The sequence below is a fragment of the Xenopus laevis genome, chromosome 7L (genome assembly GCF_017654675.1).
Source record: "Xenopus laevis strain J_2021 chromosome 7L, Xenopus_laevis_v10.1, whole genome shotgun sequence".
NCBI classification, from domain to species: domain Eukaryota; kingdom Metazoa; phylum Chordata; class Amphibia; order Anura; family Pipidae; genus Xenopus; species Xenopus laevis.
The window spans coordinates 95344632-95416720 of NC_054383.1; the positions used below are offsets into that span (position 1 = coordinate 95344632).

The 72089-nt window shown below is 40.2% G+C and overlaps 1 protein-coding gene across 1 annotated transcript; it reads left to right on the top strand.

Annotated features, from left to right (window-relative positions):
* Window positions 1–23725: 23725 nt before the first annotated feature.
* Window positions 23726–28297, top strand: tmem52.L (transmembrane protein 52 L homeolog). Its single transcript, NM_001096574.1, is given in 5 exon segments — window positions 23726–23881; window positions 24546–24598; window positions 24685–24726; window positions 26387–26556; window positions 26976–28297. Coding segments are annotated over 5 exon segments (639 nt in total). The 5' UTR covers window positions 23726–23818; the 3' UTR covers window positions 27287–28297.
* The last annotated feature ends 43792 nt before the right edge of the window (window positions 28298–72089 follow it).

Consider the following 72089-nt stretch of genomic DNA (forward strand, 5'->3'; position numbering starts at 1 on the left):
CTGGCCCTTTAAGACTATCCCTGAAAATAGTAAATGTGTCTGTCATGGCATTTGCATTGTTTATGGAATTTATTGTCCTGTGATTGTCTATTGACTCACCCATTAGGCAACAGTTGGAAAATTGCTCCTCACCCAAGTGTCACAAGTTTTTCCAACTCTGTAGTGCAATTGACCATACATTAGGGTGTTATTTATTAAAATTTGAGTGTTAAACAATCTTGAATCTTTTGAGATTTTGAGTTTTTTTATACCCCGATGCTGCAAAAAGCTCAAATCCAAAAATCAACCGTCTCAGCTCTGTCGAGGTCCTGTGAGAGAAGCACCTATCTCAAATTGAGGTTTTCGTGGTCTGCGCTGGGTTTAGTGAGAAAATCAGACTTTTTCAAGTAAAAACTCCAAAAATTTGAGCAATTTGGGGAAAAAAAGCTCGAACATTTCGAGCATGTGGGTTTTTTTGCTTTTTGTATTGAGTTTTTCCACAATCCGATTAAATCAAGTTTTTTTTTTAAATAAATAAGCTAAAATTGGGCTTGGGAGTTTGGTTGGTTTTTTTTAAAATAAAATATGAGATCAATTTGAAACAAAACTGCAACTGTGATAAGCACACCATTTAATCTACAATGTAGCAAGCCAACTAGTTCAGGAAATTGTTGTCTAAATGTATCTAAAACGTAACTTTTAATATAAGTGCCAATAAAAACTTCCTAGCGCAGCCAAACTCACATTCACAGCATATTACTCTCATAGCTGTGCAGGACCATGCCCGTAAAATCACACATAGTTAAAAACAAAGCGTAGAGTGGCAAGGTGGTGGATAGAGACATTGGTTGTATTGTCTCTAAACTTCAATAATTCATCTAAATAACGTCTGAATTAGGGTTTTAATTCCCAAGCATGTCAGTAACCTCCCTTCCTCCCTTCCCTCTGTGCCAATTCTGCCTATCTACGTTGGGAAGAGTGGGAGCTATCCCCACCACCTTCCACCTACACCGCCCAACGCGTTTTGCTGTCAAAACAGCTTCGTCAGGGGCTGAAACCGGCGTCTTTTTTCCGCCGTGAGGTTCTCGAGTGCTTTGCTGAGGTCACTTCCGGTATTCGCTGCTCCTGTTAGACACTACTGGCGGAAGTCCGGACTCAAGCTTCACTTGAGTGAATTTAGCAGTTTTTAGCTGTTTTCGATCAAATTCAAATCGTTCTAATCGAACAATTCGAACGATTTAATCGATCGATCGAAATATTTTGTAAGGAAACCTTACCCTGGTGGTCTAGTGGGCAGCGGGGTCCACCGCTGCTCCTTCGGCGTGGACGCCCGCTGCGCAGCTCCTTTCTCTTCAGCGCTTCCTGGTTTATGCGCCGGCGTGATAACATCACGCGCAATGGCGTGAAATTCAAATAGTATTTAAAGGGGCTTTTGCAAATTTTACATTGCCTGTTGATAGGTTCAATTTGCCTTGTTCCTGAGTGCTTTATAACTTGTATCCAGATTGATCTACTGTGTTTTGACCCTTGCCTGCCTGTTTGACTCTTCTGACCTCTCCAATCCTGATCCTGCCTGTGACTATTCTGACCTCTCCAATCCTGATCCTTTGCCTGTCCACTGACTATTCTACATTCTCCAATCCTGATTCTGGCCTGTCTGACGGTTCTCTGCTTGTGCTGGCCCGGCCTGCCTGTGGTGTTCTTCCTTCCAGTATCCTGGTGAAACGATCGTGCCCCTTTGCTCATCCAGAACCGTTTGCTTTGCTCCTCTCTCAAATAAGAACTGGTGGCATCCAATTATCCGAGGGCTCCTCCCGAGGTGAAAGGCGGCGGTTAAAGGCAGAAGTGAGAGCCGAGACCAGGGAGTCTAGCTTGGATTCTGGATATAGGGTGCCGAATGTGGCAGATTTTCAAAAAAAAAACTTTGAATTCTAAAAACTTAGCCAAATACTGGCTACAGGTTCTAGGAGGTCCCCATAGGCTAACATAGCAATTCGGCAGGTTTAAGGTGGTGAAGTGACGAAGTCGAAGGTTTTTAAAGAGAGAGTACTTCGATTTTCGAATGGTCTAATATTTGAAGTTTTTTCAATTCGAATTGAATTTTTGCCTATTCGATGGTCAAAGTACCCAAAAATTCGAAGTTTTTGAATTCGAAAATTCACTTTGAATTCACTTCGACCCTAAGTAAATGGGCCCCTTAAAGTATGGTGATCCAAATTGCAAAAAGCATCCAGGATAATAGATCCTATACCTCTCTGCAATTCCTTGGGCAATATGTATCCACAAATTACCCAAAAAGTGTGAACTGACTTAGATATGGGAGTATTTATCCTAAAAAAAATCTATTTATACCTACAATAAATATGCAGCATCATCTGTTAAATAAAAGTGTCACTCCTCTGAGAGCAAGAGCAAGCTTCAGTATCTGAGTGGGTTCTAACGGTGACAGTTAGTCAATGCACTGCTCTAAAGAGAGGGTACCTTTCTCATTGTTACTGTACAGAACAGCAGATATTGTGTTGCTTAGCAACAGGGACTATCATTATCCTCTCATCATTATAGCGCTAGCAAGTTGCGCAGCCATTTACATTTATTTATAACAAACACGGGACTTACAATAATGTAACAAACAAGAGTTACAGAGTACAAATTGGCTCAGAGGGCCCTGCTCACAAGAGCTTGCCGTGTAAAGAGCCCAGTAATAGTAAAAACAGCTAAAAATAGTCCCTGCAGTAACAGAAATCAACTTTATAAACCCGTTATATACAGTAATGTTCTGCTCTGTGGTCAAGGTCAGACACAGATTTACACAGGATAAAGTCCATTTTTTTATAGTTCAGTTATCTAACTGTTAACATCTATTTCTATTACAGGTATGGAACCTATCCAAGCTTTCCAGAAAACTTGAGAAGTGTGGTTTTCCAGAAAAAGGGATCTTTCCATAATTTGGATCTCCATACCAAGTATGGTCTACTGAAAATCATTTAAACATTAAATCAACCCAATAAATGTTTTGCCTCCAGTAGGGATTAATAATATTTTAGGGTCATATACAATGTTCTATTTTATTATTACAGAGAAAAAGCAAAATTGGAATTATTTGATTAAAATGGAGAATATAGTAGATGGCTTTCCCATACTTAAGCTATTGATAACAGATCCCATACCTGAACTAAATTTCAAATATACCGTAGTTTGTGTGTAATTATGCATTAAAAACCACAAACAGTAATCAAAAGCATTTAAACTATTGTAAGGCTATACCTGAGCGGAGATAACATTTCTGGGTGCAGACAGAGCAGTTGCAGAGGAGTGGATTCTCGGCCTGCAGTTTTCCACATCCATATAGTGAGATCCATATGGTGTGGCCCTAACATTATAGCTTATTTATATTAAGTCACTATATATCCCAGAGTGACACAGACCAGGGGCGGAACTACTGGGAGTGAGGCTGGTGTGATTGCACCAGGGCCCGCCAGATGCTTGCGCTGATGCAAGCCCGCTATGAAAAATGCATCTGGAGGGTGGCTGGGGGGAACTACTTCTTCCGTTACTGACACAGACACAGTGAAATTTAGGAGCTGGCAAGGACTCTTCCTGATAGGGCTTAAGGTTAATGACTGTTAGGGGAAATCAAGGCTCTTAAACATCTGTGTGCAGCCCATAAAGTAATATAATAAAACCAACTCTCTTCTAAGTGACTTTTTTTTCTGGGAAGTAGAATTCTGGGTGCGGCCATTATGGGTTTTATAGCACCACAGAAAAAGTTTTTCTACAGTGGTTCACCTTGCAAAAGTCTTTCAGTAGTTGTTAGGAGAATGCAGTGTTTATGCCTAGTACCAATAAGCATTGAACACACAAGAGCTCAATTACTAATGTAGGTTTAACCCTTCCGACAGTATATGTATGGGTGGGCATATGTATATCAGCACAGATTTAAGGAAGAGAAGTCCATTAAGAAAGCAGTCAAATATTTTTAAAGCTGGGACATAGGTTACCAACATTTTATTGGCAGAGATCATGTACCAGACCCCAAACTAGGTCCCGCTTACTGCTACAGTAAAGGAATTGGGGATAAAGGCTCCATTTTTTTGGAGTAATAGATAAAGTTATTAGATTATTGTGAAAATGTATTGTATTTTGTTTCCCTTTATTTTTGTATATTTTTAACATAAGTTGGAGATTGATAACAAACTGTATGATAAAATTGGTTATAATGTGTTATAATGTATAAATACCTTAATTTGTAGATAAGCTTATCCTAAAAAGGCCATTACCCCAGCATCTGTTTCTTTGGGTATGATGTCACCTTGAGGCTATAGATGATTGGTGATGTAGGTGGATAATGCCCATTACTAATGTTATTTTAAAAGGGAACTATACTTCTGAACATTGCAGGCATCTATAAATATGTATCACATAAATAAAAGTCCATATGAAAGACACTGCTTCATCTCAATTTACCATTTTCTTATACATTTATGTTTATAGTAATTTGTGACCAGTGGTGTAACTACAGAGGAAGCAGACCCTGCGGCTGCAGGAGGGGCCAGGAAGTATAGGGGCCTAATGAGGCCCTTATTCATGTACAATTTTAATAAATACTGGTAAAACAGGTCAATCTCTAGACATTTTGGACCCAAAGAACAATTTGCTGTGGGGCCCAGTAATTTCTAGTTATGTCACTGTTTGTGACATGGGATAATAACAAATAGAAATACAGAAGTCCACCCCACTGTGTGCTCACACACAAACACATGTATGCTAGGCTACGTCAGCCAATAAAAGCACAGAGCTCTGACTTTCACTCCCACACTAAATGTAGCTGGGAAGGGTGGAAACAAGGGAAAGTTGTAAGCCATTTCCAATTTTTAAGCGTGGGTGCAATAACGGCATGATCATAGACTTCATACAGACAAGTTGAAGCAATCTTCTGAACTCCCACAATGCTACTAAAATGCCTTCTGCATCAAAATAGGGATTACTATACTGCAATATATTCAAGATGACCAACTCTGCACCTGGATGGTGAAGAAACAAGTCTGAAACAAGCCTGAATACTGTCTGTTCATCTATATATACAGTATATCATAATATTGAGATTTTTTACATGCCTAATAAGCAAAACTAGTACTAACCACCAATCAGTTCTGACAAGCTAATCAATTAAAGATGGAAGCTGGTATCAATATACACACAAACTGACATAAATAAGGAACATTGCAATCTGAGTAGATGCCATGCATTCACTAGGGGGACAGTCTGTAATGCTCAAAAGGAATAGATAAGTAGTTAGTCGTGCTAATGTATTCCTACAACCCTGGCACAGTCAGAAATGTGCTCTTAATTTCAAGAACTTTCATTATTGCATTAATTTAAAAAGGCCTTCCACCTTGAAATTAACCTTTAGTATGTCATAGACCAGGGCTCTCCAACTGGCAGCTCATGGGCCAAATGTGGCCCTTTGGAGTATTTGTATGACCCTCTATCTGCCAATGGGCTTCATAGACTGATGTGTACAACATTGTCAATTTGATATAAGAATGTAGTTTGCTGATTAACTGGCCCACTACATGGAAAGAGTTGGACAGCTCTGTTGTAGACAGTGGTAAGACAGTTATGGTCTTATTAATGAAACCAGGGGCAACATGCAAAGTAGACTATTCATCGTTTATGAGCAGAACTAATGTGTCAAGCTGTTTATCTCTGCAGAAAGATGAGGAACAATGTCCATTCACTTTATATAAGGACAGTACAGAACACCTAAGGTACAGTATGAGATGGCTTTTGTGTCATACAGTATATCTGTAAATACATAATCTGATATACAGTGTGTTTTTTATGATGCAAATAAATGTATGTATTTTAAGAAGATACTGTCCCTTAAATAAATTATATTTTATCTGCCTGAAAGTAAAATTGGGTAATTCTATTTAAGCTATATGTAAGACCACCCGGGAGATTTTCTATAGTCCTTACCTCCCGGCGCGTCTCTTCCTGGTTGCAGGGGACGTTTTTTGAAGTGACGCCGGCGCATGTCACCATTTACCAAAAAAAAGCCAAATCTGTTTACAGATCCTCCCGAAGCATTATTTTGTGATTGATTACACTGGTTTTTTGACTCCTGCCTGTTCTTGACCTTGATTCCTGCCGTCTGCCCTAGATCCTTTTGCCTGATTAACTACGTTTTGGCCTAATCCTTCCCGGTACCTCGTTTCAGACTTGTTGCTACCTATAATGCACTTTCTCCTCTGTGGTTCCGCAGCAGAAAGCACGGGGCTCCAAAAGTGCGTCGGTGAACACCAGATACCCTAGTGCGTCTGAGTGTGCCAGTCACCTTCTAAAGGTTCATGTTTGACGTGTACCTTACACTATAGATATATTAGATGTTAATTCTGCATGTCTTGCTATCAAATTGCATACCAACAAGAAACTTTACTGTACTCATGATTTATAACAGACATTTAAAGTAAAGGAAAAATCAATGATTTACTAGAAAATTCATCTATGCTTAGCTCTAAGGCTGGGTTCTTCTGTGACCAAAGGTCCCTACTGTTGTCCATTGAAAAATTCAAATATCCATCATAAAGACACACACTCTAATCTCTGAGTGTCATGTGTAAGTTGGCATTGCTGTCTAGCCTGCTGGGGTCCTAGGTTCCATCCAGGGTTATATCTACAAGGAGCCTTTGTTTTCTCACAGGCTAGCATGCATTTGCACCAGGTTTTCTCCCTCCTTCTCACTCCAAAAACCATACAGAAGGGTTAACTGGCTATTGATATTGATTGGCTTTTGATAAAACTGATAATAGTGTGTGAAGGCATATGATAGGAATTAATCTATGATTGTCTACATAGTACCAACGCATTTGCACAGCATTTTACAGAGATTATACACCATTCACTGCATTCAGGGCATTCATTTACCAAGGTGTGATAGACAGCGATAATGACTTGTGCCAGACATAGCACAAGACTACTAAAGTGCGAGCACTTCTGACGATATTCTGGCGTATGTATTTATTATGCCTATTGTCACATTCATGCTAAATTAGTTGTTTTACAAGGATTACTAAAGATTATAACCAGAATTTCTCCCTACAGAGACATAATTGGCCCAATTTATCACCTCATTAAGAGTAGCGTTATGTTAAAGTCAGGAATTGTATAGCAGGAGAGATGTAAAGTCTATAAGCAGTAAAAGCATAAGCAGTGAAAATTAATGATTGCACGGGGGAAGAATGATACTTATAAATGGATTAATAGCAAATTCATTAAGAATAATTAATATAACCTGAAAATAATTGATTCCATTAATTGACCATGAGTATATTTAATAATGAATAATAAACACAAAATTCAGAAGTGCTCTAACCCAAACGCCGATTCCCAAACAATAGTGTTCACATTCAAGCGAACAATTATTATGTTCCTTTATTGCTTTTATGTGCTCACCCAATTACTAGGCAGGTTTGGGTGTTCATGCCCCGAACGTCTAGCTTGAAACAACTATTCAAGACATAATAACGTTATTGCAGGTCACTTACCGGTCCAAATTGGTGGTCCGGGTGCAGTGCCCCGAACTATATACCAACCATATATTTAATAATGCATTCATTATTTGCTAATAAATACTATTTTATATAAACTATTCATTAGTGTGGCCACAGGCAGTGGCGCCGCAAAAATCAGCATATTTTATATTGGATTATGCAGTTAACCTTAATGAGCGCAAAAACCTACTACGCAGCTTATCACAAGACAAATTTGTCTCATTCCACTTTAGTAAACATTAGTGACTGTGTTAATTTTGTTGCAAGAATATTTGAAGGGTTAATGGCAGATGGTTTATAGACAAATTTTACAAACTTTGGTAAAGGGACGCCTTTAGGTCAGAAAGGCTACACAATAAGCCACTGATACTATAAAATGATCTGCTTGTGTCCTGTAGCACCATGTCCAGTATTGGCAGTATCTGCCCCTTAAGGCACAGCCCATGAAAGTTATACTGTACAACAGTTCCCTAGCCATCCCACTTGTAAACATGTATTGGCATCTTCTAATTACTTTAGGAGGGCACAATGTTAACTGACAGATTAAAATTATCTGCTGCTCATTTTAGCAAAGCAGACTCTAATTATAACCCACAGTGGTAAATTGTGGGATCAGCAGCACTTCTTTCTTGCTTCAGCTGAGATGCACCCAACTTACTAAAATAATGATAAAGCTTTGTCCATGGATGCTGTACTGGTTCTTGGTGGATCAGCTGAGGTTTTATTTTTGGCAATACAGCAATACGGTTAAAGCAGACTTATTTTACACATCAGGTAGCACTGAATAAATATATTATGGTGTACTATGAAACAAATCACACAACTGACTGAACGGCAATGGGAACATCTAAGTCAGTTGACATGGGATATATATCAATCCAATTTCCCCACACCCTCTTAAATTTATCAGGTAGGCCCTGTGCCTCATATGTCAATTTAATCATTGGGAGCATACAATTGGAAAGCCCTGCGTAGGGCCCCATACACTGAAATTTTAAACTGCAAATTTTATTGGCCAGTGTGTGGCCATCTTTACGCCCAAGGTTTAAAAGCCAACTTTTGGTGTCTGAGTTTGACTTTCACTCTACTGCAGTGCTCATGCGTGTGCCTGGACCAGAGCAAAAAGCGAGAGAAAATTGTGACAAGCATCTTATGGACAAATACTCTCGGCTGGTGCAATTTTTAGTGAGCAGGAGCACCAGCCTGGGTTATCAGGTATAAGGCATTTTTTACACTGGGTGGGTGCCTAATATTTTAACTTTAGTTTTCCTTTAAAAATCCCGTCATGGCAAAAACAACTATGGCTTGTTGATGCAGTCCTCTCACAATGGTATTCATTGGCCTCTTCATTGATTTGATGGAGCAGATCTACAGGTCTATACCTTTAGTATTTAAGATTTTACACTTTCTTCGATACTGTAACTGAACCATTCGCTCATGTGTTACTTTTATGCTTGTAAGAGTTTTTCTTTTTTCTATGAAAATAAAATCTTCAAATAATAAAAAAAAAAAAAAAAAAGATTTTACACTTTGCTGTCTTTTAATCATGTTTTTTTTTTTGTTCTGAAACTTGGAATTCAAACTGTTATATGGTGCTAGGGGGATCCAAATGGAAGATAAATAATGGATGGTCTTTAAAGAAAATTAGCAGTTACTGAAATATCCCCTACTTCTTCTTGTGGAGCCTCAGGGGTATTGTGACGGCAGACTGTGTGAAAACAATTTCAAAGAACAAGTATTAAGGGACCATTATCAGCAAATTAAACATATTTGTCATGTCTCCTTTGGTTTTTATTACTCAGGTTAAAGAGTTTCCCAAGCAGATAATATCAATGCAGACTTCAGATCCGTTACATGATGTTACTTATTACTGATAATGAGAAATAAAAAAGCTCATTACCCCTAGTACATATTTTAGATCCGTTAGTGGATATCTTCATTGCTGATAAAAGAGGAGCAATGTTCACTGTATTATATAAACCTGTTATGTGATATATTTTATTGCTGATAGCACAGGAGCAATGTCTATTCACCTCACATGAAACAGACTGTGCGTTTGTTAATGGAGCGTAAAGGGCAACTGCTATAAAGAACTTAGTGAAGTGATAACAGTACTGCAACAAGCTGGTGTGAAGTGCATTACAGTCATGGAGCAAGCATACTGCATGTCTATGAAAGGGAATAAGTACAATACCAGTGAATATCTCCTGGTTAATGGAAAGGATGTAGAATTGAAAGGTAGTAGAGAATTCTGTTTTTGTTTCCTAAAAGCAGCTTGCTCCTGCCTCTCTTATAATAATACTTTGTTTGGATGTGGGCAGTGGGTAGAATCTAACCGTAAGGCATGATCCCTGGCTTTCCTATACTTGTACTTTACTTTACTTACTTTATATGGTATTTCCCCTTTAAGAATAAATGCACAACTAATGTATTCTACTCTCTGTTTAGTAGCTACATTTGTCAGGTTTCAGACTTTCTATTTATTTCCTTGTACATCAATAGCACACGAGTTACATGAATTTTACTATACATGTTAATTTTACTCTATAGATATATAACAATTATTACAAAAATAAAAAATCTTCCAAGACTCAATTTAATAGCAATATATTATATTTTCTGTAACAAGCAGTCAACATATAAGAAAATGTACATTTTGCTTTGAAAGGTGTATAGAAATATGTAACAAACACTTTCATTAATGGAGTGGCAAAATATATCCTCACTGGACTAATAAAATGCAATAAATGGAAATAAAATGATTTCAAGAAGAGTATATATTTTCTACAAGTTACTACATTTACTATAAAAGACTACAGTCCTGTTGGGCAGACCCATGTCCAACCCAGACCCACTGACCTGCAATCAGACCCAGGCCCACAGACCTGCAATATACTCACCCCCATCTCATTTTCCAGGCTTCCCACCCTACCTTCACCTCTAAGCCAACCTGGGATCTGAGAACACCGGAAGTGATGACATCCTTGCCATGAAGTGACATCACTCCAGAGGTGGATCAACCAGGTCAGGGGTAAATTTTACTTTTCACACAGGGAGGTGAGGGGATTGCGATTGTGTGGTCGTCTTGGGTACCCAGACAGGTTATCCAAAACAAAAAAAAAGAAAAGCTGTAGGACACACTTCCTATTAAGTAAAATAAAAACCACTATTTATTGATACATTTAAAAACACAGGGGGCTGCTGTGGAATGGACGCCTAACACGTTTTGGGAACACCCCTTAATCATAGGCTCCCAGACAGGTTACCTACAGAATGCCCTTTTGGTTATGGAATCAGGGACTTGATGTCCTTAACCTGGAGTGTATGTATGTGTGCTGGGTTTCAATTGGAGGGGTTAAACTTGATGGATTTTGGTCCTTCTTCAACCCAACATAACTATGTAACCTGACTGCTTTGCGGGTATTTCTCTGGTATCCATGGGTATCCAACCCAATGCAGGACTCTAGTTCAGTTTCAAGAGCTTTACAGGAGCCAGTATACACAAGCTTTCTGGGACAATGACTTTCTGCAGCAACACCAACAAATATCCATCTCCTATAAGGTTAAGAGAGGGATAAGCAGCAGTAAAATGAGTGTTCAGAAGTCTGGTCAGACAGGGGTATGATTCAAGGCAAGAACCAGGCTAGTAGAAATGGTAGCAGAATGTTTCAGGGGGAAGCATAACATATGGCAGAGCTTTAGGAGTCCATTACAAATGCCAAGATGCGCCAAAGTCAGGCCCAGATTGGGTGGATTCTGGCAAATGCTAGAGGAGCTGCTATATGCAGTCATTATTTAGTGGGTCTCTGGGGGGCTGTTTGGGCCTCTCTCTCTCTACTTGAAATCCCAGGGACTATTTTAAATTTCAGTCCAGCCCTGACCAGAGATAACATGGTCCATGCATATGAAAAGACAAATGTATGCAGCCATCAATAAGCAGAAACCAACCTGAGCCTTTTCAAGCTGGCATGCACATGAGAATGTCCAGTCTGCAAATCTGAGCATGACCCTCTCTCCCTAGGGTTAATAACATGGGATTCAGTAGTGCAAATAAGTAGTAACTGTGGGTGGATATTTAGGCCTGAGGTTAGGGAGTCACAAGCTGTTGACATGGTCATGTAATTGTTAAAATAAATAGGGTTGGGCTATGGCCTCAGGGCTTTCAGTGTGGTATATCATAACTGCAGCCTTCATCGGTTCACATTTTACAAGATTTATGTAAAGGGGAAGAACCTGCTAGAAGTGACCAGGCTAAGGGGTGATGAGAGAGCAGAATATTACCCCTCTTGGAGTTTATGAAACAAGTTCTTGTCCAGGTCGATATTTATTTATAAATACACAATACTGACCTCCATATAGTTTAACTAAAGGTCATATGAAAATTTATGTTAATCCCATAGGAGTTCTATTTACACACATATAAAATAGTGCCTATAAACCATTTGGGGATTTCTACTTTTTCTTCACAGCTTTGCATATATTAGGACCTACAATGAGCAAGAGGACTAGCTGACCCAGAAATATGTTTTTGCTCTTCAATTTACCCAGTCTATAGACTGAATATAGACTGTTCATCATTTCCCTGTGTACTGAATTGGGCTTGTGCTTTTTTTTTTTTTTTTTACCTAATTCACCCCTTAAAAAGTGAATTTATACAATAATGTCTGTTTATATAAACTCTTAAAATCAACAGATTAAAATCTAGATTACTTTCACTTAACGGCATCTGGTCTATTGTGTTTAAGGGGTACAAAAACCTGTATGTGGACCTGTATGAACTATATAAAAGCATAAAATGATCAGCTGCTTAGAGAGGTTTCATATTGTTGTGCAACTGGATGACAGTATTAATCTGATTTTATGCTACAGTCAAGCAAATAAACCAAGGGGCAAATTCCCTAACCGGTGAAAATTCGCCAGCGTCAGCTTCGCAGCCATCACAACACTTTGCTAAATGTAAATTCAATAGGACAATGCTTATTCACTAAAGTGTGAAGTTGTGTCCAGGGCGCCAAACGCTAGCATTAATTCAGCAGTCAAAGCGAAGATGCGCTAGTGTTGCCTAATTTGCATATGGTGGGAAAGGATAAAGTTACATGGACGTATATGTTGCAGCAAAGACATTACAATACACAAGTCCAGGGAACCTTAATAAATAAAATATAGTTGTTATAATTAGGGATGCACCGAATCCACTATTTTGGATTCGGCCGAACCCCCGAATCCTTCGCGAAAGATTCGGCCAAATACCGAACCGAATCCGAACCCTAATTTGCATATGCAAATTAGGGGTGGGAAGGGGAAAACATTTTTTACTTCCTTGTTTTGTGGCAAAAAGTCATGCGATTTTCCTCCCTGTCCCTAATTTGCATATGCAAATTAGGATTCGGATTCGGTTCAGACAGGCAGAAGGATTCGGCCGAATCTGAATCCAGCTGAAAAAGGCTGAATCCTGGCCGAATCCCGAACCAAATCCTGGATTCGGTGCATCCCTAGTTATAATGCCCTACACACAAGCTCACTGTATAGTTTATGTTCCATATGTTAGAAAATGGAGGGTTACCCAAAAAATTTTTAATGGACCTTTGCAGGTTATCATTTAGAAAAAAGGAGAAGACACCAGCGTTTTTTGGGACTTAAAAACATTTTGCACTAAAAATTGAGGAAGTCCTATGCACTCTATTGCACTTCGCCTGGTCTGAGATGGCGAAGGCTAGTCTGGTGAATGAGGTAACGTTCATTAAAATCCGCATCTTAGTGAATTTGCTGAGTTACTTCCATTCGCCAGATTGAAAATTCACCTGGCGTTAGAGTGTAAAGCAAAGCTAGCTTTTATCTCCTTCGCTAGCGTAGTGACGCCTGCGCCCATTAGGAAATCGGCAAAGTCCCTGCAGGAGGTAACGCTAGCGAATTGACGCTAGCGTTAGCCACTTCACCCTTTAGGGAATCTGCCCCCTAGTTCCTTGCTTTTAGTGGCCTTTTCACTCCTTTAGCCAGTTCATTCTTCACATTGGTGTTAGGCTTCCTGCAATAAAATGCATGCGTCACCCGAGGCAGTACCTTTGTTTGATCATCTGTAAAGCTATGATGCACCTTCCTTTCTTTTCCTCATTCCTGGCAGAGCTTTATTGTTGTACAGCAATAGAACTACATTTTTTTGTTTGTTTATGCTGCATGTGATATATCTCTGTAAAAATCACATGACCACAATGGTAAAAATTGCATCTATTTTTATTTGAGCACCCTGTTATTATGAATTATGGCACTCCTAGAATCTGACAAATATGCAACTTTCGCCATTAATTCCAGCCCCCCACAAAAAATGTTTCCTATGCAAGCCCCACTGTAAGACCTTTGACATTGCTTCGTATTTCACAATATTCTGGCTATAATCCACAAAGCTATGATATGAGAGACAAATGCCCCAAATGCACTTTTTCTTTTAAATAGCTTGCCAAATCATTAGTGTGATTCCACTGTGCTTCTCTAGTTGCTATCACACAAGGCAATGTGTGGATTCTGGCAAACTTCAGAAGGGCTGCTCTAATATGCCATAGACAGTCACTATTAGGCCTGTGCAGCGTTGGACTGGAGCGATGGGACACCAGGAAAACACCTGGTGGGCCCTGCCGACCTAAGCACATTCCTATATAGGGCTGCCACCAGGCTGGTATTACAAATTACCGGCAATATATTTGTAGGTAGATTTGTAAGGGTGCCAACCCTACCTATAAATCCTTCCCTTCACTACCCCTCTCCATGGACGTTAACTCCCTTTAGAGCAGAGGCCTGCCTCCACCCTGCTCTATTTGCCAGTTTTCCCACCGAAACTGCCCTTTTCCATGCCCCATTGCGTCATCACTCTGCCACTTAACAATGTCACCACTTGTAACCCAAGAGAAGGCTGTTATTATCGGCATAAAAAGGTAGCAGCCCTATTCTTGCACAACAGTGGGCAGCTCCTCTGCCCACTCCCCATCCTCCCTATTGTGGCAGAAAATGAATGGTACGCTCTATATGCTGTGCACCAGGGTAAGGGGCAGCACCCATTGGAAGAGTGGCATTGGCAGTGTCTAGGTTAAGTTTGGAGGAATGTTTTGAAGTGGCAGACACTGGGCCTGTGGGGCTGTTTGGGCCACTGTGTACTTGAAATGTCAGGGCCTATTTTAAGTTCCAGTCTGGGCCTGCACAATGCTGTTTAGCAATTTTTATTAGCGCGGTTTCCCAGAAGCACAACATAACTTGCAACACCAAAAGATTCAAATGTATTCCAAAGCATTTTGTAATAATTATAGTTTCCACTTGTTCGATCATGTATTAACAGTCACCACTTAGTTGAATGAACAGATCACTAGGGTGGTGCCTATCAGGCTGTTGTTCTAATGACCACATTCACCAATAAATTGCATACACCAAGTAAATGCGATCATCAGCAAAATAGATTATGTTCACAAATGTACATGAAGGATCCACTGGAGAGCGAAATAGTGAGAAATAGCTTTAGGTTTATTTGAGATGCATAGCACTACATGTTTACAACCACACAGGTCTTTCCTCTGGTGCAATTTCTACTACACTGTTTCAGGAGCAGAACTTTATATACTTGATGCTTTCCAGGGACACCTACTGGGCCGCCATCAGGGGGGGAAAAGTGTCCCGGGCCCGGGCGTGAAGGGGGGCCCGGCAGTGCTGCATTTTTGAGCCGGGCCCCCCTTACAAGTGCCCGAGCCGTGCGGCCATTTTGCAGGTTGCGAATGTGGAAGTGCCGAAAAGCCGAACAGCTGAAGCCAAAGTCCCGAAGCGGCGAAAAGACCCGAAGTCACGAAAACAGCCGAAATTGAAGTCCTGAAGTGGCAAAAAGACCCGAAGTCACGAAAGGGGCGAAGTTGAAGTCCTGAAGCCTTGAGTTCAATTCTACTGAACACCAGTTTGTGGGTTTTTTTAATCCCCTGGCCACCAATGTATTATTTTAATATTCTATAGGCCCATGCCACCAATTTTCTTTTAAAAAATTTTTGTAACTTGTAAGGGGGCCCCTGCCATCAATTTTTTTGGCCCTGACCATCAATAGCTTTTTATAACTTGTGTGTGGGGGGTTACTTTTTTTAGTGCTGATGTCTGTGTGGTTTTTTAACTGTGATGTGGAGTGGGCGTTATATGGGGTGGGGCTTGGGCGTGAGTGTGGTTGGTTCCTAGGGGGCCCCAAAAATTTTTGTTGTACGGGGCCCTGTGATTTATAATGGCGGCCCTGGACACTTATATTCACAAATCATCTGCTGTATGAAATTGTGTAGGAAAAAAACATTTTGTTATTCATTTGATGCTGGCTTCAAGGTGGCAATATATGGGCCATATTATCCAATCAGTTGGACAGCCAGTGTCAGATATTGCCTGTTTTGGACATCTGTGATGTGTGAAGGGTTCAGGACAGATAGACCCACTGCTGAAATAGATAGTTGGCACTAAGGCCAAATCATGTTTTTGTTTTTTTGCTACCACCTCCCACAATTTTCCAACATGGATGAATCGCTCAGTATATGCCATGACCCGAGTCATTAGAACATTGCAACAGTTGCAATGTATATGGTGACAATATATATCTGCAGCCGTTACACCTAGGGCCCAACGATCAGATCATAATGCATCCGATATGGGCGGTCGGATCGCGACAGGATTTTTTAACCTGCCCGATCAAGATCTGCCCGACTTTTGCCCAGATATCGATCGGAGAAGCCAGTCAGAAGGCGCCACACACAGGGCCGATAAGCTGCCGACTCGGTTTGTTGGCATCTTTTATCGGCTCGTGTATGGGGGATTAAGAGATCTTAGAACGGGGATCCCTAACCAGATGCTCTTGAGTAACATGTTGCTCACCAGCCCATTGGATGTTGCTCCCAGTGGCCTCAATCCAGGTGCTTATTTTTGAATTCTTGGCTTGAAGAAAAGCTTTAATTGCATAAAAACCAAATGAACTGCCAAACAGAGCCTCCTGTAGGCTTCCCATATTTGGCACCCCAGGAGCTTTTTGCATGATTATATTGCTCTCCAATTTTATATTCGAATGTGGCTCATGGGTAAAAAAAGGTTGGGGATCCCTGCTGTAGAATATCAGCAGGATCCTTTCTACTGGTTGCATCCAAATAAAGAAAGAATGTGAACCACCTGGTTTTCTCCTTTGTACATTTACATGGTAACCACCCCATAGCAACTTTTAATTTCATTTCCTCTTCTAAAACTGCACAGGTCTATATAAGTGCACCCTAAGAACGAGAGAGAAAATGCTATTAAGATACCACCTTGCTATTTTCTGTACTGCTTGTTCTGACTATTGAAACAATGTAGCAGAAGCAAGCTAATTAGCAGACCTGTAAAGAAGCGTGGAATGCATTGTGTAAGATGGAGGCTTGGCTTGAGAAGATCTGGATTCTTGATTGTGTCAATAGTCAACCACAAATGCAATAAGGACTAGACAAATGCTGCTTCCAATGGCAATTACATTTACAAATCCAAACCTCTGCCATTTAATCAACGTGTACGGAAAGATTAGAAGCTTGTAAAGTTTTCCTAGGTTTGTTGTACAAGTCAATTGCCTATCCATTGAATGAATAATTAAGTGCTTTACAGCATCAGTAAACATGAATTTCCACATTTTCTCACATGATTGGTAGAATGTTGAAGATTCCTATCAATGTTTTAAATAACTTGAATTGACTTTTCAAAATACTTTAAATATATGGCAAACGTTAATCTGACATGAATTCGCCTTGGGTGAAATATAACCTGGGCGTTACATAGATCCATGATAACATAACTCAGTGGGGGCAAATTTCGAAAAGTATGTTCTCCATGGGAAGTCACTTATATACAGAATATGGAATTGCAGAACATATTTTTAGATAGGAAATGGAAAAGAGATTATAAGGGAGGATAGGAGCATGCCATTATGAGCAATGCTGACTAAACCATAGTAATCAATGAGAATTTATGAGCATGAGAACTAAGGAGCCCATTGGTGGTAGGTTAATGCAATCAATTTTGCCCTTGATGCTTTGCCTGTGGATCCTCTGTTGAAAGATAGAGTAATAATAAACTTTTATTGTGGTTTGTATACATAAATGCAGTAATTCTTTACCTATGGGTCAGAACCAAAATTGTGCAATGAATAGAGCTTTTGCTGAAGATATGTTTTAACCATGAAAAAATATATGGTTTTTGTAACTTCCTGAGCTAAACATAGAAACTGGAGCTATTCCATACTTGCTCCTTACAATATAGATATTTAGATTTACTAGTTCAGAGACAAGCACAAATCATTGTGTCAGAGGGTTAACTCTGCTCTATAAATCGAATTATCTGTTTCCGAAGGATCAAACATGGAGTAGCCTCAGTTTCCCTGTTTACTGCTGTTTGCAGTAAAACTTCTTTGTTTACACTTGAATCTAATCATCTAAAAAAGAGCACTTAAACAGCACTATATATGTCCTTCTAAAATTGGATCACAGTGTAATATTTACAAGCAAAATCTGCATGTTAATATTGTTTAAATACATTAGAATGAGATGACTGACTAGTCAGTGCTAGTACGGATGATTGCCACTAAACACATGCAACATATATGGGTGTATGTACTCCTATTGTTCAATATAAATATATTAGGCGTGACAGAAAATATATAGACAAAGTTTATGGCCAGATACTATAAAAGCAAGGCACTTTTATATGGATAAAGAAACACCTGGTGATAGCTTTGTGAAGGTTTTCATTCATCCAGGTCATGGTATATCTAGTAAAAGTAAATCTAGAGCAACTGGACTTGCTGAGTTGAACTAAAGAAGCTGCTCGGAGGAGTAGTGAAACGTCTTCAATTGATTACTCAGCAAGTCCAGTTGCTCTAGATTTACATCTACTACAAATACCTGGTGATAACTGTAGTAACCTGCTTGTGAAGACATTCTGGTTAAGGGCATTCTGCTGTTTTGCCATTGCTTGATGATCATATTCCTGTTCCTGTTTTTGTGCTTCCTGTTAAGCTGAGAGCAAGCATGGAGCAGGCCAGATCTACCTGCCATGTTCTAATAAATATACCAAAAGTTCCAGGGTGTATCTGACTACTTACCTGAACTAACACAGTAGAATCATTAACCCACTGCTAGCCAGCAGTTTATTACAGTGGCAACGAGGATTTGTGTTACTGGACTCAGAAACAGACTCAGCTGCAGAGCAAACAGGCTGCACAGGCTGCATAATTCTTCTCTGCACAGTGAGTAACTTCTTACAATGTCTGCCATTGGGAAAGTCCCAGAGTTTTCAGAATCTGCTGAAGAATTTGAGCCTTATTTGGAAAGATTTGAGCGATGGCTGTCTGCAAATGATGTTAGTCAGGAAAAGAAAGCAGATATTTTACTTGCTACACTACCAGCAAAAAACTACAGCTCTGACAAAATCCTTAAGCCATATTTTGAAAAGAGAGATGAGCTTTCCATGGATCAAGGTTGCTTACTGTGGGGGATACGGGTTGTCATTCCCCCAAAATATCGTCAGAGGCTCTTGCATGAACTTCACGAAGGCCATCCAGGTGTAAACAGGATGAAAGCACGAGCTCGTGGTTACCTGTGGTGGCCAGGCCTGGATCAAGATATAGAAAGTTTTGTAAGTCAGTGTACTGCTTGTGCTTCTGTACAAAATCAGCCACCCACTGCACCCCTTCACCCATGGACATGGGCCACATCACCGTGGGAAAGAATCCATATTGACTATGCTGAAATAAACCAGCAAACATTTCTTTTGGTTATCGACAGCTATTCCAAGTGGTTGGAGGTGTTACCCACTAAAATAAGTACAAGCGAGAAAACGATTACTTTGCTGCGTAATTTGTTTGCATCCTATGGTCTGCCAAAGGAATTGGTTTCGGATAATGGACCTCAGTTCACATCTCAGGAATTCCAGTATTTCTTGAAACAAAATGGTATCAAGCACAAATTGACCCCACCTTATCACCCAGCTTCAAATGGTGCTGCTGAACGAGCGGTTCAGACATTTAAAAAAGCTTGGATGAAACACTCAGTAGCCAGTGAGTCCGCTGGCACTACAGGAGAGTTGAGACTTTGTCGATTTCTGTTTAGTTATAGGAATATTCCACATTCAGTTACTGAAAGTACCCCAGCGGAACTATTTTTAAAGAGGCACCTCCGAAGCAGGTTGGATTTGCTTAAACCCTCTTTAGCTGATACAGTGGAGAAACATCAGAAGCAACAAGTCAGAGCACATAATAGCTCCAGACAAAGACACAAAGACTTTTACCCAGGTGATAAGGTCTTGGTTCGAGATTTCCGCCACTCAGGGCGCCTTTGGTCTCCAGGGACCATTTGTCATAGAAGGGGTCCCCTGACATATGAGGTGCAAATTGGTAACCGTCACGTTCATGTCCATGTGGAGCATCTGGTTCCAGATAAGAGTGTGTCACCCGTACCTCCTTCATTTTCTACAATTGACTTTCAAGTACCTGTAGCACCCTTACAGGAATTACCAGATGTCAACAATCGCTCTAATCCAATCAGTGCTACAGCCTCTGAGTGTGAACGGAGGTATCCGATACGAGCACGCAAACCTCCTGAGAGACTGGACTTATAATGTCACTATGTTATTGTTAACTTGGACATTTCAGCCTTAAAATGTTTTCAACTGAGTTATAACTGTTGGTTATATATATATATATATATTGTGGAGATTTACTTTTTGCTAAAAGGGGAGGAATGTAGTAACCTGCTTGTGAAGACATTCTGGTTAAGGGCATTCTGCTGTTTTGCCATTGCTTGATGATCATATTCCTGTTCCTGTTTTTGTGCTTCCTGTTAAGCTGAGAGCAAGCATGGAGCAGGCCAGATCTACCTGCCATGTTCTAATAAATATACCAAAAGTTCCAGGGTGTATCTGACTACTTACCTGAACTAACACAGTAGAATCATTAACCCACTGCTAGCCAGCAGTTTATTACAATAACTATCCTTATATCCACAGGGGGTATACATATTGATACCTGGTGATGTGCTATGGCGTGGTGCTTGGAGAGAGTTGTAAAGAAACAGAAATGCAGGGAGCCAGAGGAATGCCCATGCCACATCCAGTTGCTTCACTCAATCAATAGCCTGACCTTTGTTAGCAAATACATTTTAGTTAGTTTATTAGACTTGACTAATTATCACATATAAAAGGCGGCAAGGTGGTTTGGCTTCAAGTCAGCACAGTCATTATTTATTTAAGTCAAGTGGAAAAACGCAAATGTTTGTGTTACAGTATGTTATGATAACAACAGAGCTCCTTATCTATTATCAGTGATGGATATCACACATTTGTATCTATTCTACAGAAATCTACTAAAGCAAGCTGACAGACTGCTATTCTTGTCTAAACATAAAATACTCAAAATCAGCAGTACGTTGTATTCTAGGAAGTTATGCCAAGGTCAGTATTGATTATAGAAACTTAGGAAGTACGGTACCCTGTGTGTAAAGTGTGTAATACAATGTGTAAAGCGAAATGTTATGTTCAAACTAACATTTTGCACTTGCATTCATAAATAAGGCTACAGGTCAAACAATTAAAACCAAACCACAAGCAGTAGAGACAGGAGATGCACACAGTATACAGTATTTGTATGTCAAGGTAATTGCTTCAAAATACTGTCTTTGCACTTCCATTTTGAACGGAGCACTGCTGTGCCTATTGATGCACAGCAGTGCTCAGTTCAAAATGGAAGTGCAAGGACAGAATTTTGAATCAAGTACCTTGGCATACCAACACAATGTACTGCTGATTTTAAAGTAAGGTTCCCCTGGCTGGAGCTACTACCTCACCCTGGTAGTTCTGGGGTTTCCTTAGCATCGCCTTACTTTAAATACAGGGCTCTGTTGCGCCTCTACTCTCTATGCTTTGTGCTGAATGAACAAAGGTGCAACCAGTGCAAGGGATAGGTATAAGTCATAAGTATAAAGTGTGCTAAGGGAAGCAACTTTGCACCCCTTCTTCTTCCTAAATTAACCCTTATCTGTCTGTCCAGCATTGACAAACAAAATATTTCTTAGCAGAGACAGTCCCATTTTATTTGGTTTGCATCCTATACGTGATTAAAGAGCTTAAAGGGTTTCAAAAAATGTATGTTCTAATTATTTTACAAAATGTTTAACCTGACATTGATAGCATGGCAGTGAAGCACAGGGGTTATAAATACCTACCCTGCCTTAGACTCTGCTCTTAATCAACCTCTTCTCATCTACATTAATGTGCAGCAAACAAAGCATGGAAAAATTCACAGTGATATTGTATGTTTTCTTGCATAAGAAAGTGAGTATAAGACTGGCCAGACAAGGGATGACCTTGACATATTTGGCCATATAATATAAATATTAATAAAATATATATAAATAAATTGCAATATATGGACAAACAATCCCTGTTTGTTTAAAGGGGAGGGCAATTTTAATAGCTTAATGCACACTGTCTTAATGACCTAAATATATTGATAATTGGTGAGTGCATAGGATGTCTTGCCTTTGTCTATTTATAGGGCATGCAGAGGCGATGAAAAGAAATATCAATAGGTATCCTAGAGATGGAATTAGTTTTGGCCTCAGAGACCTTTACAGGTTACTATGGTGACCTAAGTAATAGCCAATTTTCATTTGCACCTCACCTAGGCCAGGGGAAATTGCTGATGTATACAGTGCGTATTATTACTATAATTATGTGTGTGAAAGGGCAGATTTTAGCCAACTGTCAGTTTCAAATTAAAATGCCAAACACTATACGGATCATTTACCTATTCTTTGTAGCAAGTGCCATGCACACAAATAGGTGCAATATTGCTTGTGTCAGTGCTGTTTTCAGATTTCTGCCCTCAATATACACTAAGCCCAGGGTTCTCTAACACTTGTTTTTGCTAGTGGCAGTCACTAGCAAGAGATTGACAGGGCAAGGAGTTAGTGAATAACCCCATGCTTAAAACCATTTTATATTGTTTGTAATAAATTTGTTATAAATAGTTATTAAACCATAGAGCTCAACACAGACAGTTGCATAGCTGGGCTTGTATGTGACCGGCCTTGGCACCTTCACAGAACGGAGCTGCCCACGGATCATAGCTGCAGGGGTCACTTCCAGGTTTAGAACCTTGGCCTCCTTTATTTACTTAGAGGCAAATGCCATTTTCACAAAAAGCATCATGTTTCCTTCCCACTCATTCTGCCTGTCAGTAAAGGTTAATTTACTGATGCTTATAGGTTTGGTACATGGACACCTTTTCATTACATTATACTAGGGATCCATCGATTCCACTATTCAGTCAGGTATTCAGCCAGGAATCTGCCTTTCTTAGCAGGATTTGGCTTTGGCCGAATCCTTAAAATCTTGTGATTTTTTGTCACAAAACTAGGAAGTAAAAACATTTTTAGCCACGTCCCTCCCCTCCCCTTATTTGCATATGCAAATTAGGGTTCGGATTCGGCAGAATCTTTCACGATGGATTTGGCCGGATCCAAAATATTGGATTTGGTGCATTTAGCGCAGACAAATATGCAATGTTTTACACCTATTGCTCCATTTATTTCAGAAAAATCCCCCTATTGTCAAGTTGGATGAGCCGCAAATCCTAGCAATCAATTGTGATGGGGCCACCAGACTACAAATAATGGGGTGTGCAGGGTGCGTTTTGGTTAAACGCCCGCAACCTACCTCCCCCCACCCTCAACCAAGACAGCGACATAGATGTGATGCTTGAAGAACAGCAGGAGGGACAGCCATGACAACACATTGAAAATGTTTCCTTTTTATTGTCTCTGGACCTCCCCCCAGCGTGGTCTCTGCCATAGCGTCAAGCAGAGAGGAAACGCTCTTTCGGCTTTGCCACAGAAAAGGCCCTGTAAGGAGCCGGGCTATGGCGGCCTGTACTATTCACAGCAGCTGCTCAATGTCTGAAAGGAAATCCCAGCTCTGCGGCCATTACTAGCACAACAAGCTTCTGCCTCGCTACGTGACTGAGCATCACAAGGGCTCTCCCCGCCGCCCAGCGTCGAGCCAATCGGAGAGGAGGAGCCAGGCAAGGAGGGGGTTGGGCGCATTCCCCGCTTAGTTGATGGGCGTGCTGAGCGCTATAAACCGCTGTGATGTCACGGGGCTGCTTAGTCTTGTTGCTGGGGAATCTATAGTGAGGCTGTGTATTCGGAGCAACTATTTGTGCGCTGTCGCATTATTACCGTGAGCCGTACGGACGGATTGTATTTAGGAGCAACACTATGAGGCTTATTATGGCTCCAGCGCGTGGCACGTTCCTGCTGCTGTGCTGCCTGCACTCCCTGGTAAGCCTGACACTGACTGGCAGCAGCTGCTTTTCTTTGTTCTCGGGGAGCCACGTGAGCTTCCCCCTTTCTCCGCATAGTCGCAATGCTGATCACGTCCTGTGGCCCAGCAGTCAGGGATTGATGGACCTGTATACCCAGCTGCCTCCAGATTAGCCTTCTCTCCCAGACCTTTTGCCTTTGTGATAACTGAGGATTCTGGGAATTGTAGGCTAGCATCAATTGGGGGCCCAAGGTTAAAGGATAGAACTCTGATCTTGTCCTAATGTTGAATAGTTAAGCTGCTCCCCTACATTCTGATGGACATATGGGGTCTCTATTATAGCAGATTCCAGTAACTTGCTGGCAGGCTCTTCCAAGAGGTTCTGTGGCTGCTCTGCCTCCTATTTATACAAGCATTTCTGATTGACCCCATTCTCTCATGTGTGTGATGAATAGGAATAGCTGTATGTGTATGCCCACACCTTCCATTTTCCCATTGCCTTGTATGTACAGGCTGGAAATGCTTCTAAGGTGATGTCACTATTCCTGGAAACTAAACTTGTCTTTTGTCAAGTTTCACTCATCTTTCATAAATCTATAAAGTGGCAGCATATTCTGCAGAACTCTCAATCTCTAGACCCTGGCCTTTCCTTCATAACTCTTCCCCTCTTCTGTTTATTAGATTCCTTTCTGTGCGGCTGATGACGAGGAGGAGGATGACTGCAAAAAACCTGGGTAAGAAGCCATTCTCCCAAAACGCTATTACTTCTGCCTCTGCCATAAACCTTCATCTAACCAATCTCTCTACTATCCTTTTGTAGCTGCTCCCAAGGTACAAGCTGGGTGAACCTCTGGTATGTCTGGTAAGTACACATGAAGGTGATTTTGCATAGATTGGGTACAGGATTATTTAATTGCTGTGGGACCTATAATTAAACATTTAAGTGATAAAAGGCCACTGAAGTTGCTGCAGCATCCAATATACCTTGGTGGAACAAATCCTATTTGATGACTATTTGCATTCCCAGCATTTTCAGATTAAAGGAGTTCTTAGAGCAGATTTAATTTTTTTAAAAGCCCCTTTGTTCAGTCAGCCACCTAATAGCAATTAGTATCAGATGCTCACATCTGCCACCTGCTGGCTGTTTCCTTGTTTACTGGACTGACCCCTGGATTATAGGCCACTGAGTTATTTGCCATGAAATGCTTGTGCAAGAATAAGCCTCCATGCATTGCCAAAATAACTTTAACCAGGCTGGTCACAGGACCTTTTATTTGCCCCTGATTATGCACCCGATAGATTTTTTTATATGTCATTTCTAGGGCACATTAGTTAAAGGAACAGTAACACCAAAGCATTAAAGTAATGAAAATATATAAGTACTGATTACACTGCACTCATACAACTAGTGTGCTGCAGAAACTCTACAATAGTTTATATAATTAAGCTGCTTATTGGCAAGTTAGCCACGGGGGCAGCCATTCAAAGGAGAAAAGGGACAGGATACTCCACAAATAACAGGTAAGCTCTGTAGTATACAATGGGATTCTTCAGAACTTATCTGTGATACATTGTGGATCCTGTGCTTGAATGTCTGCCCCCACAGCAGCTTACTTATGTAAAACAATATTTTATTTAAAGTAAACTCATCAGTTTTACCAGTGCAGGGCAACAGTACATCACATTGTCATTTAAAACTTTCATTTTTTTTGGTATTCCTTTAAGGCATTTGACAAAGCATTACTTTTTCGGTATAAACATCATCTGGTAGGATCTTAATTTCGAGTAATGGTTTTCTGCCGACCCCCCCTCCCCCCCTTTTTTTAAAAATTTATTTATTTTTTTGGCCTCCCTGAGCCCATTATAGATGTATAAAAAAACTGCAATAGTCATACTTCCAAATATATCTTAGCAGAAAATTACTGTTGTCATGTAGACGAGAAAAAAAAAAAGGCATTCCATCTTCATCTGACAAAGTAGCTGCCAGACTGGGTCCTCAACTACCCGATTGGCCCAGGGTGTAGATTGTCAGCAGGAGGCAGCCTAATTGATATATATATATATATATAATATATATATGCATTGGGTTAGTTGCTTTTTAGCAAATCATTGGTTAAACTGTCTAGTTGTTGTTTTTAATGTAGCTGCAGCCAGATCTATGGACCTGAACTGGGGCTGGAACTTAAAACAAGCACATGAAATCCAATATGCCCCCATCGTGCATATGCTGACATGCCATTTAAGTTTAAATATAGGCTTGAGAGGTGCTTGATTATCTTAACAGGTTTAACTGGTAGCATTTACAGCGGCTAGCCTAATGCTCTTTTAAACCAAGCTGTATTTGTGCGATGTCGGGGGATGTTTGTGCCAAACACAGATCATTGCAGCCCGCTGGGCTCCATAGTCATTGAAACAGTAGTCTGATAAAGGTTTGTTTGCGGTGTCTGGGACGAGCCATATAGTAGAGTGAATGTTTGCCTGGGTTTATGGTGCCTGTTAAAGTTGTTCCTCTTTCCAAACAGGCTGATTCTGGTGACTATCTTTTTGCTTCTGCTCTGTGGGACCACAGCAAGTTGCATCAAGTTTTGCTGCAAAAAAAAGAAGCCTCCCGTGCAAACCTTTCAGAATCATCCCTGCGAAGTGACGGTCATTGCTATAGACAACGACAGCACCATTCACAGTACTGTTACCTGTAAGTGCCAGTCTATTTCTGGTGTTGCCCACTGCAGAATATTTATTATATGGTCCATTATAGGGCTTAGCCTTCTGTAGGCGATATAGTAGTTGCAATTACACAAATATCTCGTGCCAAGTAGCTGCAGTGGTTATGCTGAGTTGTCCTTATCCCAAAAACAAATAAGATCCTTTAATTACCATAGACTTCAGGGTAACCACATCCTCTAGTGACTAGATTGTGTAGGCAATTGTAGATATTCTTTCTGTACATTTCATTTTGAATTCATCTCTTCTAAATTACTAATGGGGAGGTTTTTGAGTTGGTGAAAGTTATTAGTGGGGAAGGGTAGAAAAGAATATTTCTAACCAAGTTATTTTGCCCTGAGTTGTACCAGTGCCTGTATCTCCACAAATTATTTTTTTTTTCTTATTCAGCCTACAGCTCTGTGCAGTATCCTCATATGTTCCCATTTGTTGACCCTGATCGAAGTGCAATGTCCCCTCCTGCCTACAGTCTGTATGCCATGGAACTACCGCCAGCTTATGATGAAGCCATAAAATTGGCCAAGACTGGCAATGAAGTTGGCCCCTCTGCTTCAGCCCCGAAACTTGAAGGAATCACTGAGCAAGAGGGGCCAGAAGACGAGCCACATCAAGAGGCTGGGCAGCAAACCTTCTCAAATGTCGCTGAATCGCCACCCTGCTATGAGGAGTCGGAAGCTAGCCAGGGGCAGAGCCAGTCATAGCTAACTATAGATTAGGAACTTGTTCTTCCCAGAGTTTGGCATGTATGACACGGATTATGTTCTGCTGCAGTTGCCAACAGGGGACATTCAGTCTGTTTATAGTCCTATCATCCACATATAAGGCATTAACTCTCTAAATCACACCCTTCTGCTCTGTTTCAATAAGAGGAGGAATTACTACCTCAATCATGGTCAAAGCTTAATTAGTCATTGGCAATAGGTGAGGTCCAACTACTTAGGCCTAAGGTAGAGGAATGCTGGGGCAGACTGTTTCCATAAAAGTCTTGTTGGCTCCCAGTTCTTTACTGAAAACCAAGCTTGAGGTTTGCTGTGGGATATAATAGATTTATTGGTTTGCACAGACCGAGATATATTGCTCCAATTTAGTGTATTATTGCAGAATTATAAAGCCTAGCAGCCTCCTGTGACTTATAAGATTCTGGGAACTGAAGTTGAGTAGTAGCCGGAGTACAACAACGCTACATTTTGCTACAATGTTGTACAGTAGGTCCAGTATTCTTATAAATCGATATGGGTGTTTCAATCGTAAGAGTATACATACATGCTGATGTATTCAGCAGTTGCTTTGGGCTGGTTGAGAGATGGCCGGAGCACTGCAGAAGAATTGGCACCATGTTTGCTTGACATTCCAACTTTATGTAACTTAATAGTTCCTGCCTATGAGTGTCCTCCTTCTTGCAGAAGGATTCTTATTTCTAGCAAATTGCTGGTGTAAATAAAAACTTGTTGCTGCGCAACAAAATATTCTCATTCAGATGTATGTTACGCAATGCTTTGTATATATTTTTTTGAAATTTAAAGAGTATTTCGAGGGCTTAAGGGACAATGGTTTACCCCTGCTGCCACTCAGAGGAGGTGTAAAATAAAGTGTTGAATTATATCCTTTTACTTGCTTAAAGTATGTATGTCTTGTGTGTGTGTGCTGTAATATATATATATATATATTTTTTAATTAAGTTGGTTCAACAAGCCAAATAAAAACCATAATTGCTCAACCTGGCTCTCGTTCTTCTCAATATGAAAGATTGATCAAACTGTCCAAGTCACTATGGGGAAATTTAACTGCTGCCTTATAGCCCCACACTTATACAGTCCGTTATTTGCTTTTTGGGGTCCCCGCAAGAATCCACTTTAAATCCTGCACCAGAGGATATATAAAACATACCCGCGTTCTTTGGAATTTACCTGCCCTTTAAACACCATTACAGGTTTAAGGAGAGCTGGGCACTTGCTTGTCTTATCATGACAAGTCCAATTCACCATCTCTGGTACAGTATCCTTATAAGTAAGAGGAAAAGCTACAAGTCGAATATTGAACAGGTATGGGACCTGTTATCCAGGATGCTCATGATCTGTGGTTTTCTAGATAATTGATCTTTCCATGACTTGGGTCTTCATACTTTCAGTCTACCAGAAAATCCTATAAATATTAAATAAAACCGAGAGGCTGGTTTTGCCTCCAATAAGGATTCATTATGTGTTGGTTTGGATCAAGTACAAGCTTCTGTTTTATAATTACAGAGAAAAAAATTTGGATAAAATTGAGTCTATGGGAGAAGGCCTCTCGGTAATTCAAAGCTCTCTAGATAATAGGTTTCCAGATAACCGATCAAATACTTGTACTAATACTTCAATTATCTATATAGGATCTGTTATCTGGTTTTCCAGACACATTTTAAAAATGATTTAAAAACAAATGTAATCCCAAAACTGTACCTTGTACTTAATGATAACTAGACCGCAATAATCCATATTGGCAGAGACAATCTTATTGGGTTAACGATTTTATCAGATTTAAGGTGTGAAGATCCAAATCACAGAAACTATTTCCTGCTTGCATTCCTAACTCATTGATGTGTTCCTGGGGTGCTGTGCAGTGGCACGATCCCTCCTGCTATTTCATTAGAAGTGTGACGAACAAAAGAAAAAATGCACCCAGCCAGTAGCCCACAGCCGACTGCTGTACATAGTCTGCACTATTACATTTATTTCACTCAACACGTATATTTGTTTTTTTTATTTGTTATCATAAAATTATCTGTACTTTGTTCACATTATCAGACTGAGCCCATGACTAGCTTTGTGATTTATGCATGACTGATAAGGAGTCACAGATCATGTCCCACCTGAAAGTCATGCATATCTCAACTAAACACAACCAGCCATATATTCTTTTTGTGGAAGGCTTACTACATTCTTTAGATAGTAAGCCCTTGTGCACAGGGCCCACATGATTATATCACTTTGCCATTTCTTATGCACAACGCTGTGAAATATGTTAGTCATTTGAAAAATCCCTTGTAATAGTTGCAGGTTGCTGCACTAATTGTCTTCCAATTGTCGAAGGCCCCCGCCTCTGTTCAGGGATGGTTTCTCCACCTTGACATGAATCGCCTCTTTCAAGCTTTATTCAAACCAGTGGTCTTCTTTATTCAAGATTTGGACATTATTATTTTCAAAGGCGTGTTCCTTGTCTTTTAGGTGTAGAAAAACAGCCCTTGCCCTGTAGATTTCATCCTCCTATGCTGAGGGGGTGAAAACCCCTTTAAATGCAATTCATGAGGATCTTCAATCTGGATTTCTTAGATGTGTCCCCAATTTTCCAAGGATCTGGTATTTTTAGAAATGTATGTATTGTATTTAGACAGGATACAATGTCAGCTCAAGGAGTAACCCTAAAAAATTCCATGCATTTATAAATCCGGTCACACAGGAGTCTGCTTTTGGGAAATCCCACAATTAGCATGAAGGCCATGTTTGAAAAGTTTAATGGGAGTTGAAGGGTGGGGCTGTTAAATCTCTTTTGTCTGAGTAGAATTGGGAGGGTAAATACTTTTAACAGCTTCTCACAGCAGACTATAGAAAAGCACAAGTCTTGAGACACAGACCAGCAATTATTGCTCAAAAATGCCATTGAGATGATGATGTGCTTTGCAGATTTTATATTAACGTTGACATTTGTTGGAGCCATTTATACTTCTGCCCCAATAGCCAAAGGACCACCTGTCTATAGCATTACATTCCTCAGTGACGTAACTATGCAATTCATAAGGGGGGGCCAGGTGCAAACCAACTCGGACCTGCCATTGTGTTGTTATGCCTCTGACATTCCTACATGTGAACAAGAACAGTGCCATTAGCCTTTGCTGCCACCTGCTTATGATGTTTGACTGGAAACACACAGGACTAAGGGCAAGGTCACACAGGCATTTTTATGTTGTGTTTTTTAAGACCTTGTATTCCAGCGTAAATACACACAAAATGAAGCCCTACTGAAAATAATGGAATATTCAATATAGCAATTCCCAGGGGGCGTTTGGAGCCAACATCCACCACACAAAGACAGTATTTGCATTTTTCAGCAATACGCCAAGGAAATACACCATATTATTGAACTCTATGGGATCTGCAGGTTGGGAAATATACTTTGCTGAAACATGCCTCATATGTTCAATATAGCAAGCAAACTCTTGCGAGATACCTATTTGCAGAGTTCTATGCTGGTGATGTAATTATGTTGCATATTGACAATTAGTCCAGCTTTATTTGGCAGGTAAATTGCTGTTCTGCTTGGCTTTTTTTCCCAAAAATTCTTCTGAGATGTCCTCCTCCAAGGCTTTATTTGATACAGAACTAATGACCATCCTAGTAGAGAAGCAACCAGTGTTACCATTGGCCAAGTGCAGAGCATGTGACACTAGCATGTGACACTACAAGGCAAAGGGAAGTTGCGCTTTGGATAAGGGGCCACACATGGAATGGTCACCTCTGCGTTTCTCAGGCAAGAAGGGGATCCACCTGGCTCTACGCACATGGGGCAGATTTAGGCCAAAAATTGCAAATGAGCATTTTCTGGACAAAATGTGCCCCGTATGTGCAGTGTCAGGCAGATCCCATTCATGGCTTTTACACCAGACAGCACTGGAATTTTCTACAACAGCCTTCACAGCCAGGGCCTGATTTTCGTGCATGGCACCCCTAGGCTGCCAGGCCCTATCGCCTGCTTCTTTAACGATGTGGCTCCCCAGTGCTAATGAGATTTCAGCTGGGCTGCCCCTGAAAATTTGCCGCCCTAGGCCCGGGCCTTTGTGGTCTCGCCACAAATACGGGCCTGTTCACAGCACCACAGCATGAGAGTAAAGACAGGACAATTAGACACACCTCAAAACTAATAATTAGGCACACAAACCCCCCCCCCTCGACTCTCATTTGTCATTGTTTTTTCTGTCTTGCTGTAAAAATGGGATGGTTAGAAGAAAAGAAGATACCTCCAAGCTTGAGGAGCCTGTTGTTCCAGGGACCTGTGGGGGTGCTTGGGTTTGGCCCAGTAGATGGTTGGGTGAAAGCTGGTTTTGCATAGGCATAAAATCTTTCCTCCAGTATGCCCCTCTCATTCAGTTTCAGCGGTATTCTGTTGGTGTCCAGTTGTTATGATGCATTGAAAGAGAAGACTTTAGAATGCAAGATATTAGGTGTGAAAATTACTCACATGGATGCCAGCTTTTTGCATCATTATTGAATTGGTTATGTACTTGGTTATGTAATACACAAGAGCTATGAATATCCTGTAAATGATATTCTTATAAACGTTGCTTAGTGATGTCATCAGTTATAATCGGTGCTTAGTGATGTCATTTCTGTCACATGACTCACTAAACATGTATTAAAACAAAGTGCCCCCTGTTGCAAAATATGAAGATATTAGAAGTCACCTCGCAGTTCCATGACCTTCGGTTCGTGTTTTTATATGGTCATGGAACTCCTCAGTAATGTTTAATATCCTCGTGTTTTACAATAGGGGGTACTTTATTCAATATATAAAATATAGAGCTCATAGGCTCCCTAGGGGCTCCTGGTCTGTTATTGCGCACAGAAGGAAACATTTTCTGCCTGAGGTTCCTATGAGCCTTTTAAGGCACCACATAAGGATTTTTTTTTAATTTTCTTATAGTTTTTTTTCTTCCTTGCTCCTTAGATGTCTAATCTTACCAGATGATTACCATAGGGGACGTTGTGTGGAATGTTTAGAGAGGGAATCCCAGAGGGTAGACCAGCTCTCAGTGTCTGCTATTCATTTAATTAAACAGCTTATTAAAGAATCCTTAGGGTAAAGGCACATCTGGTGATTCGGGGAGATTTAGTCGCCTGGCGACTAATTGCCTCTTCTTTGGGCCGACTAATCTCCCCGCATGGCTTCCTTCGTGAGGCAACTTCCCTCGTGAGGCAACTTGGGGCAACTTCGGAAAACGAAGTGCCGTGTGTGCTATGCTGCAGACGACTTTTCACTATAGCCGGCACAAGACAGGGGGGAGATTAGTCGACCCAAAGAAGAGGCGATTAGTCGCCAACGACGAAATCTCCACGAATCGCCAGGTGTGCCCTTACCCTTACAGGAGGTGGGGCAAAAAAGTGGTGTTTCTAAAAAAGGGGACCTCGTGGATGAGGTTGGCTTATCTTCATAAGATAAGGAGATTGTTTTGGCTCTTTTTCAGACTCAGAAAATGTCTAAGTTAGTGAAGGCAGCAAGATCAGAAAATTAAGTTTCGAAAGGGGAAACTCAGTCTATAGGTTCAGTTTTTTCTGGAGAATAGGGTTCTGTTGAGAACGGATCCATCTTTTCAACCAAAAGTTTCCTCACATTCCAACATTAATCAGGAAATAGTATCGCCTTCCTTTTTTCGTAATCCACGCCTTGCAGAACTAAGGTCCTAGGTTAGATTCGAAGCTTGGACACTATCTGCAAGAAGTTTTTTATGTGGGTTTGCTCTGCATACTATGGTTTCTTCTCACACTCCAAAAACATAAGGCTAATGCCACACGAGGGCTAATATTGGCCTGCAGAAAGACGCGTTAACTTTTTTCTTTGCCTACACCCGGAGCCACTGCATTGGCCCACTAGTGTGGGCACACGCAGTGGATTTTGACTTTAAAATGCATACTCAAACCGAAATCTGAAGCTGGTATCTAGACTGTAACCACCACTGGGGCAGGGATAAATAATCTCTTTAAAGTACTACCAAATATGTCAGCTCTATATAAAAAAATAATAAATAATAATAAATGCAGATTGATAAGCCACAGACTAAAGTGCAAAACCATCGTGTAACATGATCCATTCTTTCCCTTTTCATGGGAGGACTGTACTTTGGTATGTGTGACACAGCAGGAAGGAAAAAAGACAATTCTGACGAATGTGTTTATTCTTTAAGGTGTGTAATTATAGAACAGTGTCCATGAAATGTAATATAGATAATAACAGTATGCACACTGTGTCCCTTTTTCTGACCTTATGCTCCATTGAGCTGTAACGTACCAGGTTATATGGTTTTTACACAAGAAGTGTGTGTTCAAGGGTGTGCCATGTTAAAGCTCATGTGGTATGTGCAATGTGTGGGTATTTTGTTACTTTATGGATGTTGGGGGCATTCTAAGTGGATAAAAGTATTGTACCTATGCCACATGCTTTCGGACACATAAACATGCCCGTTTGGGTTTGTGTGTGTGATCTGTGGGAAGGAAAAACCAAGGATGGGGCCCAAATTGGCCATGCAATCTTAAAGTGATTGTATCATGATTTTATCATTTACTTTTTATTTCTAAATTACACTGTTTCACTCTACCATTTAAAATTGTATTCTTGAACTAACAAAAGTATTTTATTTTTAGCTGTAATATTGTTGTTAAGGCAGCCATCTCACTACACTGTGCCTTATTCTGAGCTTTGAGAAGGAGCCAGCACTTCAGGATGGAACTGCTTTGAGACAGCTATTGTTTCACCCCCTTCTCATTGTAATTCAATATGACCCAAGTCGTGCTCCCTATCCCCACCTAGAGGTAGAACTGAGGATAGCACCCAAGCAGTAAAAAGTAGAAGCACTTTTAGCAATGCAAACAAATTCTTTATCAGAGGTGTCAGGTAAATGCTATATGGTTATCTGCCCATTGTTCTATCAATGGGCTGCTGGGGGGAGGGGAGGGGATGATATCACTCCATCTTGCAGTTTAGCGGTAAAGAGTGACTGAAGTTTATCACAGCAGAAGTCACATGGTTGGGGGCACCTGGGAAATGGACATCATATCTAGTGCTATGCCGTGTTTCAAAATTAAATATAAAAATAATCTACAGTATAACCCCCATTTTATGTCCCTGGATTTTACGTTTTCCCGCCATTTACGTATTTTTTTTGCAGTCCCGCCAATTGCAATGAATCTCTATAGCCTTTATTCCCATTTTTTATGTTTCTATTTCCCGCATTTTGCGTTGTTTTTTGGAAGCCTGTCCCGAGGAACCGCTTCTCTGCCCCCCCATAAGTATCCCCCCATCCGGTGTCTCCCCCAGCCTTTGTAATCCACCGACTACCTTGTCTCCCTGCACCTCCCACCTTTGCACTTATTCCGTGCACCTCTCACTTCCTCTCTGTACCCGCACCCCACACTTTGCTCCTACCCCTCCTTGCACCCCCTACCTGCACCCCTCACTTCCTCTCTATACTCGCCCCCCAACATAGCTTCCCAACTGTGCCCACTGTACTCATTCCCCACCTTGTACCCCCTGCCTGGAAAGAGACAGAAAGGAAAGAGGGAAGAATCCAGAAGAAGGTGGGTCAGTGCCAGGAGGGGCAGTGCTGGAAAATCACAGTTCTGGGGATGAGAGTGTGAGATGCCACTAAGAAGGTCTTTTTACTGGGGGGTATACGCTAGTTGAACAATTCATAGGGCGGGAGGGCCCGACAGGGGTGGGGCGGGGGGTCACACTCCCTTCCCAGAGTCTATTATCCCACTGCTACTATATTCACCATCTCTCCCTACCATACCTGCTATCCCACAGCCACAGTCCCTTCCTTCTAGTGTCATGTAGCATTTGTGGTGTCAGTACTGTGTGATGTATGCTCTCAGTGAGGAGGTGATGTGGAACACTGATTATGCTGTTTGGACTGCCTTTTTCCAGACCCCTTACAGCAAATTACTGTACATCTAGAAAGTTTGCCACATCATAAGGAAGAAGACTTGTACTGCACAGTATTCTATGTACTATACAGACGTAAAGGAAGACTTAAGGTAAGTTCAGAGCAACAGAAGTGTGTACTCCATACTGTAATCACCTGAATAAACTGCAAAGATTCTTAGGGGTATATTTATCAAAGAGTGAAGTTAATAGTGAAGTTCCGCCACTAGAGTGAAATTCCGCCACTCTCCATTCATTTCTATGGGATTTTTATAGGCGTATTTATCAAAGGGTGAACTTTCACTTCACCAATTGATAAATACGCCTTTCAAAATCCCATAGAAATGAATTGAGAGCTGCGGAATTTCACTCTAGTGGTGGGACCGCTTCTCTTTTTGATAAATTTACCCCATAGTGTCTTCTTTCTTGCGCCCTAGAGCAAATCAGAGATCACTTGACCACCTATGAAAATTTACCAGCCTCTCCACAAAAAAAGCAGCCCCATATTGTAAAAGGAATTCTTGTCATAAAAGAGTGCTTTTGGTGCAGCACTCATGAATACAGTACTGTATGTTGTTAATTGTGATTGCAGTGGATTTTCATGCATTTGGTTGTCACAACCCTGAAAACAACAATAAAGCAGAGAGCATTAATTGAAGGAAGTGCAGATAAGTGTGGTCCACAAGCAAAAAAGCAAAAGTATGTGACTCCAAGAATGAACAGTTGGAGAAGTTGTTGCAAGAATGGTTTGCAGGTCTTTGTGCTTCAAATGTCTCAATAAGTGGCATCATGTTAAGAGAGAAAGCAGTTCACATTGCCACAAGACTTGGTATTGCCAACTTTATTGCATCAAATGGCTGGATAGACAGATTTAAGAAGAAATACAATGTGGTGTACAAAGCTGTATGTGGTGAAAGCAAAAGATTTGATATGGATACTGTCACCAACTGGAAAGAAAACCAGCTTCTCCGCTATCTTGAGGGTTATGAGCTCAAGAATATTTTTAACACAGATAAAACTGGCTTGTTTTTCAATGTCGTTCCAAGGAAAACGTTTAGCTTCAAAGGAGAAGATTGTCATGGAGGAAAGCTCAGTAAGCTGCGACTTACTGTTTTGTTCACAACAAATGCAGATGGCAGTGAAAAATGAAAAACCCTTGTAATTGGCAAGTATATGATGTAGTACATGGTATATATTTTGTTTACAAATAAAATCTGCTGCCTTTCATTACCCAGCTATACAGTGTCCGAGTAGTTTTTATTCATTCACGGCTTACTGGTTGCATGTATTTGTTTCACCACTAATATTGTTGCCAAGCAACTGCTTACACTAGCAACATACAGTAACGTCACTTGGTCTTATAATCGTGATGCCAATTTGCAATTTCAGCAATCTGCTTGCAATGGTCAAATTACCCTAGCAACCATTAATTGCTTTGAATATGAGACTGGCATATGAATAGGAGAGGGTCTGAATAGAAAAATGAGCGACAAAAAGCAATAACAATAAATTTGTAACTTTATAAAGAATTTGTTTTTTAGATAGGGTCAGTGACCCCATTGAAAGCTAAAAAGAGTCAGAAGAAGAAGGCAAGTAATTCAAATAATAAAATAAATAAAAATAAATAAATAATGAAGACCAGTTGAAAAGTTGCTTAGAATCAGCCATTCTATAATATACCAAAAGTTAACTTAGACGTGAACAACCCCTTTAAATGGGTGCAGAATTGTGCCCATTAAATTGACATCCACTTGCTCCATTATATGCTATAAAAAATTCACTAAACATTTTGTCTTATTTTCAAGCAGAAATAAAAATGTGCAGTTCTGATTATAATCAACGCTCCTATATTAAATAGTAAACACTTTGTAATATGTGATATTGTTACTAACAAGAAATGTCAGAAGATGGCACCAAACCCCACACTTCACTGACACTTATTACTATTTATTTTGCCAGACAACACATAGGGCAACACAGGTGTAACATTAAACTGAAAATGCAGAATCTATGGTGCTGGTTTTTTTTCCAGTTTCCCAGTCTGACCCTGCACTGACTGAAACATCATGTTGGTTGTACATACAGCTTTAAATCCATATTAAACATTGGATTCCTGATGCTGCTGTTCTTTTCTACATATATAGGTAGATAAACAAGCTGTGGGGGGTTTTACAGCATTTTTTTCCAATAGTTTATTGGACTTTGGGTCTGTGAGTTATTATTATATTCCTCCCATCCTCCTTTTCTAGAGCAGTAATTTACAATCATTCATCAAAGACTGAAGAACAACCTGTGTCAGACTCGGGTAGGCTAGTCTGAGCCTGAGAACAACAAAACCATTACTCAGTACTCAAATAAAGATAAGCATGTTATTTTAACTTTAGTTATGTATGATTAGTTTAGCTTTTTTTAACTGGGACTTCCTGTAAAAATGGCACTCATGCAGGTATGAAGAATAATAACTCTAAAGAATGCCATGTAAATTCACTATAAAACAGTGGAAGTCAGACTTCTGTGGCTCATGTTCCCCTCTAAGATCAAATCATTGGTTAGGACCTATGCCCCTTTTCATAACAAGGTTGCGGATATAAGAAAACAATTTGGTATCAGCCATTGTTTCAAGAATATCAGTAAAAAAGTCACAAATCTCGCTGTAAATGGCCATCAAGCTGCATCTATGATAGCAAATAGTCAGCATCTACGATAGCAAATAGTGTTCCAGGTTGCTATTGCCATTGCCCTGAATCTCAACATCATCTGGCACTTCAGAACCAGGTACATAGATTGCCTCAACTTCTGTGCCATATACAAACCTGGCTGGCAATTAAGAGGTTTTTCTTTTTCTCCTCTGTGAGAAAAAGAAAAACAAAAAGAAGACAATAAGGTCAAGAAGAATTATAAAAAAACAAGCAAAACAACTTGTAAAAAATGTAAGAAGTGTATGAAAAAAGCTCTTGAAATATCTAGAAGTGAAGCCAACACTAGTGTTATCACTAGTCAGACACTGTTCCACTAACAATGACTATAGCCAAAGCTACTAAGACAATACCATGTACTAGCTCTTTGGTGATGAAGACAGGTGGATTTGAACAACAGAACATCACAGCCCAGCTCATATAGCCAGCCCCAGGCTAATGCTTACAAAGTATTCCAGGATGCAATTGCCAAAGCTCTTGGAATATCTTCAAGTGGAGCAAACACTTATGTTGTTACTAGCAGGGCCGGAACTAGGGGTAGGCAGAGTAGGCATGTGCCTAGGGCGCAAAGCTGGGGGGCGCCAGGCACGTACCTGCTCTGTCGCCTACCGCATGTCCGGTCCCCTCTCTCCCCGACTAAGTGGGGCAGCTCGGCATCTTCTTGCGCTACCGCGCATGCGCGCATTTCGATTTGCGATTCCGTGAACGCCGATGAGTGGGAACTTGCACATACGCACAAGGTCACCAATTCAAGCATGCGCACACTCAGCCGGCGCCGTGGCCGGGCAGGTTGCCTAGGGCGCCTGTCCGGACTGGCCCGGCTCTGGTCACTAGTCAGACATCTGTTCCACCAACAACGACTGTAGCCATAGATACTAGCGCAATACCAAGTACTAGCTCTTTGGTGATGAAGAAAGATGGCTTTGACCAGCAGAACAGTAACACTGGGAATAGGAGCAAATCACAGCCCAGTTCATATAGCCAGCCAGTACCGAAACCATGGAAGGTGATCCTCTCAACTCCGCATGCTATTCCTATCATGGTGTCTTTCTTTGCTGTGTCTGTTACACCTGTGAATGTGCTTGGAAAATGTACTTTGAATACCTCATGTGTGAGTATGATAACCCTGTGGCGCTTTATGCCTGAATAAAGCCTGTTCTACTGTTTTGCAAAGAAAACCTGGTGTTCAACTCTATTCTTTTACATATTTGGCAGTAGTGAGTTGTAGTTCAACAACATTAGCACGTGATATTTCCATTTAGCGAAAGCCCATCCTGGAGGGTCGAGTGTAGCCCATGCTCTATCAAACTAGTTGATATTTGCCTAATTCAGCCAAAAAGGGGTTATACTTGTCATTTCCCAGTAGCTTGTTGGCCTTTGTAAGTCATTGCTTCCACTATAGAGAATGGGATTTTGACACAGTACCTATTGGGATCCAAAAAATGCACCTATGGGTGGCCGAATAGGAACAAATAAGGCACACGAGAGTGGCAAACAAACAGAACGTTAAATAAATTGGAGTGAAAGGGAAAGAGACTGACCACATGTGCAGCATTGACACCTTCTGGCCAAAACTGGAATCTGCCAGGGCACACTGCACTGGGGAAAAGGACTCTCTCCCTTATCCAGTTTAGGTCCAACAATTAGCAGGGGATTTCCAACTATGTTGAGATTTTAAAGGAACAGTAACATCAAAAAAATGAAAGTGTTTTAAAGTAATATAAATATAATGCAGTGTTGTCCTGCACTGGTAAAACCACTGTGTTTGCATCAGAAACGCTACTATAGTTCATATAAATATGCTACTGTGTAGCATTGGGGGCAGCCATACAAATGAGAAAAGGTTTAAGTTACACAGCAGATAACAGATCAGCTCTGTAGAACATAAAGGTGCTATCTGTTATCCACTATTTAACCTGTGCCATATAGCCTTTTTTCAATTTCCACCATTGCTACACGGCAGCTTGTTTATATGAACTATAGTAGTGTTTCTAATCGGTTTTACCAGTGCAGGGCAATGGTACATGATACTTTCATTAATTTAAAATACTTTAATTTTGTGCTGTTACTGTTCCTTTAAGACCATAGGGGAACTTAATAGGGAGGCACCAAATCCACTATTTTGGATTCCGCCGAACCCCCAAATCCTTCGCAAAAGATTCGGCCAGATACTGAATACTAATTTGCATATGCAAATTAGGGATGGGAAGGGGGAAACTATTTTTACTTCCTTCTTTTGCGATAAAAAGTCATGCGATTTCCCTCCATGCCCCTAATTTTCATGTGCAAATTCGGATTTGGTTCGGGCAGGCAGAAGGATACTGCCAAATCTGAATCCAGCTAAAAAAGGCCAAATCCTAGATCCTGTATTCTGTGCATCCCTAGAACTTAACAATATGGACCCTTATAAAAGTAAATTCTGGTGTATAAAATTTGATAAAAAGCAGCAATAGATGAATGTTTTAACATAGTATTTTCAAGCAGACACCACATTTTCTTCTGTAGTTTATTTGAAAGGCTATAGTATAGTATAGTATAGTATAGCTTTCCCCCTGAGCTGTGAGCTTTATCATTAATCTTCATAGATGAGACACAAGACCAGGGATCCTCAAACTACGGCCCGCGGGTGAAGTGTTACGGTAACTGTATGCAGTACAGAATAATTGGGCATAAGGGGTTCTTATAACTTAACCATAGAACTATTTATTGAACAACACAATCCACATAGTATGTTTGCGAATAGGCATTTCTCATAGCACCAATTGTCATTTTATTTATATATCCCCATAGGGTAAGAGAGAAAGCCAGAAGCACATCAAATACAATACAGCTCCACTGCATCCTTTCTGCATTACCAGAATGGACCCTGAGCAGGTGTGCTCAGTTTATATATTATTACACACTGCCATTTAGTGGCCAAACTTGGGAAAAAAATGTAAACTAAGAGTAGCCAAACTTTGGGGACTGCGCAATAAATTGGGAAACTATTTATCAGTCCCCTAAAGTGTTGTGTATTGTTATTATCATTTTTCACACCAAATAATAAATGGTTCCTTTGTTTCAAATACAGCCACTGCTTAGTTTATGGTGAAAGCAGTCCAGATAGGCTCAGATTTCTAAGTTGTGCCCCCCAAGTCCTGGCGGTCCATATACTCACTCTGCCCTGCCCCCTTCCCCAGCACAATGGGGATTTTGTAGCAGCATGCCACCCTTTAATTCCTGCCACCATAGGCCTGGGCAGTTAGTTAACCATAATAGTAATGAGAGTTTCAAGCCATGCCTCCTATGCTGCTGATGTTAAAGCATATTTCTTCTTAAAGGAACTGGTGAATGCTGAAGAGTCTCATTGGTTGACTAAACTTTTTTTTTGAGGTTTATAAAAGATGAATCAATAACTGTGATTGGCTAAGATGTTTTACTTACAAACCTTAACATCATTCATGATGGATTTGTTTTTATTGCAGTAGTATTTTGAAAAAGTCCTATGAAAACATTAAATGCAATTTAGTATTTTCGTCTCCCATAATCGACCATAGTTACTATCTAAGATGTTATTGTCAAAACTACTGTCCTCTGGGGGTTTGTTCTTTTGTCTTTTACATACATAATAACCAGCATAGGTTGTACTGGCACCAACAAGAACAAAAATGATAATTCCACCAATCTTTCCATGCGAAGGTTCATCTGTTTTAGTTATCAGTGAGAGAACACATTATAAATATTTCAGAAAGGAAAGTGATTTTTTTACGGGGAGGCTGCCTCCCATACACTCCATTTTATGCAAATAAGCTAAATCTTTAAAAATTATTTCCTTTTTTTTCTGTAATAATAAAATACCTTGTACTTGATCCAAACTAAGATATAATTGATCCTTATTGGAAGTAAATCCTGTTGCAGGTATAACCTTTGGACAGAGCCCTCCTTGCCAGTCCAGCATTTGGCCAGGACTCCTCTTAGCCCATAGCCAACCAATGACATTCAGTCATTCAATTCCAGGGAGCAGCCCCACCGTTTGGGAACCATTGCAATATGTTTGCTTTCAACCAGATGACCAGTAAATGCTCTGAAAATGGCACTTATCTCAGAAATGTGCGAACAACGTGAAATCCCAACAAATGTTTTCTTGGATCTCAAATTAATCTACATGTTATTTGCATATTGCTGAGTTGAGTGAGTGCCATTTGGGAGCATGTGGTTCTATGTGCATAATTATACTACAAGTAGCAGAAGTCACAAATAGAGCCCCACATACATATCCCAATTTCTATAGGCTAGAGGTAGCAAATGTTGTATCTTTTTTATTACTTAACCTAATTCTATTCTTATTCTTATTGGCTACAGATTAGTTTCATCCCCAACAATTCAAAAATTGCATATATATATATATATATATATATATATATATATATATATATATATATATATATATATACATATATATACATAACAGGTCTAAAATATTACTTCAGCGGGAAGCGTTCTGGATACGCAAATTAAACACTATAGCCCCTTTAGGCTTAAATGAATACTGCTCCTACTTATGCTTCCTTGAGCAACGCTAACGGTTTGGATACAAAGTTGCAAAAATCTATATCCTCAATGTATTTATTCTCTGCTTATATTGAAGTGTTCATGCAATCTGTACATACTTGCCACAATGTGCTTAATTCTTCTCTGCTCTTTTTTGGTGCAGGTGTTTCCTTTTTTCACATAATCATGTGGGCGTGCACAAAGGGGTGAGTGTCATGTTTTTAGGTATTTAAACACTGATGTTTTACTGTGAACAGGGTCTTGATAAAGGTCTTAGAAAAAGACCGAAACGTTGGCCGGTTCCTGTTTTAAATCTATTTAATAAATATGGAGTTTTAAACTGAAAAATCCTGGTGTGCACCTTTGTCAGTGGAAATTGGATAATGCAGCTATTTTCAGCGTAGCACCCAGGTATGTGACTAATCATTGGAGGCTCTCATGGATGGTGTGCGTTAGGACTTTGAATGTATGCATATATATACATATATATATATATATATATATATATATATATATATATATATATTATACTCTTGACACATTGTGCATCATGCAAGCATCTCACGAGCATACAAATTCTACAGAATATAAGGGGGAATGTAATGTGTTTCACCTGCACAAAAAAACCCATGCAAAGATGCTTGCAAACATCAGCACGTTTGCATCCTTTTTGACTGATTAAAGACCTCAACGACTTCATCAAAAAATTGCTTTTGTAAACATTCGCAGTGTATGTAATTAATTTTCGCAAGCACAAAGTCATTTTAGCAACAAAATATTTAACGAAACTCCAGAGCAGGTGTTAATGCATTTTATCACGTAGAGCAGCTGGTCAACTCCAGAGTGTGGGTTAGACCGAGCACTGGCAATCTCTTTTTGTGTTTCGTGCACAAATTGTAGCCAAATATTGCTTCTAGCTGCCATTCAACCTTTAAAACAAGAAATTATTTACGTTTATGTTAATTATCAAAAACCAGGGATTGTTCTTGTAGTTTATCTAATTATCACTGTTATTTAATCAGATTATATAGAGGTGTAATTACTAATCAACAATTTATCCAAAGAAAGTAGTATCATCTTCAGGACTTCAATTTCGACTGTTTTCGTGACTTTGGGTCTTTTCGCTGCTTCGGGACTTCAGCTGTTTGTCTTTTCGACACTTCTGCATTTCAGCTGTTCGGGACTTTGGAAGGAGGCGGCACAGCTTCAGCCCTGTCAAGGGGGCCCCGGCTCTTTCGTAAAATTCGGCACAGGCACAGGCCCGGGTCCGGTACACTTGTACCCCCTTGTACCTTTCTGAGGAAGTGGGCAACCACGAAACGCGTAAAAGCTATGGATTCTTGGGCTTAACATGCTCTGTCATATTTTAATGTTTTCTAATAAACGGATGTTTTAATTTGCCGGTGCTCCGTGATTTCAAGATTGGGCCAGAAGAAAATGCAGTGCCAACCTATTATTTAATGTCTGCAGAAGAAATACAGTCTCGGCTTTATGTTAAAAGAATTTTAGGGGGCGCCATGCTACCCAACCACACCCACATTGGTTCAGAAACACTGGGGATGCGCAGGAGATACAATAGTTTTTAAAATTTCCTGTGCACCAATTCCCATTGCTCCTGTCCCGATGATGAAAATTTGTGCTAATAAAGAGGAGGGGATGGCAAATGGCAGCGTGCCTAGCAGTGCCGCTTTGTAAATCCAGGCCTTAGGCTTATCTGTTATCTGCCTATGCATTTTATCCTTTTTGAATGGCTGCCCACATGGATACACAGCAGCTTATTTATATAAACTATAGTAATCTTTCTGAAGCAAACACACAGCTTTTACAAGTGCATGCTAACTGTATATTATGGGGTTATTTTTTAAAGGTCTAGTAGTGTTTTTCCTGAAAAATTTACGTTTTTTGAGGGTAGTTTCTTTAAAAACTCGAGTTTTTTTGGGACACTAGAGGGCAGTGCTGGTTCAGGAATGAATTCAATCACATTTGTTCAGAAATTTGTTTCCAATACGCCCCATGTTGTATTCAGGATTGCTGTGAGGAAGTGCTCGTAGCAGCAGCATCTGGGTTACACATACTGGCCATGCGGCAGAACTAAATCACCCTCCCTTAGCAAATGTGCCCTAGTGTGTGAATGAACACAATCTAGTGCAATTGTAACATTGCTGAACACGGCTGGACTGAGAGTCAAAATAGGTACTGGCATTTCAGGTACAAAGAGACCCAATCAGCCTACACAGAGGCCCAAACAGACCCCACCAGCCCACTAAATACTGACTTTCTATGGCACTTTATAGCAGCCCCTCTGGCATTTGCCAGAACCCCAGTCCGGGCCTTTTGCTGAACATAAACTGAGACCAGATTGACCAGTGACAACCCACTGCTTCTGTTAATGTTCCTGTCTAGTGTTTCAGTCTGGCAGCTCAGTAATTCAGGTGCAGATTTTAAACTGTTACAATTTGCTACATTAGTTGATACATTTCTCAGCAGCATCTGTGGAATATATTAAAACAGCTGCCTTTAATGAAATTCAGGTACAGCAGGATCAAAGATATGAAATATAACAACTTATGTATCAATTTAGAACATTTACATAGTCAGTGACCCCCGCCCCACCCAGAGCTGCTTCAGAAAGACATAAGAAGGTGAAAATTAAACTTGAAACTTCAATATTAGGAAACAGACACAAATAGAAAATAGAAAGTAATTGGGAAAAGTCTTTATTTCTGGTGAAAACACTACAAAGTGTTAGAAGGTGAACAACCCCTGTAAAATTGTTCCTATTGGTTCCTATCCTTTTAGCTATATGCACGTACCTTGGTAGTATGGTAGTTATTTGCCTTATCTGCAGGAGCACTTCCTATGGCTAGGTTCTAACTTCTTTTAGCACAGGATAATACTAATGTTTATATTGGTCAGACCTTTGAGCTTTTTTATGAAAGCTGTTTAGCATGTTATTAGGTTTGTCTCTGATAATCAGCTTCTTTGGATGTAGGGAATTTTTCAGTTGAGATGCAGCTAAATGCAGCTAAATTATAGGACTTTTTGCAAGATATAGATAAGGCCAAACTGTATTATGTCAAACCTAATCCAAAACCTTCATCTCATGTGACTATAAAGCATTGGCAACTGGGGCAAAATAAATGATATGCCCATTTGTCATGGAGCACAATCCAAATGTGTGGCATCAGTGCAAAACTCAGTAAAATCAGTGGCATGCTTAGAGAAAGCACTATTAGGTTCAGCCTTTTATTTATCAGCCTATTGCTAGGGACTAGAAGACACAGGGAGGATATAGATCAAGTTTCACAGTTCTGTATTAAAAACAGAGACAGTGGATGGTTTATATGTTGGTCCACCTAGGAGGAGGAATATTTATGCAGGAGAGAGAGGATGAGATATTATCTGCCAGTCACGTATATAAACAGGTGTTAGCTGAGGTTATCAGCAAATCTCTGGTTTATATTACAGTCAGCATCCAACCCTGCCTTGCTCTTCTGCTTCTATGTCCCCAGAACCCATGTTTATACTAGGAACATAATATGAACAGAATATATGTTTTTTCTATGCTTTGAGCCTAACTCCAGATTATCCAATCACAGCAGGAGTCCCAATTTAACGTCTGAGTGTTAAAGGAATTATTCAGAGTAAAAATAAAAACTGGATAAATAGATAGGCTGTGCAAAATAAAAAATGTTTCTAATATAGTTAGTTAGCCAAAAATGTAATTTATAAAGGCTGGAGTGACTAGATGTCTAATATAATAGCCAGAACACTACTTCCTACTTTGTAGCTCTCTTGGTTTCCACTGATTGGTTACCAGGCAGTAACCAATTAGAGACTTGAGGGGGGGTGTTATGTTTTGGTAGCCGAGGATTAGTAGAGTATAACAGTGCTTTATTAGCAGACTAATGCAGCCATTACACAACAGTAAATTCAAACTCTATCACTCTTAAACAGTATCGATAGTACTATGTATACACAGTATAACTCATGTGCACAGTGACACCTGCAGGCCATTTGTATAAACACCACATATTCCCCCTATAGTAGGAAAGCATTTTTGGAAAATGTAATGAACAACAACAATTAAACAGTATGCATCTTAAAGCAATATTATGCATTATTCACATCACATAGTCCTGGGTCCATGCAGGCAGTTTTCTGATTCTCTCAGTACGCCTTATAGGTTCACTTTATTCAGGTCCATTGAAGTTGGCATCAGGGGTAGGAAAATGTCCTTCATCAAATGGAGCTTCTCCAAAGTCATTCCTAACAGGAGCAAGACCACTTGCATTCCATATGCGTCCATCAGACAGTTCATATGTGTATGGTCCTCACTGGCATCTCACTTCAAGTGGTGTAGTAAATTTAGATTGTCCTTGGTTCAGTAGTCCTGGTTTCTTAATTCTGACTAAAGATCCAGGCTTAAAGTGTACTTCTCTTGCACCACGTTTTCTGTCAGTATTAGCCTTGCATTTGGCTTGTTGATGTTTCACAATGTCAGCAGTAGATGATTTTGTAGGCACAGTATTTTGTGGAAGTTTGATGTCTGCAACATGTAACTTAGTGCGCATCTGTCTGCCATGTTATAATTCAGCTGGAGATGATTGGGTTGTTGCATGGCATGTTGCTCTGTAGTTATGTAGGAACTCTGTTGTAAATACTTTCCAAGATTTCCCAGTAAGATTTGCTGTCTGTAGTGTTTTTTTCAGACTTCTGTTGAATCGCTCGATTTCTCCATTTGCTTGTGGGTAATACACAAGATTTCCAATGCACAATATTCCTCTCTCTCAGAAAGAATTCAAACTCAGATGAGACAAACTGTGGTCCGTTGTCTGATATTAACTCCTTTGGATTACCTTCTCTACTGAAGACTGTAGACAGAAATGGTATTACTGTAGCTGATGTTATATGAGAAACTAATGCAATTTCAGGCCATTTACTGTAATAATCAAGTTTACAACAAATCTGCAGTCTATAGGAGCATCTGTAAAAGGACCAACAAAATATCAATAGCAAGTTTTTCCCATGCTGAATCAGGGAATGGTATTGGCTGAAATGGTGGTGAAATTTTAGACACTGGCTGTGTGGCAGGCACTGGTGCTGTAGTAATGAGACCATCAACTAATTGTAGGTTTAATGCAGCAAAGAGATCCCTTCCAAGTATAGCAGTACCCTTATTCACAATGTAAAAGTCAGATTTTGCAGTATTTGATTCAAATTTTACAGTCACTGGCAAGCAACCAAGCACAGGGACTGGATCCTTTAATTAACTAACCAGTTTTAGGGCAGGTGCAACAAGCGGATCTTTTGCAAAGTATTTCAAGAAAATATCCTTTGGTAGTATAGAAACAGCTGAACCTGTATCAAGCATCAGGTTAATGGAGTGTCCCTTGTCAGCAGAAGCAGTACTGACACTGACAGTGCATATAAACTTGTCTGGAATAAATGTACCAGCTTTATCCACACGTAATACTGTGATATTTTTAGTAGTGACTTCATGATCATCTTTAGCAGAACTACGGCAGATCTTGGCAAAATGTCCTACCTTTGTGAATTTGCGGCACCGTTTAGCTTTTGCAGGATATGTAACATGATTTGCAGTGTGTTGTGTTGAACCACAGCGAAAGCAGTATTTTTTATTTGTATTTGCTGCACAGTTTTGCAGTGTAGGTGAATTCCTTTCCTTAGCACTGTATTTTGCCTGTGACTGTGCATTATTAGGCCACAGTATTGGATTCACAATCTGCACATTCCCAGCAGTTCCCTGACTGAGAGTTTTAGCCTCTGCCACTGCTGTTTCAATTTGGTTAGCAACTGTAATAGCCTATGTAAGGGTTAAATCCTGCTCTAGGAGCAGTCTCTCTCTAATGCGAGGTGAGTTTGTTTTTTCCACTATTTGGTCTCTTAGCATTTCATCTGTTAGATTCCCAAAGTCACAGGTAACAACCAGCTCTCTCAAAGCTGCTATAAATTGTTCTGTGGATTCGCCATTACGTTGTCCACGTTGGCGGAATTTATATCTTTCAGCAACCACATTTACTCTTGGCATGAAAAAGTTCTTTATAGCAGTAAGAGCAGTTTCATAAGTATCATCAGGTAATGGTAATGTATAGAATATACGCTGTCCCTCTGCTCCCAGGCAGTGAATAAGTAAAGCACGCTTTCTAGCATCAGAAATCTCCCCTTGGTCAGCAGCAATAATGTAATTTTCAAACATATGGATCCAAGCAGTAAAAGGTATGGTAGGCTCACCAGGGTTTGGAAGAAAAGCCACAGGCTGCTGCAGAGGTAGAAGAGCCATCTCGTCGTCAATTTGTTATGTTTTGGTAGCCGAGGATGAGTAGAGTATAACAGTGCTTTATTAGCAGACTCATGCAGCCATTACACAACAGTAACTTCCAACTCTATCACTCTTAAGCAGTAAACACCACAGGGGGGCACATGGATCATAACTTTTGCTTTTGAATCTGAGCTGAATGCTGAGGATCAATTGCAAACTCACTGAACAGTTATATTCCATGTGGCCCCCTTCAAGTCACTGACTAACTCAGAGTTAGAGAGCTGAAAAGCAGGAAGTTGTGTTCTGTTCTGTTATGTTAGACATCCAGTCACTCCAGCCTTTATACATTACATTTTTGCCTAACTAACTATATTAGAAACATTTATTTTTTATTTCTCACAGCCTATTTATTTATCCAGTTGTTTTTTTACACTGAACTGTTCCTTTAAAGTTGTATAGTCAACACCAGTACAACTCATTCTGCAGCTTGCCAATGAGTGTACAAGAAAGTGGACGCACCTTATACGGTTAATGGGGTTGGTCACCTTTAAATTAGCTTTTATTATGATTGAGAGAGTGATATTCTGAGACGATTTGCAAGTTTGAGTTTAGCTTTTTGTTCAGCAGCCCTTCAGTTTACAATTTCAGCAATCTGGTTGCCAGGGCCCAAATTATCCTAGTAACAGTGCCATGATTTAAGTGAGAGACTGGAATATGATTAGGAGAGTGTAGTTGGTGGAACAGACCAAGGTAGATGCAGAGCTTTGCTGCAAAAGCTCTGCGTCTACCTTGGTCTGTTCCACCAACTACACTTTCAATTGAATGCTAGTACCAAGGACGAGGTACAGGAACTGACCATAAAGGTTACAAAAATTGAGGGGAGAAATACCACATCCAGTGGAAACAAAGAAGCTTTCATATGATTAGGAGAGGCCTGAATAGAAAGTTGAATAATAAAAAGTAGCAATAACAATGAAACTGTAGCCTTACAGAGAATTTTTTTGGAGTCACTGAACCCCATTTGAAAGCTGTAAAGAGTCGGAAGAAAAAGGCAAATAGTTAAAAAAAAACAACCGGTAATAATTTGCAAATTTGGATTTGGTTCAGTATCCGGCTGAATCTTTTGAGAAGGATTCGGGGGTTCGGCCGAATCCAAAATAGTAGATTCGGTGCATCCCTAATTAGCACTCACATAGCTAACTTGTTAAGCAAATAAGGCACCCACACTTTTTCCCTGAACTGCACATTTTGGAAAACACTACAGTTAATTTATGACCTGGGATGGCAAAGTGAAAAAATTAGTGCAATTAGCCATTTATCTGCACTTCCTGCCTTCCTGTCTACTAGAATTGGCACACGTCTCATCATTTCAGAACACAAAGATATGTGGCTGCCCCCATGAATACACTGTTGCCTACATTCAGCAGGCTTGTATTCATGAGGGCCCAATGGGAGGAATTTAAATATAGTCTGTTTGATGCTTAGAAATATAGTTTCTTATTATGTTTGTTTCCTGTTCAACCTCCATTAGAGAGATGAGAGGCTGGAATATGAAGAGGAGCGGCCTAAATAGAAAAATGAGTAATTAAAAAGTAACAATAAATGTGTAGCTTTACACCGCATTTACTTTTTTAGATGGAGTCAATGACCCCTATTTGGAATCTGGAAAGAGTCAGAAGAAAAGGGCAAATTCAAAAACTATAAAAAATGAAAGCTGATTGAAAAGTTGCTTACAATAAGCCATTCTATAACATACTAAAAGTTAAAGGGATCCTGTCATGGGAAAACATGTTTTTTTTCAAAACACATCAGTTAATAGTTAAAGGGATACTGTCATGGGAAAAAAATTTTTTTTCAAAATGAATCAGTTAATAGTGCTGCTCCAGCAGAATTGTGCACTGAAATCAATTTCTCAAAAGAGCAGACAGATTTTTTTATATTCAATTTTGAAATCTGACATGGGGCTAGACATTTTGTCAATTTCCCAGCTGCCCCAAGTCATGTGACTTGTGCTCTGATAAACTTCAATCACTCTTTACTGCTGTACTGCAAGTTGAAGTGATATCACTCCCCTCCCTTTTTCCCCCCAGCAGCCAAACAAAAGAACAATGGGAAGGTAACCAGATAGCAGCTCCCTAACACAAGATAACAGCTGCCTAGTAGATCTAAGAACATCACTCAATAGTAAAAACCCATGTCCCACTGAGACACATTCAGTTACATTGAGAAGGAAAAACAGCAGCCTGCCAGAAAGCATTTCTCTCCTAAAGTGCAGGCACAAGTCACATGACTGGGGGCAGCTGGGAAATTGACAAAATGTCTAGCCCCATGTCAGATTTTAAAATTGAATATAAAAAGATCTGTTTGCTCTTTTGAGAAATTGATTTCAGTGCACAATTCTGCTGGAGCAGCACTATTAACTGATTCATTTTGAAAAAAAATTTTTTTCCCATGACAGTATCCCTTTAATAATGCTGCTCCAGCGCAACAGATTTTTTTATATTCAATTTTTAAATCTGACATGGAGCTAGACATTTTGTCAATTTCCCAGCTGCCCCTGGTCATGTGACTTGTGCCTGCACTTTAGGAGAGAACTGCTTTCTGGCAGGCTGCTGTTTTTCCTTCTCAATGTAATTGAAGGAGTCTCAGTGGGACATGGGTTTTTACTATTGAGTATTGTTCTTAGATCTACCAGGCAGCTGTTATCTTGTGTTAGGGAGCTGTTATCTGTTTACCTTCCCATTGTTCTTTTGTTTGGCTGCTGGAGGGGGGAAGGGAGGGGGGTGATATCACTCCAACTTGCAGTACAACAGTAAAGAGTGATTGAAGTTTATCAGAGCACAAGTCACATGACTTGGGGCAGCTGGGAAATTGACAATATGTCTAGCCCCATGTCAGATTTCAAAATTGAATATAATAAAATTTCAGTGCAGAATTCTGCTAGAGCAGCACTATTAATTGATTCATTTAAAAAAAAAAAAAATGTTTTTCCCATGACAGTATCCCTTTAACTTGAAAGTGAACCACCCCTATAATGAAAAAAAAAAAAGTCCATTTGTCCCTATCTAGGTATCAGTTATATCAGGCAAAAAGAACAATGTTGCTGTCACATTCAGTTGTCCAACACACAATGTCAAAAAGCTGAATTTTAGCCTGTGTTTCCCAAGGTAAGGTTTATGCTCTGTTGTTTTTATCCCTGCACAGCGGCATAGAAACACTGGCTCAAGAACTCAATAATTCAGTATTTCCCTCAGGAAGAGCCACAGTAAGCAGAGCACACTCCTAGCTAATAGGAATACTGCTGAGTCACTGCACCAATATTAGTCTGAAGGCCTAACCCTGGGCTTCTCTGTTCAGCTGCTCGAAGCCAGGACTCTCTCTTGTTTTCAATATTCTGCAAAAATCAAAGTACAGCAGAAACAAAACTCTTGCAAATGCTATACAGCTATATTGTGCCAATTTTTTTTAAAAAAAGCAGATCATTACAATTAAGTGTTGCCAAGAAAGAGAAGGCAACAGGCAATATTTTTCTTCTGCTTTTTCTTTTTTCCATTTGTCCCATTTAAAATTCCCTTTTTCCTGGACTGTAACTGCACCATAATGTAATGTCTATGGTGGACATGATTAAAGCAAATTAAAACAAAACCTATCCTTTTTTTTTAAATTCTTTATTTAAATTTTTCCAGTTTTTAAAAACAATCAATGACTTCCTAGTAATTCTCTTACATAAAATTATATTAAAAACAGTAACATATAACATGAAAAAGGGTAAAGAAAAAAATGGGAGGGGAGGACCGTAAGTTTATATGTGCTTCCTTATTGTTTATTCTAGACACAAGTGACTAGTTCTTGGTATTCTCTAGAACATTGATCCCCAACCAGTGGCTCATGAGTAACATGTTGCTCCCCAGCCCCTTGTATGTTGCTCCCAGTGGCCTCAAAGCAGGTGCTTATTTTTAAATTCCTGGCTTGAAGACAAGTTTTGGCTGCATAAAAACCAGGTGTACTGCCAAACAGAGTCTCCTGCTGGGACTATCATATGGCCAATCACAGCCCTTATTTGGCATCTCCAGGAACTGTTTGCTTGTGTTGCTCCCCAACTCTTTTTACATTTGAATGTGGCTCACGGGTAAAAAAGATTGGGGACCCCTGCTCTAGAGTCTATAGAAGGAGGAGCCAGTGATGCCACTTACAGGCAAACTGAGTTTGTTGAATTTGTTCCAGTTTATTATTTTTAAACTTTTCAAACTGATACATTTCCTGGACATTAAAGGAGAAGGAAACCCTTTCGGTGCAAACCCCCTGATTGAACATTAGACATTCATTTTTTTTCTTAAATAACTCCCAGTACAATTATAAAAAATTCACATGAATTGGAAATTCGGCTTGTGATAAATGGGCCTCTAAGTATGATGTAGAGAGTGGTATTCTGAGAAAATCAGCAGCTCTCCAGTTTGCAATGTCAGCAATTTGGTTACTAGGGTAAAGATTACACTAGCAACCATGTAATAATTTGAATAAGAGATTGGAATAAGTAAAAAAAAGTAGCACTAACAATAAATGTGTAGCCTTACAGAGCATATTTTTTAGATGGGGTCAGTGACCCCCATGTGAAGATTGGAAAGAATCAGAAGAAAATAGTAAATAACTAAAAAAAACTTTAAAAAAAAGAAAATAATGAAAAATGAAAATCGCCTGAGGGAAGGCACACGCAGCACTTCGTTTTACGAAGTTGCTCGAAGTTTCCTCATGAGGTAACTTTGGGTGACTTGGGAAAACGAAGCACCGCGTGTGCCTTCACCCAGGCAATTTTCATTTTAGCCGGTGGAGGGTAGAGTGAAGACAGTTCAGGGAGATTGTCACCCCGAAGAAGAGATTTGTCGCTGGGGCGACTAATCTCCCCGAATCTGCTCGTGTGGCCAGACCCTTAGAGGGCCCTTCTATGCACAGGGCTAAGGATAGACAGCCTTATTTGTAATCTTATTCAGCTTTGCATGTAAAGAGTATATTTCCTCCAGCACAGAGAGGGAGTTGCATGAGTGTTTGTTGCTATCACCTATCCATGAATATTTCCACATGTGCTTTCAGACAAGAACATTATGCATTATAGCCAGTTAGTGCCTTTAATAGACTAATGGCTGGAGAGGTCATTTAGAAAGGCTTTCTGTAAGAGAATTACTTGGATTATTCGAAGCCTGATGCATTTAGCCACCCCCCCCCCCCCGTCTCAGAGAGGGGAAAAAACTGTTTATCTGGTGAATGTGATTATCCTGTGATAAACCAGATACATCAATTTGCCATTTGTGTGAATAGCTTCTGTAATACATAATCTCTTAGTGGTTTAATAACCAGATGATGCATCAGGGGTTCCTAGTAATCAAGGCACTCCAGTAAAGAAGATTTATTTTTTAATTAGAATAACCAGATATGAATACTGCTGGCTGTATATATAATCACAGCTACAACTCCTAGTTTTTAGATGTCAGTGGGATGCTCAGAACTGTTATTCAGCTACATCTGGAGCATGGAGGTTGCTATATGTAGGATGGGAAAGGTTCAGCCTTAACACTATGGCACATAGCATTGCACTGCTGTTATGTTCTCGGGGGCAGAGTTGAAAAAAAGGTTTGGAATATCTAAATCGATCATTAAGTACTACAGGTGTGGAACCCGTTATGCAGAAAGCTCCGAATTATGGAAAGGACGTCTCGCATAGACTCTATTTTATCCAAATAATTCAATTTTTTAAAAACGATTTCCCTTTCCCCCGTAATAATAAACAGTTCCTTGTGTACTTGATCTAAACTAATATATAATTAATCCTCATTTGAAGACCTATTTGGGTTTACATAATATTTACATGATTTTCTAGTAGACAAAGGAATTATTCAGTATAAGGATAAAAACTGGGTAAATAGATAGAGGTCTCTGAGGAAGTGTTGTATCACGAGACGCGTCAGACCTCAGGTGCTAAGTTTGTTTGTTTGATTGATACTATGTCTTAATAAAGAATTTAACTTTTTAACCATCTGGAGAAGAGCGATTTGTGTTTGATGCCCAGGAGTGCGCGGCCTCCAAATATTCTACTTGACTGTTGGCGTTCCCCCTAGTGACGGACTCGGGGCTGGCTGCACCCGGGTCACTACCTTTGCAGGGTAAGATTTTCAGCTTTGTTTTCACCGTTGATTACATGAACAATAGACTTGTAAAACCCAGTGTTTTTACTTAAGAGTCGGGTCCGGGGCAATCTGTACCTGGACCAACCGATGTCTACGGTGAGCAGGGTTCAGTCTGTATTAAATCAAATAGCTAAAATCAATACCCGCAAAATTGTTCTATTTTTAAGATTTAAGCCAATTTTTAGAGCCGGATTTGCTTTTCTGCTTGGGATCTTAAGTCTACTAAAAAATCATTTAAACATTAAATAACCCCAATAGGATTGGTTTACTTCCAATAAGGATTAATTATATCTTAGTTTGGATTAAGTACAATGTACTGTTTTGTTATTACAGAGAAAAATTTTGATTATTTGGATAAAATTTGGTCTATGGGAAACAGTCAGGTTAACGGATAACAGATCCCATACCTGTGATGGGGTCTCAAAACCTATTAAACCTACTCACTATGAGTTAGTGATCCAACTTGTATAACGTACCTCTCATTGATCTAACATCTAAGCAATTCTCTGTATTCTTGTTCTTTCCTAATTTTAGCATTCATGTCTTCTATTACTATTTTTATATCATTTTTGGGGCTACTGTAATAGACCTGTTTACATTTTTGGTAGAAAGATTATTTTGTGTCTTTTTTTGCCCTTATCTTCTGTGGAGGATAAATCATGCAAATCCTTAGGTTTTCAGCTTGAAAGTCTATTATGCTGGATTTTAGTTCATTGCCCAGTGTCCTTTTTCATTTTTTTAAATAATTTGCCTTCCCATTCTGCCTCTTTCAACTTTAAAACGAGGGTCACTGACCCTAGAAGCCAAAAAAAAACTATTGCTACAGTTTTATTGTTACTTTTTATTCTTTACCTTTCTATCCAGGCCCTCTTCTATTTATTTTCCAGTCTCTCATCAAACCACTACCTGGTTGCTAGGGTAATCTGAACCCTAGCAATCAGATAGCTGTTGAAATTCCAGAATAGAGAGCTAGTGAACACAAAAAATGCTAAATGAAAAAAAATGCTGAATGAATAAAAAAATGTGGCTTGCAACATACTAAAAATTAATGTCATAAAATATGGCGGGATAAATACAGTAGAAATTTCCTTTAAAATTCCTCCTGGAACCATGCAGTAGAGCCAGTTTTATATATAATAGCCCAGAATACATGTCAAGAGTAATACTGTCAAAATTTCATTCATATTGGAACACATTATGGGATAAATACAGTGCAAAATCTATATAATGCCTCTAGCACACATAGTAGTGTAAATGCAGGGTCAGTTTAATGTATAATAACCCCAGGTTTCAATGGTAAACTTCGTCTGACAGGAACAGAGGTGAATGTTGTCCCCCATGCTGCAAAGCAGTTATAAAGGTGGGGCCCCAAAAGCACTACTCTGCCTCGGGCCCCATCTAGTCTTAATACCACTCTGATCATGGGTGAGCTGAAGGTATGTGCATCAGGGGGACCACAATTCGCAATAATGTGCAGAAGGAGCCCAGAAAATGTTTTTCTCAGGGAAGACCTAGGCCTCCAAACTTACACCCCTGTAAGTTGGTATTGATTTGGGCCTTTTAAAGCCTTCATCGAAGTCCTCCCAAGAATATGTCAAATCCAGGATCTGTATCACTAATATTTGTATCACAAGTGTCATGTTACTTTAAAACACTGAGCAACAAAAGTGACATATTTGTTGTTTGAGTATTCAGACAAATCTTTGGTTGGGATTTGAAAATCAAGATACCGTTATTGCAATCTGATATTTTATCAAGGAGGCTACCTCTGCCTCAGCCATAGAGACAATCTGCAGTTCTGAAAAGGGTTATTTGCTGATGGTGAAAGTAGAGAATGAAAAGACAGTTCTTGGGAGCAGTGGGCTCAGAATACACATTGTAGAAGCTATTGCACAGTGAATTGCAAGGCATAAAGGTAACAAGCCTGAGTTCACAGCTGCTGAGAGATTAAACCCTATTAACTGTAATGCTCCCTGGTGCTCAAGCTGCATCAGCAGATTTAAACCTAAAATGCAGTTGTAAAGGTATTAATGGATTGTCATATATTACAGGACAAATCCCTAGATGAAAATGAAAATAGACTCTCTACCACTCCCTCTGTGGAATCAGCAGGTTCTGTACTTTGCTGGTAGGGGTCTCTCATACCAGTCTTTTTCAAATAACTTGTGCATTGTAATAAATGTTATTTAAAGCAAGCTGTGGGTCCAAGCAACAGCAACTGCCTTGGTCTTTAGAAATAAAATAAAGAATAGTGAGGTGATACCTGCAGCAGTGGGGTAACAGTCTCTGGGCAGGAACTGTGACTGTGGTATGGCAGGTATAGTAGGGAGACAAGGGCCATTCTAGCTCTAAAGTCACCTGAGGGGGTCCTGGGGGGGCTACGTCGCTAGTGCAAAGAGTGCAATTGTGCTCTCTGCACTAGTTTAAGATTTAGTTTAATACCCAGAAATTCAGCTCTTAAAGTTACCAGGAGTGTTTTTTTCCCACCCCAGGTAATTTCTGGGGCACTATAGGTTTGCCCTTATAGGGAGATATGGTACCTACAGTAGCATTGGGATAACAGTCTCTGAGAATAGGCTGACTTTGTTGTGGCAGGTATAGTAGGGAGAGTTGGTGCCTATAGTAGCAGTGGGGAAAACAGCCTTTCAGAAGGAACTGTGGCTGTGGGATAGCAGGTATAGTAAGGAGAGATGGTATCTATAATAGCAGTAGGATAATAGCCTCTGTGATGGGACTGTGACTATGGGATAGCAGGTATAGTAGGGAGAGAGTGTGCCTATAGTAGCAGTGGTATAATAGTGTGGGGGAAGGGACTGTGGCTGTGGGATACCAGGTATAGTAGAGAGAGATGGTGTCTATAGTAACAGTGGGATAATAGTCTCTGCGAAGGGCTGGGTGATAGCAGATATAGTAGGGAGAGATTGTGTCTATAGTAACAGTGGGGTAATAGTCTCTGGGAAGGGGCTGGGTGATAGCAGGTATAGTAGGGAGATAGAGTGCCTATAGTAGCACTGGGGTAATAGTGTCTGGGAAGGGACTGTGGGATAGCAGGTATAGTATCGAGAGATGGTGTCTATAGTAGCAGTGGGATAATAGTCTCTGGGAAGGGACTGTGACTGCTGGATAGCAGGTATAGTAGGGAGAGTTGGTGCCTATAGTTGCAGTGGGGATAACAGCTTTTCAGAAAGAACTGTGGCTGTGGGATAGCAGGTATAGTAAGGAGAGATGGTATCTATAATAGCAGTAGGATAACAGCCTCTGTGAAGGGACTGTGGCTGTGGAATAGCAGGTATAGTAGGGAGAGTTGATGCCTATAGTAGCAGTGGTATAATAGTCTCTGGGAAGCGACTGGGTGATAGCAGGTATAGTAGGGCGATAGAGTGCCTATAGTAGCACTGGGATAATAGTGTCTGGGAAGGGACTGTGGCTGTGGGACAGCAGATATAGTAGGGAAAGATGGTGCCTATAGTAGCACTGGGATAATAGTGTCTGGGAAGAGACTGTAGCTGTGGGATAGCAGGTATAGTAGGGAGAGATGGTGCCTATAGTAACAGTGGGATAATAGACTTTGGGAAGGGACTGTGGGATAGCAGGTATTGTAGATATGGTACCTATATTAGCAGTTGGATAATATTCTCTGAGAACGTACTGTGACTGTAAGATAGCAGGTATAGTAGGGTATAATTGCCTATAGTAATAGTTAGATAATGGCTTCTGGGAAGTGTAAGTAGCTTTGTGATCACTAGTATAGTTGTGGAAGATTATCACAATAAGGCAAGACATCGACAAAAACGAAAGGAGTAGGCATACATCAATGATTCCAGCAACAGGAAGCCACAGCAGGCAGGCATTAATGAGAGACATTTGACCGGGTTCTGGTCTATTATGAGGAGGACTCACTTATGTTAGCAAATGGTTGGGAATAATACTAGAATCAGAAGAATTGGGTTAGAAGAGAAAAAAACAGAATGGCGATGTTGAGAACAGAATATAATGGAAAATTTAGGGAATGTTAAAAGAAAAGAGGGCCTGAAGGAGGCATTAAAGGGATACATGGGGCTTGACATATTGTCAGTTTCCCAGGTGCCCCCCAGTAATGTGATTTGTACTCTGATAAACTCCAGTCTCTTTGCTGTACTGCAAGTTGGATTAATATCACCCCCTCCCTTCCCCCCCAGCAGCCCATCAGCAGAACAATGGGAAGGTAACCAGAAAACAGCTCCCTGGTAGATATAAGAACTCCTTCAGTTGTGACTCCTTCAGTTACATTGTGTAGCAGAAACAATAGCCTGTCAGAAAGCATTTCTGTAGTGTAGCACTTGCTCTTTCTGAAAGCACATGACCAGACAAAGTGACCTGAGATGGCTGCCTACACACCAATATTACAACTAAACAAAAATACACTTGTTGGGTTCAAAATTTAATTTTACGTGGTAGAGTGAATTACTTGCAGTGCAAACAATGTAATTTAGAACTACACCATAAAATCCCTTTAAACATAGAACTAGTAAATTGGGAAATGCCTTAAGAACTGTGTATGGTTGGGAACCAAGGGTGGGTAGAATCCATATTGGGTACAGGGTCATCTCAAAAAATTCTGTGGCCAGATATGGATCAAAAGTATGACAATGCACCCCAGGACTTCTGTCCTGCTGTAATGGCTCAGCACTGTATAATCCAGTCTGTACTGTCACACAGGGAAAGCAGCAGTAATGTCGACTTGAAACTTGGGTCCTTAGCAATCCACAGTATATTATAGTATATTATAGTGTCATTCGTGTTTGATGTCATCATGTTTAGAGAAATATAATGCAATGTAAGTTTGATTCCTTCACAAATCTGAAAGATTTACGCAATATTACAGAACTCGCTGTCAAAATGGAAAATGATATGCACTGGTAAAATAACAATACAGCCAACTGCTCGTAAAGGGAAGGAAATAGATCATTCTGCACTACAATTAGTAACTGAGAGGTTATATCATTTGGGAAGAAGCTCAATGTCATAATACTGAGTGGGGGCTGAGTTTATCAGGACTTGGGTAAGGCCTCTAATTTCCTTTGTGCTTCAGGCAAAACAGATTTTAAGCCCTATGAGGTACAGACTAAACTAAATTATATTGATAAGTAAAATTAAAGCCAAAATCGTGATAGAGAAAAAAGCCAGATCGTGAAAGATCTGTCTAGTGTTTGCAAGCAGCATGAAAACAAAGGCTCATAATCTATAAACACAAAATCTATAGACAAAAAAATTGTAAACCAAAAGAAATTGATGCACCCACAGCTTGCAATTATTAGCAAAAATTACCCAAAACACAATTGTGCATCCATGTTAATTTCCCTGTGTGTAGCTGCTGTTTGGGTATTTATGTTATCTGACAAACAGCAGCACAGCTGCCAAGGCAATGTATCTGGGTGCAGGAACATCAAATAGGAGACCAGCAGGGGAGGAGTGCATTCTCGGCCTGCGTTTCTCCGCACTATGAGATCCACTACATGTGGCCCTAGCCTAAAACCCACTGAGAGGTGGGCAATGGAGTGACCACCAGAGAGGTAATCTAAATGGTCCCTTTCCCTTCTGCTTATCCTGTGCCCATGGAACAGAGGGAGGATACTAAAGCTCGGCCAGAACTAGCTGTGTTATGTGCCCTCCTACATGTTCACATATGCGTTATTGCCAACTGTGCAAGAAACTTAAACTCAAAGGTCCCTGGGCAAACTGAGTTTGTTTTCTCAACCAGGGAGGGTGGGGTCAGTAATTGGGATTAGGGGTATTCATCTACTGACACCTAATCCATAGATGGTAACAAAAACTGTGTTTGTTCCTACCTATACCATCACAAATGTATGGCCCTTTGCACCAGTTTATGAATTTTTGCACAAGAGGTAAGTGGATAAAAGTGAGATGCTGCCAGTTAAGTAATGAGTCAGAGTCCAGAGTTTTACCCAAACCTCTTAAAGGGGATGTATACTCAAAAACGTATTTTTGTATAATGTATAACATATTTAATTTGAAATAAACATTAATTACAACTGTTTCATTGCAACTGAAAGCTGTATTTGTATGTCTGCCCCTTTTAAATCTCTGCAGTGCTGTTTTTTAAAACAAAAAATGTCCTCCCACATGGTTCTTCCTGGTCGCAGCACTGTGACGCCAGCGCCTACTGGCCAGCCGATTGGACGTCAGCGCCGGAAAGGACGCCAGCGTTTTAACGCCAGCGCCAACATCATCACATCCAATTTTGGCGCCAAAAGAGGCCTATTTAAAGGTGCCTGAAGACTGCAACATTGTCCAATTATAGGTTTCACTTTGTGCATTCCTGGGTGTGACTCTAGCCTTGTTATATTGATTCTTGTGTACCGACTTCTGCCTGTTAACCGTATTGACCCTATTCTGCCTGGATTGACCCCTTTGCCTGGACTTTGACCATTCTATTGTTGAACCCTTTTGTACCATGAACTTTGGTGTTACGAACTGCTTCCTCCTTGGTCTGCACTACTAACCTTACACTCGAGATCCTACCAAATACATATATTCTGTGTATGAGAGACAATCATTCTATATGATTTAACAGAAATATCATTACCACTTTGGGACAGTGAAGCCACCTTGTTAGAGCTTCTATAGAGAGATATCCTATACCTCCCAACCCATTTAGGTCATGACAATTCATGGATCCCAGAATGGGTGAGGATTAGCTGAAAGTTTGCAGGGTTTTGGGGCCCACTCTTTGCCATAACAAAAAAAAACACACACAAAGGGACACTGTAAAAGGTCTAGTAAATCATAGAATATGAAATAAATTAAATTATATTCACGCTTATGCTAAATAAGATGAACACAAATGAACCATTTGTCCTATAAATATCCAAAACCGGGCACAGCATTTTTTTACTGCAAAAGGAAAATAGAATAAACCCTTTTTAGAAACCAAGTGTATGTTCCTTTGAAGCAAAATCATTTCAGATCATGAGACTGATTTGGGACTGGCAGAGACTGAGAAAGAAGATGATTGTCTAAGTGCCCACGGGTGATAGAGCATACTGGAGTCATATGAGGTCACATTAGAACAGAAGAACTGGTCGGGGATAACAGACAAGTACCGTAGAATATTAGTATTCATGCTATCACTGGTGAAATAGATTTTTAGATTACAGATCATTCTACAAATTATTTTTCTATTGCACATTCCATTGGGAGAAGCGTTATCTTCTGTTTCCTTGTAATAATGGAGGCATTGCTGCAGGAAGTAAAAACATAAATTAAACCCATTCGAAAGTCTTTAGACTCTAGTCCTTCATTGACAAGCAATCCTTTTTACAGCACAGCTACATAAGTGGCTGTTACATTGCATAACAAACTGATATTGCCTATGTTAGTTAAGTGCTCGATGAAGCCAGTTATGGGCCCTGAAAGAAAAAAGATAATTATTGTGTTGGGTGATGACATTTATGTGTATAAAATCTCTTCTGGAAATTTCATACGTGTCATGTTATTTATACAACCAGAAACAAGAAAATTGCTTTAGTCCTTACCTCACTCCTGGTAAACCCCACCTACTTTCTAGTCAACCCTACCCTTTAGGGGTCCAAAAATAAGGAAGTGTGTGACTGCATAAGCTGATGTTTACTTTAGTCCAGTCTGTGACTCATTTATAAAATAAAATGTATTAGTAATGTTAATAATAAATAAAAAGGTAGCAAAACCGAGCAGCATTCCACTGTGTACTGTTAGCCGAATTCAGCCATGTTAACCAATCTTGCAATAACATTGTAAGGTGGAAGATTTAGCTAGATGGAAAATCCATGTTAATCCCAGTGTGGCAGCATCAACCAACCCAGTAGTGATGGGCACAAAACCATCCTCCTGCCTCCCCTGAGACTTAATGAGCAAAAAAGCACAATTTGAACTTGAACCATGAGCACTGTCAGATTATACATTATGCAACTATTTGTCTTGTAGGCCAATCTAGTGGATACCCAAATACCTGCCTGTGTGTGGTTGCATTAATAAGGCCATTCTTGTTTACTCTCCATATATGGCAGTGTATTGGAATCGAATGTCCATTTCTTTTCTGTCCCACATAAACATAATATTTTTCAATAAGATCACTAAAGCTCGTTATGTATAGACTGGCTGGCTAATTTTGGACAAAATAACCCAAATATTATACTGCGTGGTGGTCCATTGAGAAGTAGCCAGACATATCAAGACTGAGATTAAAATAGGCCCCAGCATTTCAAATAAAGTACTGGTCTGTGGCAGCTTATAGTAGCCCCTCTGGCATTTTGCTAGAGTTTACAGATTGTCAGTTCAGGCCTGTGCCCCAACATTTTGCATTGTTATCTGTTATCTAAAGTTATAAAATTTATTGCAATGCTCAATGTACAGTATTTATTCCTGATGCAGCTGCTTGCTAATACACTAGTTAACTATCCATGCATGTAAAGATTTCTCATACAATTTGCATAACATTCAACCAATCAATATGATTATCTGTGCATACCGGATAACCCCAAATTCCCTAGTTCCCAACATGTTGCTCACCAACCCCTTGGATGTTGCTCCCAGTGGCCTCAAACCAGGTACTTATTTTTGAATTCTTGGTTGGAGGCAAGTTTTGGTTGCATGAAAACTAGGTTTATGTGTAAATAGAGCCCCTTCTAGGCTGCCAGTCCACAAAGGGGCTTCCAAATAGCCAATCATATGCTTTATTTGGCACCTCCATGGCCTTTTTTATGCTTGTGTTGTCTTTTTTACATTTGAATGTGGTTCACGGGTAAAAAAGATTGGGGACCCCTGCCCAAATCAATCAGCCGAGGGCCAATCTGTCAGATCATCCATCCAGTCACAGGTTAATCAGGATGTTGCTCCTGACCTCGTATTTGAAGACAATTTTTAAACAGGCCTTTTTTTCCACTTAACCAAAACCAACAGATATTGATTTTCAAGAGTTACAATTTAAATGACAACAAAACTATAAGTGCTTACTGACTGAATGAGTCAATTTATTTTTCATTTTCACCAGGGCACCACAAGATCTTAAACAGTGAATATTTGAAGAATACCAGTGGATGGAACAGATGTAGATTATCAGCATAACATATGGTCATATGGTTATATTGAGCTTTTCAGTTATTTACACAGCAACAGAGTAGCCAGCTGGAGGGCGTTAGAAAAGATAACTCCAAACAAAAGCGCATCATAGCATGGACTGGAACATTGCCCTTTTATAACAAACAACATAAAACTATACCTTTACTAATTATAAGGGCTGCAACTATTAGTAAAGACAAGAGGGCTAATTAGAAACATGTAGAATAAGGAATTTAAAGGATGCAAAATGATATGGGCTGCACCATGTGCCATAGCAGCTGCACCTTGCACATAATATACAGTATGCAAGTATGGGACACCTTGTTGTAAAAAAAAGTCCTATTCCCTGTGTGTTCTCTAACTTTCACTAACTACACGGTGCGAGTCCTTCTGATCAGACGCGATGAGAGGAAGCGCAGGCGTCACGTTGGATGTGCCTAATCTAATGTAAGTAACACAAATGTGGCATCTACAAACTGATTGCATCCAAAACGACACGACTGATGGATAAAAACACAACGTGCAGCAATCAGTTTATGGATGCAACATTTGTATTACTTACATTAGATTCGGCGCATCTGGCGTTGAGTTCCTGTCAACACATCGGAACGGAAGGACGCTTTATGGACGAATGCTGGGAAAAAACAAATTAAAAAACACCTGAAATCAGCACCTGTTGCCTCCCATAAAGTTAAATTGCAATCAGTCGCCTGAAAGCACTAATTCCTGCATGAAGATTGTTTAAAGGAGAACTAAACCTTTAATTACAAAAACCTTACCCCCTACCCTACATAGACCCCCCTCCCTGCTCCCCCCCCAGCCTAGCTGTTACCCCTGGTAAATGTCCCTAACTCTTTACTTACCCCTAGGTGCAGATTCAGGGCAGTGGAGTTTGCGGGCGCCATCTTCTTATCTTTGGTCTTCTTCGGGAAGTAAGTGTTGTATCAGCGCATACACATTTGGAGCAGTCTGCAGGTATTTGACAACTGCACATGCGCCGAAATTGACGGAAATTGACAAAGCGCCACAAGAAGACCTGAAAATTACTAAAGAAAATAAGATGTCGCCCGTGAACTTCCGATGCCCTGAATCTGCACCGAGGGGTAAGTAAAGAGTTAGGGGCATTTACCAGGGGTAGCAGCTAGGCTGGGGGGGGGAGCAGGGAGAGGGGTCTATGTAGGGTAGGGGGTAGGGTTTTTTTAATAAAGGGTTTAGTTTTCCTTTAATAGGGGAGAGTGACTGCATGGTTTCAGAAAACTTACAGAATCTTTAATTGATAATATCTACTGTTACGAGATGAACCTCACATTATATTTTCATTTCAGCAATAGTTTCCCTTTCAACAAATATAAGAAATCTGAACATGGCAAAAAAAATTGTCTCAGATGTATTTATAAAGAAATTATAATGGCACACATAATGAGCAAAGTGTATCACTTTACGCCACTTGGGAAATACGTGTAAACATTCAGTAAGTGGAAAATTGATGCACTTATTGCTCACGGTTACACAATGTTACCAGAATGCTGGGGATGATAGTTCTTGCAAGGATGGGTGAGGTGTTTATTGTGCTATCTGGACTTCCGCCTGCTGCCACAGGATGGAAGTAGAGATCCAGTACAAGCTAGCAGAAAAGCTTCCCTTAATTTGTTTTGTAAGCTTAAGCATTTAATGGTTAGATCACAAGCATAAGCAATAGGAGGAATAAGGGAATGATTCTTCACCAACAACTGTTCTATATATTTATATTTTTTAATATTTCAGCATCAATGATCTAGTGCTTAATATTACCTCCATTTCCTTACTTTTATCATCATCATATGGGCTGGTTTTATATATATTAAAGGGGTTGTTCACCTTTAAATAAACTCTAAGGGGCACATTTACTTAGCTCGAGTGAAGGATTAGAATAAAATATACTTTGAATTTCGAAGTTTTTTTGGCTACTTCGACCATCAAATTGGCTTCTTCGACCTTCGACTACGAATCGAACGATTCAAACTAAAAATCGTTTGACTATTTGACCATTCAATAGTCGAAGTACTGTCTCTTTAAAAAAAACTTCGACCACCTACTTTGCCACCTAAAACCTACCGAGCACCAATGTTAGCCTATGGGGAAGGTCCCCATAGGCTTTCTAGGCAATTTCTGATTGAAGGAAAATCGTTTGATCAATGTATTGAAATCCTTCGATTCGAAGGATTTAATCATTCAATCGAAGAATTGCGGTAAATCCTTCAACTTCGATATCCGAAGTCGAAGGATTTAACTTCGATGGTCGAATATCGAGGGTTAATTAACCCTCGGTATTTGACCCTTAGTAAATGTGCCCCTTAGTATGATGTAGAGAGTGACATTATGAGACAATTTGCAATTGGTTTTAATTTTTTATTGTTTGTGGTTTTTGAGTTATTTGGCTTATTATTCACCAGCTCTCTAGTTTGCAATCTGTTTGCTAGGGACCAAGTTACCCTATCTGCCATGCATTTATTTAAATAAGAGACTGCAATATGAATAGGAGAGGCCTGAATAGAAAGAGGAGTAATAAAAAGTAGCAATAACAATACATTTGTAGACTTACAGAGCATCTGTTTTTTAGATGGGGTCAGTGACCCCCATTTGAAAGCTGGAAAGAGTCAGATGAAGAAGGCAATAACAAAATAAAACTATAAAAAATAAATAATGAAGACCAATTGAACAGTTGCTTAGAATTAGCCATTCTATGTCATATTAAAAGTTAACTTAAAGGTGAACCACAACTTTAACATATAAAATAGATAAACAGAGCAATAAATTACCTACCCTACCTGTCTCTTGCAGAGGCTATGTATTACAGACTCTGGGGGGAATAGTATAACAAATGCAACTTTTGATCCTGTTCCAGTTACCAACAGCAGCAATGAGCAGTTATATTATCCTGGCTGCTGAAAGCAAACATCTGATTGTTGCAGGCTGCTACAATCCTAGTACACTGGCCCATATATAGTATAAGTATTGCCTGACTAGCTCATGCAACATAAACCAAGGAAGTGTGTCTTTTATAGGAGTGTCCCTATAAATGACTGAATGTGAGATCCCTATGTACAGACGAGCACAGAATGAATTAAACTGACTGATAATGGCTTCTCTTTCTGGGCACTGCTGCATCATTGTGCATATGAAAGGCCTTTAGCCTTAAGGGCTCTTACACACGGGCGTTCCGACCTGCGCTCCCCTGCGTTCCGTTTTTTGGCGTTCAGCCGCAGGGGAGCGCAGGAATAGACGCAAGTCATTATTTGAAATGGGGCTGTACTCACTCAGGCGCGTGTAGGCGCCGAACGCAGGAAAAATGCAGCATGTTGCGTCTGAACCTGCGTTCGGCGCCTACACGCGCCTGAGTGAGTACAGCCCCATTTCAAATAATGACTTGCGTCTATTCCTGCGCTCCCCTGCGGCTGAACGCCAAAAAACGGAACGCAGGGGAGCGCAGGTCGGAACGCCCGTGTGTAAGAGCCCTTAGACAGTTTGAGATTAAGGAGAATACTGGCTCTTTGGAGCTCGCTAAGAGTATTTTTTACATTGGACTGTACAGTCTAGTCATGAAGACATAATATATTTTGTCCTCAAATATTTGAAGAAATAAACACATGAATGTTAAACAAAACATAGTGCAAAAGTAACTGCTTTCAGTAGAGGGCTGAATTAAGCAGTGTGAAAGTAAAAGCTCTCATAACAATTCCTTTAATTGTATCAGCCGTGGCAATTATAAATGCAAAATCCCACTGGTACCAGTGTGGAACTAGTGTCAGCAATACAAAGGCCTTTATGTTTTCGCACAGTTCCATGATACACAAGTGCTCTGCGTAGCCTCAACGTGCACAAATACAGGCTGATGGGTTTTTTCCTTCACCCAAACTACTGTTGATGAAAGTTGCTCACACAGACCTCAATGCAAGCAGTAGCATCATGTTTAATGGCACATAGCACAATTTGGTGCTGGTTTTTTTCAGCCCTGTGAAAGAGCAATGACTATGTAGACAGGTGAAAATTGTTACTGCAGCAAATGAACTATATACCCTGTCCTTACACTAAGACAGGGCATTAAATGCTGTCATTCACAATCGTTTGTCATAGGTAAAGGCTAGCAGCCAATCAGAAAACATCAGCAGCACACATTTAAGGGAATATTATACTGATGAACTGATCAGTTACAAATTTAATGACAAAAAAAACAAGTTCATTTTCTTGATGAGTGAAAAGCAAATACTAAAAAGACAAACTGAAACATTTTCAAGTCAGTGGGATAACATAGCATGAATGAGTATGGCTCTGCCTGGTGTTAATCAGCCTGAGATAAAAAGGATACAGATTTCAGGAGGGATCTGTAAACTGTGTATTTAGTTGTTCTTCCTGAAGTCTTTGTGGGTGACTGTATGATTCTGTGGGCAGCTGGGCATGAAGCGTGTCAGACAGAACTCCCCATTTCCATGCCTAAATAAAACAGATGCTGTCTGTCACTCTGACATTCTAGGCCTCATTTACTAAGACAGTGCAATGTGCAAGAAAATTGTGCTATTTCCATTATGGGTATCTAGAAAGGGTAAGATTAAGAAGTTGGCCATGAGGGGGGGGGGGCACAGAAGCAAATATTACACCATGAAACTCTACTCAGAGTTTGGGTCATACCAACTTAAAATCTTCATTTTCATAACAACTTCTAGTGGTTGGCCATATTTGCACTGACTGAACCATCAAGGTGAATTCACAAGGTGAATATAACGTATATATTTATTTCAAAGTTACTTGGGTGCATTCCCTTTCTCTTTGCTGAATTTAAATGCTCCTGTAATCCAGATTTTAGTAGCTATGTACAATAGTTTCCAGACCTGGGACATCTCTGTTCATGTACCTGGAGCAGTGTAATGTGTCTTTAATCCAGCAGATACTGGATGCAACACCCTATATGCACTGAGGATGGTTTAATGCACAAGACAGCTGCTGCCTTGGTAACACACACTGGACAACACATTTAGCTTGCTCTGGATGCAATGAACACACATTACACTGGATTGTTACCTGGCCACTTTCTCCATGCCTTGTTTTAGCAATATATGCCTTGTTTAATATTAATATTTCTATTTTATAGAATTAATAATGGATGGAGGGCACACCAAAATTTTCAAAAAATGATAAGAGGTGCAGAAACAAATGTTACCCCTACTGCAGGTAACCTGTATCAATACTAAATGTCTGTATGTTCGCACACTCAAAACAAAATGCAATTTAGAGAGAGAGTGGTTTGAAAAAATAATTTTTACTTTTATGCAGAAAAAGGCATTTTACATAAGCAACGCCATACAACACATGGCACAATTTATACAGTATTAAAAAAATCGCATAGAATATAACCCACTCATTAGTTATACATAGCAAGCAAGATACCAGCAAGGAGCGGATACATGAGAATGGCCCCAACGTTTCGGCACCAAGGCCTTTGTCAAGGGGATTCTGATGCTTACCAGGTTTGGTAGAGGTATTAATACCCTAATCAATCACTAACTGGGCGCTTCGTTCGTGCGCTTCCTATACTTCCCTGGTATGTGACGTCACTTCCGCCGATGTATCATCTGACTTGGTGACGTGGCGCTATATTCTCATTGATACTGCGCGCATTCAAATAGGAAGCACGTGTATCTGTTTACCTCATTGCTAAGCAATATTATGGTATCTGTTGGGATGATGTAAACAATAGCGCTACATGCGACAGGAGTTGCTTAGCAATGAGGTAAACAGATACACGTGCTTCCTATTTGAATGCGCGCAGTATCAATGAGAATATAGCGCCACGTCACCAAGTCAGATGATACATCGGCGGAAGTGACGTCACATACCCGGAAGTATAGGAAGCGCACGAACGAAGCGCCCAGTTAGTGATTGATTAGGGTATTAATACCTCTACCAAACCTGGTAAGCATCAGAATCCCCTTGACAAAGGCCTTGGTGCCGAAACGTTGGGGCCATTCTCATGTATCCGCTCCTTGCTGGTATCTTGCTTGCTATGTATAACTAATGAGTGGGTTATATTCTATGCGATTTTTTTAATACTGTATAAATTGTGCCATGTGTTGTTTGGCGTTGCTTATGTAAAATGCCTTTTTCTGCATAAAAGTAAAAATTATTTTTTCAAACCACTCTCTCTCTAAATTGCATTTTGTTTTGAGTGTGCGAACATACAGACATTTAGTATTTCTATTTTATAGGCCATACTATTAATATAAACATCCCAAATGGACTCAGTTTATTGTGCAACTCCCAGCACCCCCTCGGTCATCAGCATGTACTGGGAATTGTTGTTCAACAACAGGCAACAACTACAAAACTGGCAAACTAGGTCTCAGCGCAAGTTGCAGGGAATGTAAAGGCGCAATCACCTTTTTGAATGGTGTTTAGGGGGGTACAGTTTTGCATGTAATTTTGAGCATTGCACTTGCTGTCATAAATAGCTCTCTTAGGATTGACACCTTAAGGGCTCTTACACATGAGCGTTCTGACCTGCGCTCCCCTGCGTTCCGTTTTTTGGCGTTCAGCCGCAGGGGAGCGCAGGAATAGACGCAAGTCATTATTTGAAATGGGGCTGTACTCACTCAGGCACGTGTAGGCGCCGAACGCAGGTTCAGACGCAACATGCTGCATTTTTCCTGCGTTCGGCGCCTACACGCACCTGAGTGAGTACAGCCCCATTTCAAATAATGACTTGCGTCTATTCCTGCGCTCCCCTGCGGCTGAACGCCAAAAAACGGAACGCAGGGGAGCGCAGGTCAGAACGCTCATGTGTAAGAGCCCTAAAAGAGATGCTTTAATAAGAATTATAGTTCCTCCTTAATAAACTGATCGCTGAGGTTTTGGCTTACTATGTACTGTAGCAGTACGTACTAAATACCAAAGTAAACATATTTACACAAATAGCATAGGGATGAAACTGATATGTCAGTTTGCATAATACTTAGCCTTTGCAGTGGAGTTCTTTTTAATTTAGCTCTGATATTTATTTACAGCTGAAGGACTGCAGGTTTGCCAGCTCTTGCTTACAAATAAATTTGATGACTGGGGCACAGAAAAGCTAAACAATGTGCCCAGATGTATTAGGGCAGAAATTAAACTCAGAACTGCCTGAGGATTGCTTTAAGCTCCTATAAGTTTTGTTTACGGTTGCTAGGCACACAGGTGTTTGCAAAAAACAGGTGCTAATTTCTACTTGCTCGTCTTTACTATGTGTTACTCATTGTTGTATTGGTGAGGGTGAGCATGAGGAGGCACATGTGTTTCCTGATCTCTCACCTTATCCCCTGCTTTAGATCAGGTATTAAGGCCAGGGTCCGTTGAAGGCTATGCCTCCTGTCTACTGTTGCCATCAGTATTGACTGGCCTAGCCAGTAATTCACCAGCTAGGACCAGTACCAGTATAATAAAATCACTGGCAAAGCAACTGCCCTGTACGTCCCTCCCTTCTCTTATACCCCTCCACTGCCATGTCCCATTCTACCCACATGCCTGCCCGTTTCATTGCCCAGTCTGCCCGTTTTCGTGCCCCATACGTCATAACAGTCTGCCCCTACGTGACGTCACAGACTGTCTCCCAATCCGCAGGTAAAAAAAAGGTAGCAACCCTACTCCTGCTGCTCCCTAACTTACATGTTTGAATCATGTGCAGGGACTTGTAGGGGGCACCCGTGTCGAGGGTTGCCACCTTTTCTGGAAAAAAAATACAGGCCTTCCTATATATTTTTCTTTTTTCCCTATTAATAACATTGGGATCAACCATTATTTTTACCGGCCAGGCCGGTAAAATACCGGCCAAGTGGCAACCCTACCTGTGTCCCACCAGCCTGCTCTTCACTAATACAATGCTGATTCATGCAGTCAGTGCTATATGCATGGGAAAACGCAGGTCCATGAGCTCCAAAAAGGCCTGCAGCAATATTAGGAAGGCTATAAATGGCTGTTTGTGGCCTTTTTCACTTTGCACACTGTGTTGTGCGTGGTAAATTAATTCTCTGGTGCCAGATGGTGAAAC